Source organism: Babylonia areolata, chromosome 11, assembly GCF_041734735.1.
Source record: "Babylonia areolata isolate BAREFJ2019XMU chromosome 11, ASM4173473v1, whole genome shotgun sequence".
Classification (NCBI taxonomy): Eukaryota; Metazoa; Mollusca; class Gastropoda; order Neogastropoda; family Buccinidae; genus Babylonia; species Babylonia areolata.
Window position 1 is genome coordinate 7,180,780 of NC_134886.1, and position 72,089 is coordinate 7,252,868.

The window sequence follows — 72,089 nt, forward strand, 5'->3', positions numbered from 1 at the left end:
ATAGAATCTGTATATAGGCTCGTAGAGAGAATCGCCGTTTTCATGCAACAGCTACACAAGGGAGATGACCGTAAAACGCTGCCTCGAAAATTTCCATCTGAGCAATGCGTGGCTACCTCCCTTTCATTCAATTTCTCTTGGAAAATGTGTATCATTATTGCTTGATCCCCAAAAAAGTGACGAGGAGGGGGGTGGGGGCTGGGAGGGGCAGGGCGGGGGCATCCATTTTGGCAAATTTATATTTCGCACGTTGTGAACGATTACTGAGGCAGGGAAGTCAACTGCTGGGATGGAGAACGATATCAGTTTCAGTTTGTTCCTAAAGGAGGCGTCACTGTGTCCGGGACAAATCCACATACGCTACAGCTTTGTCAGGCCTTGAGTGCATGCATTGTATGTTTGTGTACCTATCAGGGCGGATTTCTTGTACAGTTTTGCCGCCAGACTGGACAACACTGTCAGTTGTTGGTTCCCGGGTTCAAATCACGGTGACGGCGCCTGGTGGGTAAAGGGTGGAGATTTTTACGATCTCCCAGGTCAACACATGTGCAGACCTGCTAGTGCCTGAACCCCCTTCGTGTGTATATGCAAGCAGAAGATCAAATACGCACGTTAAAGATCCTGTAATCCATGTCAGCGTTCGGTGGGTTATGGAAACAAGAACATACCCAGCATGCACACCCCCGAAAGTGGAGTATGGCTGCCTACATGGCGGGGTAAAAACGGTCATACACGTAAAAGCCCACTCGTGTGCATACGAGTGAAAGTGGGAGTTGCAGCCCACGAACGAAGAAGAAGAAGAAGTCAGTTGTTATGATTGGTTCTTTGTCAGTGCGCCACTGAGTGCGTGCTGCCGGCATCAGTGTGGGACCTCGCTTTGTCGCTGTCTCATTCGAATGACTGACTAGACGCTCAGATTTATTTTCTAGTCAAACTTGGGAAGAAAGAGCGAGACGGAGCGGGATTCGAACCCTGCGGGCAGACCGTCACGGACTGGCAGAAGAGAAGAGCCTCAAGTAACCACCCTGCCATCTTCCTCAGTCCTGAGTGGAGAATCGCTTCTGTGTAAGGAGTATCAAAATTTGTGCTCTTCTGGATTTTCTGTTGGAATGTCACGTCAGTCCTTTGTCCGGTTTATGTACTTGCTACCTTGTTTGTGTATGGCTGGCCCATAAGGGACAGTCCCCTCTTTTTATTGGCTGTGGAGGAAGGTGGCAGAATGGTTAAGACGCTCAGCTGCCAATACAGAGAGTCCGTGAGGGTGTGGGTTCGAATCCCGCTCTCGCCCTTTCTCCTAAGTTTGACTGGAAAATCAAACTGAGCGTCTAGTCTTTCGGATGAGACGATAAACCGAGGTCCCGTGTGCAGCACGCACTTGGCGCACTGAAAAAGAACCCATGGCAACGAGAGTGTTGTCCTCTGGCGAAATTACGTAAAATGAAATCCACTTTCATAGGTACACAAATATGTAAGCATGCACTCAAGGCCTGACGAAGCGCGTTGGGTTATGCTGCTGGTCAGGCATCTGCTCAACAGATGTGGTGTAGCGTGTATGGATTTGTCCGAACGCAGTGACGCCTCCTTGAGAAAATGAAACTGAAACTGAAACTATTGGCATACTATTGCCACTTTACTTTTTGTGATGTGGTTGTTCGTCGTCTACGTGTAATGGTGTGTGTATGTGTGTAATGCATATTCAGTTAAACTTGGGTCATTTAGAATCATCATCAAATCATCATCATTATCATAAACATAAAAAGAAGAATAAAAGGAAAGAAGAAGAAGAAGAAGAACAACAACAACAACAACAACAACACTGAAGAGGAGGAGAAGAAGGAGAAACAACAACAAGAAGAGGAGGAGAAGGAGGAGAAATAACAACAACAACAACAAGAGGAAGATGAGAAGGAGGAGAAACAACAACAACAAGAGGAGGAGAAACAACAACAACAACAACAAGAGGGGGAGAAGGAGGAGAAAGAACAACAACAACAAGAGGAGGAGAAAGAAGAAGAAGAAGAACAACAACAACAAGAGGAGGAGAAAGAGGAGAAAGAAGAAGAACAACAACAACAACAAGAGGAGGAGAAGGAGGAGAAAGAAGAAGAAGAACAACAACAACAACAACAACCGAACAAAAGGAGGAGGAAAAAGAAAATAACAACAACAACAAGAGGAGGAGAAAGAGGAGAAAGAAGAAGAAGAACAACAACAACAACAAGAGGAGGAGAAGGAGGAGAAAGAAGAAGAAGAAGAAGAAGAAGAACAACAACAACAACAACAAGAGGAGGAGAAAGGGGAGAAAGAACAACAACAACAACAACAACAACAAGAGGAGGAGAAGGAAGAAGAAGAAGAACAACAACAACAACAACAAGAGGAGGAGAAGGAGGAGAAAGAAGAAGAACAACAACAACAACAACAAGAGGAGGAGAAGGAGGAGAAAGAAGAACAACAACAACAACAACAACAACAACAAGAGGAGGAGAAGGAGGAGAAAGAAGAAGAACAACAACAACAAGAGGAGGAGAAGGAGGAGAAAGAAGAAGAAGAACAACAACAACAACAACAACAAGAGGAGGAGAAGGAGGAGAAAGAAGAAGAAGAACAACAACAACAACAACAACAAGAAGAGGAGAAGGAGGAGAAAGAAGAAGAAGAAGAACAACAACAACAACAAGAAGAGGAGAAGGAGGAGAAAGAAGAAGAACAACAACAACAAGAGGAGGAGAAGGAGGAGAAAGAAGAAGAAGAACAACAACAACAACAAGAGGAGGAGAAGGAGGAGAAAGAAGAAGAAGAACAACAACAACAACAAGAGGAGAAAGAGGAGAAAGAAGAATAACAACAACAACAAGAGGAGGAGAAGGAGGAGAAAGAAGAAGAAGAAGAACAACAACAACAAGAGGAGGAGAAGGAGGAGAAAGAAGAAGAAGAACAACAACAACAACAAGAGGAGGAGAAGGAGGAGAAAGAAGAAGAAGAAGAAGAACAACAACAACAACAAGAGGAGAAAGAGGAGAAAGAAGAAGAACAACAACAACAACAAGAGGAGGAAAAGGAGGAGAAAGAAGAAGAAGAACAACAACAACAACAAGAAACGACAGAGGAAGAAGAATAGGAGGAGGAGGACAAGAAGAAGAAGGTTTCGCTCTTCAGTTTTTCTCTTGTTTCTTCACAGACGTCAGCTGTACTCATTCTCGCCCAGATCTGATAGTGATTCTATTCTACTGCCAAATTGATGCATGTTCACTCCTTTACGCATAAATGTGCAACTTGCTTGTTTTATCCATCAGTAAACGGATATAATCTCTCTCTCTCTCTCTCTCTCTCTCTCTCTCTCTCTCTCTCATTTTTTGACTCACTTGTGTAAACAAAGTGAGTCTATGTTTTAACCCGGTGTTTGGTTGTCTGTGTGTGTGTGTGTGTGTCTGTGTCTGTGTGTCTGTGTGTCTGTGTGTCCGTGGTAAACTTTAACATTGACATTTTCTCTGCAAATACTTTGTCAGTTGACACCAAATTAGGCATAAAAATAGGAAAAATTCAGTTCTTTCCAGTCATCTTGTTTAAAACAATATTGCACCTCTGGGATGGGCATTAAAAAAAAAAAAGAAAGAAAAAAAAAGAAGCCTAATTATATGCAAACTGCATTTACTGTTATATTTATATTTTTTGTATTCTCTAAACTTGGCACTTTGATCTGATATTCGACCCAACAACAAGAGCAGTCATTATTATCATTTTTTGTTTAAACAGGAACTTCTGTTGCTAAGCATGGAAGTTTTATTTATTTTTTGCAAACGTTTTTGGTGCAGATGGTAAAAGAAGGGAAGTTACTCTGCAATTAATGCTAGGGGACTTAAACTGATCTTTATCATCTTAAACATTACATTTTGAAATTATACTCAGTACATAAAAAGCTTGGATTTTTTTTTAAAGTGTATCACAAGTGAGTCTTGAAGGCCTTGCCTCTCTTGTTTTCTTTTTCTTTTCTTTTTTTTCTTTTTTTTTTTTACGGATGAATCACATGATGGACCTTTGAATATTAAAAAAAAAATGTACATCTTTGGCGACGGACTGAGAAGTCAGTGGACTGAACAAAACATACTACACCAAAACCGACCGGACTTTTCTGGAATTAGTACAGACATGTATGTTTATTACTCTTGTTTGATCAAGTTATCTGCGTTTGTGGGGTGGGGTGGGGTGGGGGGGGGGTGCGGTGCGGGTGTGTGCTGATTATCTGGTTGTGGTTTTCCGCAATTCATCTTTATTCTTATCTTATCTGTCTATTATAATCAATGTGCAGTATAGTAGGCTATGTTTATAATTATATTCAAATAATGTTTCTTAATTCTTTCTGTTTTTACATTAAGAATACTAGTTATTACCTGCAGTGTGTGGATGTATGTATGAAACGATGTATGTGATATTTTTTACATTTGTATCTTCGTAATATTTGTTGGGGCTGTTGTTGGCTTTTACAGTTATGGTCCCCATGTTGTTTACTTGTCTATGTTGTGATAATGCACCTGACCAAATTTCTCCAGGTGGAGATAATAAAGTTATTCTTATCTTATCTTATCTTATCTTATCTTACATGTAAAGTAAATGGGGGTGGGAGTAGTCAGTGGGGGTGCCCGGGGGGACAACAACAACTTCAAATGAACAATTCCTGAATGTTGTGTGTATTACGTGGTGGTGTTCGTCAGTGCACGATATGCTGTGTGTGCGGTGAGAGTCACGTCATGCATATTGTTGTTACCTGACTCGACCGCGTGGATGTCGGTGGGGGAAAAAAGAAAAAAAAAGACGGAAGCTGGTGCGTGCATATATGCCGTGCGCTCATGCACTCGTAGCGATCCCACACACGGCGACCCGCCGCGCGCACTGACGCGCTTGCAATGCCGAATGCACGCACTGCACGCCACGCACTGTGTACGCACACAAGTGGATACTGCCGAGGAAGAGGTGGCGTGTGGAGGCTACTGGTTGAACGGCCCTCCATGTGTATGTCTGTATATATATATATATATATATATATATATATATATATATATATATATATATATATGTGTGTGTGTGTGTGTGTGTGTGTGTGTGTGTGTGTGTGTGTGTATAGTATAAAGTATAAAGATATAGAGAGAGAGATGTGTATAGTGTGTGTGTGTGTGTGTGTGTACTGATGTGTGTGTGTGTGTGCCAGTGTGTGTGTGTGTGTACAGTGTGTGAGTGTATCAGTGCGTGTGCGTGTGCCAGTCAGTGTGTGTGTGCGTCAGTGCGCCACTGAGTGTCACGTGTCACGTCAGTGTGCCCGGTGTGTCACTGTGACGGACGCGGTGTGTGTGTGTATGTGTGTGTCAGTGTGTGTGTGTGCTGTATGTGTGTGTACTCTGTGTGTGTGTGTCAGTGTGTCTGTGTGTGTGTCAGTGTGTGTTGTTGTTGTTGTTGTTGTTCATTGTCAAGTTGTTGTTGCGCCCCGGGCTTCTAGTTGTCGAGTCAGTCAAATGTCACGTCAGTCTGTCTGAGTACTTCCCGGCTTTCCGTTTGTCTCTTCTCAGTTTCGCTCTTTTGTTTTTGTTCTGTGTTGCATTGCACTGCATTATATTGTATTACCTCTATTTTCAGTTACTATAATAGTGTTTACTCAGTTATTGTTGTGAGTAATGGATTTGTGAGGCAGCCGTCGTTGACTCGTCAGTCAAGTTCTCAGCCGGTGCTCAAGCTGTATTACTGGTAGCGCTACATAAAAATGAAGATTATCATCATAATGGTATGGTATGGTATGATGTGGAATGGTATGGTATGATATGGTATGGTATGCGGGTTGTATCAGTTCAATTGTAGTATAACCTCAGTTTTGCAGTCAAAACTGATCATTCTCTGAGTGACTGAACTCAGTGAGTTCGGCCGGAGAGCGCGGTTGTCACAACAGTGCAGCACACTCTCTTTTGCCAAAAACCCCGGCTATGCTGTGTGCATGTGGTCTTTGTCGGATGGCCAAGGACGGTCAACCTACGCCGTTTATGGCATTACAGTCATACGCACAATGTGAAGTGAATAAAAACCCGCTCCGGAAATCAACACTACAAGTAACTTCCTGTGCAAAGTGTCCTTCGCTAACTTTCCGATCCGATCAGCACGATACTCGCGGCAACACAGACAGAGGGAAAGGAAAGCGACGTCCGGATTTCCTGGAGTGAAACAGACTCAGCTTCCATTTAGGCCTATGGACAAGCAATGGGTGCCCAGACGGGGCTGAAAAATGAAATCTGGGCTGAAAAAAAAAGGAAATTATGTTCCTGATGCATGGCCGCCGGTGTTTGGATAAATGCGACACACTTTTAATTAATTAAGTTACTGGCAGTGCCGTCGTCGAGACTATCGCTCACTGGACTGAACGGACGTGTTTTTCATGGTCAGTCGCTCGCCGTCCATTCGATACAAATCAACTTGAATCTGTCGCTGTTTTGAATATAGGAATTCCAATTTTGCCATCTACAATCAATTAATCTTCTACGAAATACATGAATAAACTGATTCGCTGATATTTGCGACACCTCGGTTCAACCACACAAAACCAAAACCATACTCACAAAGTTTCATTCTCACATTACACACCCAATTTATCTTGACTCTATTATCTAAATCCTATTATCTAAATCCAGTAACCTTCTATACGCTGTGTGGAGAAATCTATGAACTTTCATGTGAGTTATTTTCAACCAGTATTGAAGACATTTAACCGTGGAATCCAAAAGGATGGGATATCTGGCTGTTTCACCATAGACAAAATCATTAGTTGTTTCCAGTGACACTCCGAGCAATTTCTTTAAAGCATAGAGGTGGGTTTTTTCACAATATACAGCAGCAGAAGCTAGACCCCATATTTTAGCTCCATATTGTACCATAGGTTGAATCTGTGAATCAAACATCTTTAAAAACAATGTTGCAGAATGAGAGAGAGAGAGAGTTTACCAGTGACTTTTTTCAGTTTTTGATTGGCAAAAGTCACTCAGTTAATATAATTATTAGCTGTATGATGCACACAGCCCACGGTTTATGGACATGGAGACTGAGAACAGCTGGGATAATTTATTTCAGGTCATTCGGGTGACACAGACAACTGGTTATCAAGGGTTGATTGCATATACTTGTAATGTGTTACGTCGTAGTTCTGCCGCTGGTGTATTGTATTGTATTGTATTGCATTGCGTTGCATTGTATTGTGTTGTATTGTATTGCATTGCGTTGCATTGTATTGTGTTGTATTGTATTGCATCAGTTTTTCTTTTGTCACACACTAGTTTCTCTCTGTGAAGTTTGGGCCCAGTCTCCCCAAGGAGAGTCCGTCTGCGGCTACAATGCAGCGCCACATTTGTACTCACTTGTGTAAACAAAGTGAGTCTATGTTTTAACCCGGTGTAGCATCCCAGAGTGTCCCCCACCCCGGAAACCGGTCCCCGAGGGACAATCTGACCACCGTGGAAATGCCCCCCCGGGGACTTTCTCATCGTTCATAATGTCCCATACGGACATTTTCAGCGGCCAAAATGTCCCCCCTTTTGCGTTTTAGTCTCGTTTTGAAATGTCCCCCTTACCCTGAAAATGTCACCCCCGTAATATCCCGTAACGTCCCGGCGTCCGTCCGCCGAAAATACCCCGACCCCCTCCCCGTCCCCCCTCCTCACGCCCCCAGCTTTTCTCCAACAGAACATTTGTTACATCTGCAAGTGCGTGGTGTGTGCGCAGAGGCAATTCACATTTTTTTAGTTGTATGGTTTTGGTTTTGTTTTTACAACTGTTATTGTTTTTTTTATTTTGTGGTCTGACGTGGCAAAAATTCGATTGTTCGTTGTTTTATTGAGAACATGCAGTGAATATTTTGTTACACCACATGTTTGTTTCTCTCTTAAAAGATTATGTCCGTGGTATGTCATTTGTTTGTTTTCAAACTGTTATTTCAATATTTTCAAGTCACTAACACATATACACACACGTCTCTCTTTCTGTCTGTCCCTCTCTCTGTCTGTCTCTGCCTCTCTCCCATATAATAATCTCTTCAGTTTTGTCATCTGAGGCATGTTCAGATATTTTACCCAGTGGCATTATCACACTGACAGAAAGACAAGGAAAACTCAGGACTGTTGAAACTTCTACTTACTAGTGATTGTTTATGGGGTTTCCCGTCGATATAATGTCATCAGTTCGAGTCAGTTATGAACTCATGTCGCAGGCTGAGAAAGACCGAAGTACAAATGCTGGACTCATTTGCCACGGGGGGTGGGGGATTGGTGGAGGGAGGGCGAACAACGCCCCATCCCCCACCTTCCCAATCCCGCTGAGAAAAACAATACAACAACAAAACAAAAACAAGACTGAGAGGCAAGGCCTTCAAGACTCACTTGTGATACACTTTTTTAAAAATCCAAGCTTTTTATGTGTTGAGTATAATTTCAAAATGTAATGTTTAAGATGCGAAAGATCAGCTTAAAGCAAATTAACTCCCCTAGCATTAATTACAGAGTAATTTCCCTTCTTTACTATCTGCACCAAAACGTTTGCAAAATAAATAAAACTTCCATGCTTAGCAAAAGAAGTTCCTGTTTGAACAAAAAATGATAATAATGACTGCTCTAGTTGTTGGGTCAGAATATCAGATCAAAGTGCCAAGTTTGGAGAATACAAAAAATATATATATAACAGTAAATGCAGTTTGCATATAATAAGGCTTCATTCTTTATTTTTTTGTACCCATCCCAGAGGTGCAATATTGTTTTAAACAAGATGACTGGAAAGAACTGAATTTTTCCTATTTTTATGCCAAATTTGGTGTCAACTGACAAAGTATTTGCAGAGAAAATGTCAATGTTAAAGTTTACCACACACACACACACACACACACACACACACACACACACACACAGACAACCGAACACCGGGTTAAAACATAGACTCACTTTGTTTACACAAGTGAGTCAATTATAATGCGGAAAAATAGTGTCAATACTGGCCATTTATCCTTTACATATCCTTACCTTGTTCTTATCCGGCCTTTAGTCAAAAGAGAGAGAGAGACTGAGACAGGCAGACAGACAGACAGATACAGACATAGACACGGCAGAGAGACAGACACAGACACACTGAAACACAGACACAGAGAGACAGACACAGCCCAAGTATTTCAAAAAGAATAACTATTCTGCAGATGATTTTTGGAAAGTTATTTCTGACGAGGTTCTACTGGTCGAACTTTCACAGGCATTAGTTCATAGCCCTGTTTCTACATTCCTTTAATGTACTTCAGAATTGTGTTAATAGTTTCTGGTTATTATTATCATTATTGAATTGTTACTGTTAAATGTAATTGCATGTCAGTTATGCATTTTGGGGGGGTAGTTTTCTACCTTTTCTGTTTCCCTCTTCCCTCTCTCCTCCCCCGTGCCCCCACCCCCGCCCCCACCCCACCCCCACTTTCTTTTTTTTTCGTCTAATATATCACTGATAGTGAAAAGACGCTAAACTAAAGAAAGAACTGACATAGAGAGGTGGGCGGGGGGTGGGGGTGGGGGGGGGTTGGGGGAATCGGAAAGCTCTGGTGTTGTTCGAAAAGCTGGGCTCGGGTTTCACTTCACTTCTTTCACACGCCTTGGGTTGCCATTCTACAGGTCCCAGACGGTTTTTCCTCGATATTTACGATCGAGTGGGCTTTTCACTGAAGTCAACCAGTCATTGATTCCAACACCGTATCTGCAAAAACAAAAACAAAACTAAGCAAAAACAAACAAACAAAAAATGATGACCCAGTCACGACAACAGTCGATTGCACAAACGACGGGCGCAATAGCCGAGTGGTTAAAGCGTTGGACTGTCAATCTGAGGGTCCCGGGTTCGAATCACGGTGATGGCGCCTGGTGGGTAAAGGGTGGAGATTTTTACGATCTCCCAGGTCAACATATGTGCAGACCTGCTAGTGCCTGAACCCCCTTCGTGTGTATACGCAAGCAGAAGATCAAATACGCACGTTAAAGATCCTATAATCCATGTCAGCGTTCGGTGGGTTATGGAAACAAGAACATACCCAGCATGCACACCCCCGAAAACGGAGTATGGCTGCCAACATGGCGGAGTGAAAACGGTCATACACGTAAAAACCCACTCGTGTGCATAAGAGTGAACGTGGGAGTTGTAGCCCACGAACGCAGAAGAAGAAGAAGATTGCACAAACGTTGTTGTTGTTTTTTTCTAACCGGGCTTAGTGGCCAGTATCTAGGCGGCGATAGTACAGGCTCCCTTTAAGGGGTCAGGAGCTCAGTCTTGATATAAGTTCCAATCTTCTCAGCGGCCGTGTCTGCCGACTGTGACAGTGACAGCGTTTTTCATTTCGCCCATTCCCACTCTGAAGCAAATTACTGAAACAAAGCAACAACAAAAAAATTTTTTTTTAAATATATATAAAGAGAAAAGAGAAAAACAAACACATCATCTGTCAAATATTCCAAATTTTCGGAACGATCACGTTCCTTCCTCAAGGGATAAGTTGTTTACATGTTACCATGGTCACTCTTATATATATATATATATATATATATATAAACACCGAACTACGAGCAAGTCAAATTGACAATTTTTCTAAAAGCCCGTATATAGTTCCATAAACTGCCATTTCACTCACTGTATCTCTCTGTCTCTGCAGTACCAATCGTCTAGGCGTCTCTGTCTCTCTGCCCGTGTGCGCGTATGCCAGGAAGCTTAACAAACAGAGGCTGTTGTTTATAACTTTCGTAGCTTGTGTCCACGTCAGTTGTGGACTGTAGTAAAATCTCAAGTATTGATGAATTGTCTTTGTCTTCTCCGTCTCACGCAACACAACGCAACCAGGCATGATGGCGTTGACTGATGAGGCGTGGCATGAATAATAAATTTTCCATTAGTGCTGAAGGCAGCTGTCGCTTCTCTTGTTTTAAATGAATGATAAATTACAGACGGAGAGAGAGAGAGAGAGCCGGGTGGGAGGGAGTGGACAAAGGCCGCAGAGACTGATAGAGAAAGACAGACAGAGAGACAGGCAGGCAGAGAAGCAGGCAGGCAGACAGAGACAGAGAGCCAGAGACAAAAGACAGAGAGAGATACAGACAGTCAGAGAGAGGCAGGAAGATGGAGAGAGAAAGACATGGCGAGACAGAGAGAAATACAGAGAAACGGGGAGACAGACAGACGGAGACAGAGAGAGATACAGAGAAACGGAGAGACAGACAGACGGAGACAGAGAGAGCCACCGGCAGAGAGAGACAGTGAGAGGGAGGAAAGGAGAGAGATTGAGAAAGACAGGGAGAGACAAAATTTTATATGTAAGACCCGTGACTCGTGTGCTTTTTTCAGCCATTGATCCACTGAGTCGCATGCCGCCGCCATAAACAGAATCTCCACTGCTCAAATGATAATGGCACACTTCTTCTTCTTCTTCTTCTTCTTCTTCTTCTTCGTTCGTGGGCTGTAACTCCCGGCCCGCGTTCACTCGTATTCACACGAGTGGGCTTTTACGTGTATGACTGTTTTTACCCCGTCATGCAAGCAGCCATAGTCCGTTTTCGGGGGTGCGCATGCTGGGTATGTTCTCAGTGTTTATATCACCCACCGAACACTGACATGGCATACGCCGTATGATGGGTATGATATATAATAATAATTATGGAAAGAGAGAGAGGGGGGTAACACCCACACCACACATCAGAATAATTTTTAGAATTATCAGTTGAGAGAGACAGAGTGAGAGAGAGAGAGGGACAGACCAGCAGACAGATAGACAGAGACAAAATACCGAAACAGATAGCGAAGAACATTCTTAGCTAAATTCCGTCAATACCAGCAGAACGCCAGCCTGTTTTCAGACAGCAGGCTCGATCAAACAAAGCCCGAGTCAGTGAGGCGGAGGCACCGCGATCGATTTCTCTCCCTTGTCATGCCTCTTCAGTTCAGCCGACAACTTGTTCTGTCAATGTCACGCGCTCCGCATGATGCTGCAGCCAATAACAACGATCGATACAAGTTGTGCTGGTTTTTCATGTCGGCTGCCTCAGGCACTAACTACTATAAAATCGTGTCAGTTTTAAACGAAAAGTTACTGTAAGTTGTGGCTGATAGGCATATAATTATTCATTTGTTCTTTGGTTTATTTGTTTTTCAGTTTCAGTTGTTGGTTGGTCGGTAGGTTGGTTGGTTTTGTTTTGTTGTGTGGTTTTTTTTTGTTTTTTTGTTGTTGTTTTTTGGTGTGTGTGTGTGTGTGTGTGTGTGTGTGTGTGTGTGTGTGTGTGTTTTCGGGGGGCTGGGGGAGGAGGGGCCGGGGGATGGGGGTGGGTGGGGTTAGGGATTCAGACCTGCGATCATCTAATTATTAGAAAAGTTTATTAACAAACTGATTTTTGTTTCGAAGGTAAACGCTATAAACTGGTGTAATATTTTTATCATCTTACACAAATTATTCAGTGTATTTATACTCGGACTACCACTACCGAATACCGTTCGATAAATCTCCTTTGATTTTCTCTGATTATTTTTTATTCAGCCGGTTGACACACGCGCACTCCGGGCACGCACACATTGATGCACACGGCGCGCGCACACACACATGCGCGCGCTCAATAAACACACACGTGTAGCCGGCGCTCGAAATGCGAAACCATGTCAGCTGGAGCAGCAACAAACACTGAAACTTCGACAGATCGAGAGACATACAGCCACAGACTTTTTTACTGAATTTTTTTTATTTTTTTATAATTGAACCGAAACTTGTGTTTCAACGCATGTGTTTGTGTGTGCGTGCGTGCGTGCGTGCGTGCGTGTAAGTATATAATCATATAACACTGGTAATATGCCGAGCGAGTCTAGCATGTTCCATATGCATTAATTTAAATGGCAACGACAGCGTTACGTGCAATACACGCTTCCTTTTCTTTTCCTTTTTTTTTTTCTTCACACACGATGCCTGCAATGATCTTTTGCACTTTTAGAACGATACACCTTACGTTTGGCCCATTGACAAAAAAATACTACGCCGCCAGTGGGCCTACACCAGGACGTTTTGGAAGTAATGCCGAACAGCCCAACAGACAGAGGTGTTGTGTTCACTGCGTGACCGACCGGATAAAGAAACAAAGAAAGAACACAATACCCGTCCACACAAAGAATATAAGACCCGAACTCTTGTCTCTCCTCACCTGGACACGCTAGTGACACACACTGCCAATACTGAACTCATCAAAATGTTATGTGCAACGACTAGGTTATTTCTAATAATTATTCTCATATAGGACTATTAACTGGGAGTGCAATGTAGATGACAGTGAAAATGATAAATTACAGAGCCAGGTGATAAACCATTTCACTAATTCAACGCGTCTGTTGTTTTTCTTTTGGGGGGTGTGTGTGTGTGTGTGTGTGTGTGTGTGTGTGTGTGTGTGTGTTGTTGTTGTTGTTGTTGTTGTTGTTGTTGTTGTTGTTGTTGTGTGTGTGTGTGTGTGCGCGCGTGCGTGCGTGCGTGCGTGTGTGTTTATTTGTTTTGCTGCTGTTGATGATGTTCTTCTCATGTGTTTGTGTCCATTACACTTGAAAGAAAAAGTAGCGCAAAACTAATGCGCCCAACTGGGAAACAAGTGTCTACGAGTTCGAGTCCCATAATGATTGACCGATATTTTTACTTCCCCCTCCACTAGACCTTGAGTGGCTGTTCTGGGTGCTAGTCCTTCGGACGAGAAGATAAAGCGAGGTCCTGTGCACCAGCACTTGACGCACGTAAAAGAACCCACGGCGACAAAAGTGTTGCCCCTAGCAGAACTTGAGTCTGTAGAAAACTTCCGGTGGCGTTCTGTCCTGAGACGGACTCACAGAGAAATGTGTCGTGCGTAACCGGCAGTAATAGGCTATATTAGAATATGCCACAATACAATACAATACAATATCATAACATATCATATCATATGTCACGACTTTTAGGCTTTATCAGCCTTTTGCATGATCAACAGGACTTTTTCTTATTTCTTTCTTTCTTTTTTTCTTTCTTCTTTTTAAACCTTTTTTAATATGAGTGCGCAATCACTAATGTTATGGTTAGCTTCCTATGGAGACATTTTCTTTGAAGCCATTATCCTTCCAGTGTTTTTCAAATGAATTCTTTAAGTTGTTAAGTGTTTTTGCAGTGACAATGTTACTGGGCAGATAATTCCAGAAGTTAACAACCCTGTTAGTATAAAATAAAATAAAAAGTGTTAAAAAAAATAAAGAAAAAAGTTTGATCTCGTGAATGCCTTCATAACTTTTAGTGGGTGTCCCCTGGTATGAATACTGTTCTTCAGAGTGAAACGATTTTGTGTTGTGCTCTCATCATAATGTCCGTGTAGAATTTTACATGTCTCAATCATATGCAATACAATACATTCGTTGGATGAACACTGACGGCGGTATTTTCCATTCTACACACAGATCGAGCGGCATGGCGCAGCTGTCGACCAGCAATTTAATCAGTCCGTGTGCGCTGTTATTATTGTCACATAGCCTGCTTAATCTGTTCCTTTCTTTCTTTGTTCAAGAGTACATCTTTCATTAATTTGTTGTGGGAGGGAGGGGGGAGTCGGGGGGGGGGAGGGGGGGGAGGGGGGGGGGAACCCTCTGGGTCTTTTTTTACACTCATAAAAACAACAAAAGCACCTCTCTGTCTCGCTTTCATCCAAGCTGTATCAAAAGGCTATGTCTTTCTTACTCTTTTCTTTCTCTTCTTTTCTGGCGTCTCAGTTTCATTTTCACTTACCTTTCTTGCTTTCTTTCTTTCTTTATCCACTTTTCCTTCCTTCGTTTATCTATTTATTAATTTATTTACTTATCTATTTATTTATTTGTTGTTGTTGCTGGAACGTCTCCGCAGTTTAGATCAGTCAGTCCAACGCAAATCCCGGCCGTGACACAAAAACTGCAATAACAACCGAATCTTCCTGTTCACCACGTCGCTTTGAAGTACACCGCACGCTTCATGTCACTTCTCAGTGCTTACACAGACGCAGGAAAAGGCATCTGTTTCTTCTCCCGCATCAGTGACCGCCGTCCTTTATCAATATTACGTACATTATAAAAACAGCACGTTCTTAGACGGCATAAACACGCAGATAGCCTCATGCGGTTCCTCTGTTGTCCTTTGTGCGAGGTGGCTTTGAAGTTGACAAAATAAGGTCGTAAAACGCTTATGAGTTCCACAATTAATGTCGTTTCGTTCGTCGGGACCATTAGTTGTTTTTTTCCCCCCACACCGAACTGTTGACAGTGCGGCGCGCGACCACTGTGCGTCAGTTCAGGTGTACCCTCATGTTCTGATGTGGCACACAGAGGGGCCTTGTGCAGAGACTGTTTACCAAAATATTTGGAAACACTTTGTGAGAACGTGTTACACTTATTGTGACAAACGCAAAGTGTAACAGAGTATTTTCTGATCCGTTGCAGCAACTTTTTCGTTTCAGTTTCTTTGTTTCTTTCTATGTGTTCAGTAGTCTTTGAGTGGGGGGGGGGGGGGGGGGGGTGCTTGTAAAAGAGGACTGACAGTTTGAACACTGGTGCTCGTCTCTAAGCCTGCATGCTTAGAAAGTGTCCAACTCTATGGATTACATTGCCGTTTCTTAAGTTATCATATATTTAAAAAAAAAAAAAAAGAAAAAAAAAAGAAGAAGAAGTAAAACCTGACGATATCGGTTTAAAGTTGGCTACCAGTTGTACTGAGGCTACTTCATTGGAATATTTCTTGAAGAACTGAGCATAAATTATCATCTGACCTTTAAACAAAAAAGATTATTATTTTGTTTCAGTACCGGATTTCGCGCGGTTTTTGCGGTTAGTTTAATGAAAGCCATGTCAAGCCTGAGTGAATTTAAATTGACACTCAACTGCATCAGTCTCTAAGAACTGATTCAGTCTCTGCTCTGGCTCTCCCCGGCGAAGAGCAGGAGTGAAGGTAAAAACTGATGCTCACACTGAGTCACAGTAAGCATAAATGCTTTGGACTGAGACTGATTTTATTCAGTGCATCCCGCAGCCGGCCGGTCCGCTGTGGTCTGTCATTGTTGTTTATTCGAAAACTCTTAGATTTAATTAACCTGGAGACAACTGATTTGACAAACATTTTTTTTTATAATAATAAACTGAACAATAATAATGAGTGTAGAAGTTGGTTATCTAATGTCATTCGATCATAATAACACTCAATGTGAGTACTGACAGTTCGTCAGTGTCAGTGTCAGGGTGTCCACCAACTGCACTTAATTCCTGGATCAAAATGATTAAACTGAAAAATGATGCTTGGTTGAGATAACGATCTGATGAGTTGCTGACAACATGTTTGTGTGAGAATTTGTAGCAGCACCGGTGGTTAAATGTGTTCACAACTGACGGGGAGGCAGAAACATTTAAAAATTAATTAATTAATTAATTAAAAATCCACTGGCAGCCGTGAGTCGGCCGGTCCGCGGAAAACTTAATGTGACCGCGCCGGCGGCCTTATACTTCAACAACAGTTCTTCAGAACACAGCAAGTGTATTATGGCACTGGAAACAAATACCGTCAAAAGGAACGCCAGCCTCACAAGTCACGGCAAGTTCAGCACTTCAATACACATAACTGGTCCTCAGTCTCTGTGTCAAACTCAGGCGGCTGGCAATGGCCAGCAAGCTGCCAGTTTAGCAAACTAGCACTGGTGACTTCACGTACAAGAAGTTTATGAAATCCCTTTTTATCAACAAGCTCAAGTTTTCTGATACAACCAGGAGGTCCGAATATCACAGCTGGAACCGTGAACTTAAGGCAACTTTTGACACCCTTTTATATGAGCCAGCTAAATTCCGGCAGTACTGGCCGCCGGGGATTGCTCAGGGTCTGCCAGTGATTAGGACGTTGGGAGTTAAGCATATACTTCTTTTCTTCTTCTTCTTCTCCTTCTTCGTCAGTCTTCTTCTTTTACTTATTGATCTTTTAAAAATATCATTCAGTTTTTAACATCAGATGTGGAGAAGCCTATGGACCAATCCGTGCGCCGGCACGAGTAGGCCAACTTGAAAATTAAACTTAAATTGAACCTCGGTGGACTGAATAGCCGCCCAGCGTGAACACTGACTTTTAATCAACAAAATGACATGATTTTTCACACATTATTATTTCGATTTGTTCTCGGCAGTTTCCGCACTACTGCAAAACGAAAGGAAGTACTGGGCCAATAGTATTACCAGGTGTACTGGTCATGAATGATGAATCATAGTCTGTTTGGGCCAGCGCCGTGACGTGACCTTTGACTGAAAGAATTAATTGGCCACTGACCATGACCCAGTTATGGCCTGGCACCTTTACCCCCATCATCATAAAATGCGCCACACTTGGCCAAATTACATCACTAACAGTGACCGAACCATCATGGTGGCTATCAACACAGTGTCAGTTGCCAGTGACTGTGAACTAGCACGTGACTGACCGCGGTCACCGGCCGTAATAAGTGATATCGATATAGGTCACTCTGACTGACTGGGCTGATTTATCAGCTGTATCGACACTGAGGAGCTAAATCAGTCGGACTAACCTCGTTAAAGAAAAGAAAACAATGTCGGATGACTGCACTGAGACTTCTGATATCATATCCACTGAAACTTTGTTCTGTCAATATCAGTCCACGCTTTAAATGACATTTTTGTTTTTTTCTTTCTTAAAAAAAAAAAAAAAAAAAAAAAAAAGTCTTGAGGAAGTGATTAAGATCACGAAAACGTCGGCACCTATATCGATCCACATTTCATCCCCTGCACTCCTATGTGTGACTGACGGCGCGAACGTCCACGCCTTGTCAAGTTGTGAACACCCTACTCATTCCGTTTTGAGGGGTAAATTGTGGATATTGCCAAAACACGCAGTTTTAAACCAGGCCACACACAGCCCAAGTCCGTCTACGAATCCCCTTTGTTTTTTTGTTTTTTGGGTTTTTTTTAATAAAAAAAAAAAAAAGGCTGACTGAAAACGTGACGCAAAGCGCCTGCCGGCCTAACGATTCAGTAGAACCTGCGGCCAGCCCACTCTCCTGTGCAGGTTGGCTGACGTGTTCGTTAGACACACTAAACGAGACTACTACAGTGGAGTATGTGTTTCAGCGATCGATACACAGTGTTGCCATGGTTTCACAGACGCCCTTTCAGCCTCCGTAAAGTGCATCAACAGTCGGGTCTGCTGTGAGAAAATCCAGGACTCGCTGGCTGTGGTTTCTGTCGACAAGAAATCATTACTTCCTTCTGCATCAGAAAGCTTGCTCGGCCGCCATTCTTTCGCGCGTTGATTTCAAAGCCAGTAAATGGTATGTGTTTGTGGCCGTTTTCCCCTGCCTATGGATAGCAGAGAGCAACCTCAGTGGGTTTTTCGACACGTTGGGCCACCTGCAACAATTCCCGAGTGTGTTGAAGTTGTTGAGTAAGTAGTGTTTGCATGTTTTCCCATTTATGTCGTCTGTATCATAATTCTAGCCACTGGTATTTTAGGTCGTGTTTACGAAGTAAGCTGTACATGTATGGAGATAGATCTGCTTGTGATAGCTCGGTGGATCGTCACGGCTGAGTTTTGAGATAGGCTGGTGAGTGACTGATGCACTGTGGTACTTAATCTGGGTTACATGCAGCGTTGTGACAAGCGATAAAAATTACGCATTCCTTAAATGTATAATCGAATACATGCCATGTCGATGAATTAAAAGTTGTTTTTAGGCTTAAGCGATTAAGTTTGGTTTTTAACTACTTTCTAGCGATTCACTAATCGAACGAAAGTGCAGTCATAAACAAAGAAAGTAATATGCTTTTTTTCCCAAAGAGTACAGACCAACACTTTGTTGGCAATAAATAGATGAGGCCAACATAATCACCAGAAGAAGAAGAAGAAGAGAAGAAGGGTGCAAACTGATCAAACCATGATATAGGCTACACCACATCTGCCTATAAAGCAACTAAACATGTCAGACTTATCTGAAGATCCAATGCCCAGGTGAGGCCTTGAGAGCCTGTGGACCAAATTCTAAAAGTATATATGTGTATGATTAATAGTGAAGAGTGGTAACTCCCTCCATTCACAAGGTACACAACTTCAAGTCAGTGCTGCTTATGCTACTGATTCAGCTAACACATAGGTAAAATTAAATTTTTTTTTAAAAAGTACATTGGAACAAACCCAGACACTTCCTCGAAAAGGAAGTGCTGGGCCTGTCCTTATACCGATCATTTGACATGTGCACGCAGCAGCAAAGACAGAAGAAATGTGCAAACACAAATTAGCTTTTATTCAAGACTGGTGTACCCTCTTTAATCCTGAACAAGCAACACAGAACACATGAACAATACAGAACAAACACATGGTTGCCTCGGTGGTTTTTCAACAGGAAATTAACAAATAACGAGACCAGGAGATGAAATGATTAACAAATAGTAAAGAGTGGTAACTCTTTCCATTCACAAGTTACACAACTTCAAGTCAGTGCTGCTTACGCTACCAATTCAGCTAGCACACAGGTAAATAAAAAGGTACACTGGAACAAACCCAGACACTTCCTCATAAAGAAAGCACCAGGCCTGTCCTTATACCGATAATTTGACATAACATGTGCACACAGCAGTAAAGACAGAAGAAATGTGCAAACACAAATGAGCTTTTATTCAAGACTGGCATAGCCTCTAGTTTAATCCTGAACAAGCCACTCAGAACACATGAACAATACAGAACACAAACAAAATCGAAATGAAATAAACACAGCTAAGTAAAGTAAATAGCTAAATAACTATACCCAAAAAAAAAACAAAACAAAACAAAAAAAAACTATGTAAAACTACCAGACTATGATTTATATTGTGCTTTTTTGACACCCATAGACTTGGAATGTAATCAATTTCAAGGGGGCATCAAATCATAGATTTTTTTTATGAAATGAATGAATGAAAAATAAATAAATAAATCATAGATAAACAAATTGTAAAGTTTAATGATTATCTTACCTTTTTTTTCTTTGTACCATTAGACTAAAGTTTGCTGGTATGAACTGCTTTAAAAAGCTAGATGTAGCATTGAAGAGAAGCTTTGTGGATAGTGTTAGCCTTTCATTTTGTTGTTTGTATTTATATTATATATAATATAATATATTATTATTAGATTATAATATACAGAGAGAGAGAGAAAATTCTTAGATGGAGCTATACCCAGTTCACAGTTTGTATTGTAAAGATAGAGATATTCCCTTTCAAATTCAGTATGATGCAATTCTCAGGTGAATCATGCACATAATCTGCTCTTATTTCAATACCATTTTGTGCATAATAAAGGTATCATAAGGACAAACCATAACAAAACAGAGCTACATTATGTTTGCACACAGGAGAGATGTATCTAGACAATACAGTCAGGGTGGTTTCAACATCAGTGAAAAAATTTTACAGTGCCACAACATATGAACAAGACAGAGCAATGCACTGTACAAAAGAAAAAGCACAGGCACAGATGTATACATGTATAGACTGCTACACAAAATACACACACACACACACACACACACACACACACCACCACCACCATGCATACAGAGACATGTATATTATTCCAGCGTACAATGCAGGCATACACTCATATGTTCACAAAGGCAATCACAAAGGCAATAAATTTTCTTTTCACAGCTTCCAGAAATATCTTTTCACTCACTGACATGCTTGAACCAACTGAAAGGACTGGGTTTTCTTGGGGTTTTTTTAAATGTGGGTTTTCTTTAGCCTGTGACAAACTAATGCATTCATGTTCCCAGCCAACTTATATGATTTATGATACATTATAATTAGCGAACATTGAACTGAAGGGTCCCCCCTCTCTTTTTGATTTTAAAGTTATCTATGAAGCTTACATCAGCTTTAACTATTACACTCCTCTGAACAAAATAAAGGCCTGAACAAGGTATAAAAAAAAAAAGGAAAAAAAAAAAGGTGTATTTTAAATTTTAAGGTGTACTCGACTGTTGGCCGCCATTCTTTCTGTTTCCGGACCTTGCAGTTGGAATGAACTTCCTCTTTCGCTTTGTCAAGACTCCACACTCAGCTCTTTCAAGTCTGGCCTTAAAGACCCACCTCTTCCCAAAATAGCCTCCCTTCCCTGCCTCTTCCTTGTCTTCAGATTCTCCAGTTTTAGAGTTACGCATGCGTGTGAATGACTGGTGCGAAAGTGCTTTGATTTGTCTCTGTGCAAGATTCAGGACTATAAAAATACCATTATTATTATTATTACATTATTAAAAAGAACAGGCAATGACATCTTCATTGTATTATGATGGTTCTCTTTGTGTCAGGTGCTATGTCCACATGAAATGAATGGGATCCAGCATCATTTTATGAAATCAAGCGCATGAAAGACCCAAAAGTCTGAAAAAAAAGAAATTGATGTAATTTTGTTGCTGAAAACTTTTTAAATTTAAAACTTTTTTTCTTTTTTTTTTCCCCCACTAAACACAAACCAGGAAAAAAAAAAGAAAGAAAAGAATATTTAAGTCAGACCATATCACAAGAAACATGACTTAAGTAATATTAAACAAAGTTGACTCTGAAATCACAGAGTATGACATATGATATGTATGCAATTTCAAAGTCATCTGAAAGTTGTAATGATATACAAACGAAATATGAATGATAATGATTATTTAACTGGCACAAAATGAAACAGACAGCCTGATGTTCCGATCGGTATCCAATGTATGAGTGGGTGTGCAAATAAATTTTATGTAATCACAATCACATTTGCTTCTGAATACATGCATACTCATGCATATCTATTCACAGTATTCATCCATGCATGTGCACTCACTCACACACACACACATACACACAGACACAGACACACACGCGCGCGCGCACACACACACACAGACACAGACACACACACACACACACACACACACACACAGAGTTAAAAAAAAAAAAAAAGCATCAGATATCATTAGTGTTACGGAATCAAAAGACAAGCAAATTGCAAAAATACCTTCTTTTTCACCAGTCCCTGAATGGGAGCAGTGTAAAGCTACCTTTGACATGGATTATACAGATTTATCCAAGAACCAGTCACCATTTTTGTTAAAACCTGAAGTGCTCTCCCATATAGAAAATCAATATTCAAATTATCTAAAAATATACACAGACGGATCTGTTCTAGAAGATGGTAATTCAGGAGCGGCTTTTGTAATTCCTTCATTTAGAATAGATAAATTATACTATATTGGTAGACAATATTCCATTTTCACAGCTGAACTTATAGCCATACTTATGGCCTTAAATTATATTTCAGACATTCCGAAAACTGTAAGTGAAATTTTATTATGTGTAGACTCAAAGTCAGTGCTACTAGCTATAGAATCTTCAAATTCAAAGAAGCGAATTGAGTTGACAGTGGAAATAAAACATATTATTCACCAACTGACAAAATAGGGCATTAAAATAACTTTCTGTTGGGTACCTTCGCACTATGGAATATCTTCAAACGAGTGGGTAGACCAAGCAGCTAGAAGAGCAGCACGTAATTTCGAAGGCGCAGTACAACTTGACATCCAGTTAGATCTGCATGAATGCATTAGTTGTAAAGAAAATGTATCTAGAAATCGATTTCAGAAATTACTTATAGATTCAAATAATCAATATTACCACCGTTGTGTAAACACAAAGAATGCAGCTAATCCCAAACATTTTCTAAATTCAACACCAGCAGCACATTCAAGACAAATTACAAGTCGAATGTATAGAATTCGTTTAAATGCCTTTCGTACAAAATTTTCTAAAAATATAAAATGTATATGCGGTAAGAAAATAACTGTAAGCCATCTACTCATTCATTGTCCGAACATAAGACCGTTAATTCCAAAAGATGTAGTTGATGACTTTTCTTCCAATATTTCATTAGCCACTGAAAAGATTTTGAATGATTATTCATTGCTTAGAATGTTTTCAGAAATGTTAAACTCCAGTCCAGTTGGTATCCTCCTTTGATGTATTATAATTAATGTTGTTATTTATATTTACATTGTTGTAGGTTAACACTTGTTGATATGCATATATACATATTCTCCCTCCTATGACACCTCATTCAATACACACTACAATCTCTTTAGACTTTTTCTTATAATGATATACCTTTCCTCTGATACATAACATGAATACTTTTTTACACTAATATTCACATGCACTCCCTTTCCTTTATCCACTACTTTACTCCTTTCCGTCTAAAAACACTTATAGTGAATAGACGTAAAACTGAAGATAAAACACAGTTAAAAAATTTTTTTTTAAAAGAATTTTTAAAGATGTTCGGTCTGAAAATATTTATTCTACCAATGTTATGCAGATGTTAGTTTATGCATGGGGTTGCTTGAGGTTATCCAAATTTTTAAACTAAAGGGATCTGTCTATCTATCTATCTAGTTTCTATTTATCTCTCCATCTATCTCAGTATCTGTCTATCTGTCTATCTATCTATCTATATGTTTATTATCTGCATCATCATAATCATTGCCCTTCTGGGGCACAAGCCATCCACAACAGTCTTCCACTAGTAGTGCCAGTCTTCTGTCTTGCCACTCTTGGGTCATCATCTGCAGCTCAGCACTCCCCAACCCCCACACACCCCCCTTCCCCCGGCGTCCTCTCTTCTGGGTGGTGGTGGTCTTGAGGTCACAGTGCCAGGCTGCGCTGTGGGTTCCACATCACAGCTTGTTGGGTTAGGATGGATGAAGGTTTTCACAAGGAGTCCACCTCCATCGTCTCGTCATATCAGCATCCTCTGGTGTGTTTCCGGCCAGAGGTGGGCATCGCTGATGATGTCTGGCTAGCAGGTCTGGAGGAATCTTCTGAAGCAGCTGTTGATACTCTTTTTTTTTTCTTTTTTTTTTTGTCTGTCACTCTGTGTTTTCCTTTTTTTTTCTGCCCCATCATCATCAGTGCCATTACTTCCACGCTGCTCATTCTGAGTCCCCAGTACACAGCCACACCCAGGTTTATCTGCTGTCACAGTCCCATTATGAGCAGTCCTCCACAGGGAACCATCAATGTTAGGTCACCAAGAGGCCTGGCACACCAGAGGAGACCCTGCACTACTGCTGAGTCACTCCGGTGGTGTTCAGTAGTGCCTGTTCTGATTTAACATGTTGTCTGTACTTTCAGATTCTTGATAGTGGTTTTCGGTGGAACCAGTCGTTGCTGACGGTGTCTAGCTATCAGATCAGGAGGAGTCTTATCTTCTGAAGCAGCTGTTGATACCTTTTTTTTTTTTTTTGTCTGTACATTCTTGATAATGGTTTTTGGTGTAACCAGTTGCTGCTGCTGATGCCTGGCTAGCACATCTGGAGGAATCTTCTGAAGCAGCTGTTGATAACTTTTTGACTCACTTGTGTAAACAGAGTGAGTCTATGTTTTAACCCGGTGTTCGGTTGTCTGTGTGTGTCTGTGTGTCTGTGGTAAACTTTAACATGACATTTTCTCTGCAAATACTTTGTCAGTTGACACCAAATTAGGCTTAAAAATAGGAAACATTCAGTTCTTTCCAGTCATCTTGTTTAAAACAATATTGCACCTCTGGGATGGGCACACACACAAAAAATGAAGCCTAATTATATGCAAACTGCATTTACTGTTATATTTATATTTTTTGTATTATCTAAACTTGGCACTTTGATCTGATATTCTGACCCAACAAGAAGAGCAGTCATTATTATCATTTTTTGTTCAAACAGGAACTTCTTTTGCTGAGCATGGAAGTTTTATTTATTTTGCAAACGTTTTGGTGCAGATAGTAAAAAAGGGAAATTACTCTGTAATTAATGCTAGGGGACTTAATTTGCTTTAAACTGATCTTTCTCCTCTTAAACATTACATTTTGAAATTATACTAAGTACATAAAAAATTTGGATTTTTTTTATTTTTTATTTTTTTTAAGTGTATCACAAGTGAGTCTTGAAGGCCTTGCCTCTTTTGTTTTCTTTTGTCAGCATTTATTGATGATGGTTTTTGGTGTAACTAGTTGTTGCTGGTGGTGTCTGGTTAGCAGATCTGGAGGAATCTTCTGAAGTGGCTGTTGCTACTTTTTTGTTGTTGTTGTCTGTACTTTCTTGAAAGTGGTTCTTGATGTAACCAATTGTTGTTGATAGTATCTGGCTAGCAGATCAGGATTCTTCTGAAGCAGCTGTTGATACATTTCTTCTTGTTGTTTTTTTTTGGGGGGGGGGGGAGGGGGGGGGGAAGGTGTTGGTGGGGGGGTTGGGGGGGTTGTTATTTTTTTGCCAAGGTACATTCTTTATTGTGGTTTTCAGTGTAGTCAGTTGTTGACTCACTTGTGTAAACAAAGTGAGTCTATGTTTTAACCTGGTGTTCGGTTGTCTCTGTGTGTGTGTGTGTCTGTGTGTGCGTGGTAAACTTTAACTTTGACATTTTCTCTGCAAATACTTAGGCATAAAAATAGGAAACATTCAGTTCTTTCCAGTCATCTTGTTTAAAACAATATTGCACCTCTGGGATGGGCACACACACACAAAAAAAGAATGAAGCCTAATTATATGCAAACTGCATTTACTGTTATATTTATATTTTTTGTATTCTCTAAACTTGGCACTTTGATCTGATATTCTGACCCAACAACAAGAGGAGTCATTATTATCATTTTTTGTTCAAACAGGAACTTCTTTTGCTCAGCATGGAAGTTTTATATATTTTGCAAACGTTTTGGTGCAGATAGTAAAAAAGGGAAATTACTCTAATTAATGCTAGGGGACTTAATTTGCTTTAAACTGATCTGTCTCATCTTAAACATTACATTTTGAAATTATACTAAGTACATAAAAAGCTTGGATTTTTTTGATTTTTTTAAGTGTATCACAAGTGAGTCTTGAAGGCCTTGCCTCTTTTGTTTTCTTTTGTCAGCATTTATTGATGATGGTTTTTGGTGTAACTAGTTGTTGCTGGTGGTGTCTGGTTAGTAGATCTGGAGGAATCTTCTGAAGTGGCTGTTGCTACTTTTTTGTTGTTGTTGTTGTCTGTACTTTCTTGAAAGTGGTTCTTGATGTAACCAGTTGTTGTTGATAGTATCTGGCTAGCAGATCAGGAGGATTTTTCTGAAGCAGCTGTTGATACATTTCTTGTCTTTTTTGGGGGGAAGGTGGTGGGGGGTGGGGTGGGAGGGTTGTTTTTTTTTTTTTTTGCCAAGGTACATTCTTTATCTATTGTGGTTTTCAGTGTAGTCAGTTGTTGACTCACTTGTGTAAACAAAGGGAGTCTATGTTTTAACCCGGTGTTCGGTTGTCTGTGTGTGTGTCTGTGTGTCCATGGTAAACTTTAACATTGACATTTTCTCTGCAAATATTTTGTCAGTTGACACCAAATTAGGCATAAAAATAGGAAACATTCAGTTCTTTCCAGTCATCTTGTGTAAAACAATACTGCACCTCTGGGATGGGCACAAAAAATAAAAAAATGAAGCCTAATTATATGCAAACTGCATTTACTGTTATATTTATATTTTTTGTATTCTCTAAACTTGGCACTTTGATCTGATATTCTGACCCAACAAGAAGAGCAGTCATTATTATCATTTTTTGTTCAAACAGGAACTTCTTTTGCTGAGCATGGAAGTTTTATTTATTTTGCAAACGTTTTGGTGCAGATAGTAAAAAAGGGAAATTACTCTGTAATTAATGCTAGGGGAGTTAATTTGCTTTAAACCGATCTTTCTCATCTTAAACATTATATTTTGAAATTATACTCAATACATAAAAAGCTTGGATTTTTTTAAATTTTTTTTTTTAAAGTGTATCACAAGTGAGTCTTGAAGGCCTTGCCTCTCTTGTTTCTTTTGAGGTCCACATGTTCTTGAGCTGTTCTTGCCTGACTGCTTCTTACTCTGATGTCTGATCTGTTTGTATCCAGATCTGTTTATTGTAATTTCGTGGTAAAATTGAAATCATTTACCCCAGAGGGTGAATTTGTGGAGGGGGAGAAAACTCTGAAAGGTGTGGGATATGTTCCCGCACCCTTAGATTCTCTTGCTTCATAGGCAGACGTGTTACTGTGATGCCACTACACATATTGTAGTACATTGTATTGTATTCATGTCTGCTTTTCTGCTTTGGAGAAAAGAGGAGCTTAGCAGAATGGTTAAGATATATATATGCCAATATACAGTGTCTGTGAGAGTCTGGGTTTGAATCCTAGTCTAACCTTTTCTCCTAGGTTTGACTGGAAAACCAAACAGAGCTTCTAGTGATACAGATCAGATGATAAACCCAGGTTCCATGTGTGGCAGACACTTGGCACACTGAAAAAGAACCCATGGCAACATAAGTGTTGTCCTCTGGCAAAATTCTGTAGAATAAATCCACTCTGATAGGTACACACACACACACACACACACACACACACACATATATATATATATATATATATATGCATGCACTCAAGGCCTAAGTGCATTGGGCTATGCTGTTGGTCAAGCTTCCGCACAGCAGCAGATACATGTGGTGTAGCGTACGTGCATGGATTCGTCCGGAACGCTGTGACGCCTCCCTGGAGAAACTGACACCAAACTCTGCTGCAGGTTGAAGGAAGGAGCCGTGACGTTTGGTCGAGGAGCGACAGCGGACGTGTACATCGACTCCTTGCTGTTGCGGAACTTCATCTCTCGGCGCCATGCGGTGGTGGAGGGCAAGAGAGAGCAGGACAGCCATCTCCACTTTGTCCTGCACAACTACGGTCTAAACGGAACCTACGTCAATGACGTGCGAGTAAGTCGGGTTTTTGACTCACTTGGGTAAACAAAGTGAGTCTATGTTTTAACCCGGTGTTCGGTTGTCTGTGTGTGTGTGTGTGTGTGTGTCCATGTGTCTGTGTGTCCGTGGTAAACTTTAACATTGATATTTTCTCTGCAAATACTTTGTCAGTTGTCACCAAATTTGGCATAAAAATAGGAAAAATTCAGTTCTTTCCAGTCATCTTGTTTAAAACAATATTGCACTTCTGGGATGGGCACAAAAACAAAACAAAAAAAAAGAAGCCTAATTATATGCAAGCTGCATTTACTGTTATATTTATATTTTTTGTATTCTCTAAACTTGGCACTTTGACCTCTTATTCTGACACAACAACAAGAGGAGTCATTATTATCATTTTTTGTTCAAGCAGGAACTTCTTTTGCTAAGCATGGAATTTTTATTTATTTTGCAAACGTTTTGGGGCAGATAGTAAAAAAGGGAAATTACTCTGTAATTAATGCTAGGGGACTTAATTTATCACAAGTGAGTCTTGAAGGCCTTGCCTCTCTTGTTTGATATTTTTATTTCCAGTGATGTGTAAGTAATTACAGTCTGTGTTTGTTTGTTTTTTTAATTAATAATGTGTGAGTAAGCAAGAATTTTGTTTTTCTTTTTTTTTTTTTTAAATTGAATGATGAGCAAATAAGTTGGGGATTTTTTTAGAAATGATTTGTGACTAGTTTGGGATTTTTTTTTCAATGATATGTATGTGGTGGGTGATTTTTTTCAATGATGAGGGTAAATTGGGAAATTAAAACACACACACATGCACGCATGCATGGACATCACGCATTTTTGTGTGTTTGTGTGTGTTTCTCCCATTGTGTGAATGTTTGTGTATGTGTGTGTGTGTGTGTACATGCATGTGTCCCATTGTATATGTATTTATGTTGGATTGCAATGGAAAGTTCTTGCTGTGTGAGATTTTGAGAGGACGAAACTGAATCGGACGTTTACTTTGTCATGTGCAAGACATTATTCTTCACTTTGTGTCAAATAATGCTGTAGAGGGTCTGTCTCTACCTTTAGAGAGGACTCACTGCCATGGAATGAAAATCTCCGCAGCTTAAAACGGGCTTTAGAGGGTCATAGGAATAAGGAAGGGGAGGTGGGGGGGGGGGGGGGGGGGGGAGTGTCTTATAGAAAGAAACAGGATACAGCAGCCTGGATTTCACACAAAGAAACTATTGTGACAAAGTGTAACACAATACAACACAGTAGGATGTTCTGCTGGTTTTGACGTAAGGTTTTCCTTGTTGTTTTTTTCAACCGTCTTCAATTCACTCTGGCCACAGCTTAATTCAAGGAAGAGTTTCTCAGTGAAATTTGTGAATACAAGGGGGTTTCACTTAAAATCTGTAAAGTGGAAACCCTGGTAAACTAAAGTTGCTACTTAGTTTGTGTACAGACTGTAGTATATATTTATTTATTTGTTTGTTTCTTTCTTTATTTATTGATGTCTCATTTTGAAAATATTAATTGATTTTGATTCAGAAAAATTCTTGTGAGTGCAGTTCTGCCTGAATGTTTTCAAAAGTTGAGATAATATTTGGCTTCCCTGCTTCTTTTCCATGGGGAGTGATATTTTCTTCATTCAGTGACTCACTAACATGAGGGCTAGGGCAGAGTACTTTACCAAATTTATTTTACAGTACACATCTATATAATATAGGGCTTTTTGTTCATGAAAATACAAAACAGCTTGGATGACTGAGATATGTGTTTTTTTTTATAACTTTGTTTTTGAAGTCAAGAAGAAGGGAAAAAATCTGTGAGTTTGCAGAGTGTAAAATTGTATAGATCTAGACTTGTCACATGCACACACCACACTGAATAACACATGCGGGGGCGCGTGTACACACACACACACACACACACACACACACACACACACACAAAATCTGTGAGTTTGCAGAGTGTAAAATTGTATAGATCTAGACTTGTCACATGCACACACCACACTGAATAACACATGCGGGGGCGCGCGTACACACACACACACACACACACACACACACACACACACACACACACACACACACACACACAAAATCTGTGAGTTTGCAGAGTGTAAAATTGTATAGATCTAGACTTGTCACATGCACACACCACACTGAATAACACATGCGGGGGCGCGCGTACACACACACACGCACACACACACACACACACACACACACACACACACACCCATACACACACACACACAAGCGTTGAATAACACAAACATTGAATAACTTGTCTGGTTTTATTATCACTTTCAGCATATTCAAGCAACATGGAAATGAACAGAAAAAAACAGAATTGTAAAAAAAAAAAAAAAAAATGCACACACACAAAAACAGCCCATCAGGCTGAATAGAGTTCTTTGTCAGTCAACGTGTCACGCCCTTGTAGGGGTGGCATGGAGGGGCTTGGATATGAGGGTGGTGGGGGTCCTGTATTGTATTGTGTTGTGTTGTATTATGTTTTTTCACAACAGATTTCTCTGTGCCCACCCTTTCTCTTTCTTCTTTTTTTTTTTTTTTTTTTTTTTTTTTTCTGCTGACGAGTATAGTTGTTTTACTATCAAAGTAGATTTTTCTTCATGATTTTGCTCGGGACAACCCTTTTGTTGCTGTGGGTTCTTTTACGTGCGCTAAGTGCATGCTACACATTCAAAGTCTAGCGGAGGGAGAGAAAGTTCTGGTGAGTGTGGGATAATTGAGAGAAATAAGAGAATGAAACATTTTTAAAAGTCTGCCTTTGTTAGGTGGTGATTGATCAAATTATGAATTAGGGTTTGGCATTGAAGTTCAGAATGAATTTTAAGGGATGGTTAGAAATAAATATTTGCAACAATTTGCATCATAAATATTGAAAAGAGATGTTAATTTCCAACAAGGTACTTGTAAAAAATGTTCACATTAAAGAAAACCAACTTTATTTAACTGTACATGTAATATATTTAACCTTCTTTGAACAGAAAACCATTTGTATTAATAATTAGTCAAGAGTATCATTAATATTGATAATCAGCAGGTACTATTCATCATCAGCAAGAGTATTATTCATAATCACTCAAGAAAGTTGGAAATTGTTAACGTCCTGATTTTTTTTTTTTTGTTGTTGTTGTTGTTTATCATTATTTTGTGTTTTTGTCTGTGTGTAAAGTTTGATAATCAATAGTTAATAGATGATTTGGAAGTACTACTATTGGGAAATGTTGTTTGATTTTATTTCACATTTTCTAACTTTGCTGTTTGCATATCTAAGTCAAGTCAACTTTATTATCTTCAAAGATAATTTCAGTTTCACAGTTCACACATATTTGGTTCACAAGTTGGGCATGTTGTTTCTTAAATGATGATGTAATTCTCCAAGCTCCAGCTGATCGGCGGGAGTTTAAGTTCTGTCAGAACTGTTACTTTTGAAAGCTACTTCAACATTCTTGCTTTGGTCAACTTCACAGGGCCTTTTGTCCTGAACAAAGATTCATCATCTGCTTCAAAAGTGCAGAAATTAAATTTTTTTGACCAGTTCAGGGAATTTTGAGGATTCAAGGGTTTTTTTGTGTGTGTTTTTTTTGTTGTTGTTGTTTTGGGGTTTTTTTTATGTATAATCTTGTACAAAAACTATACAAGATACAGAAGCAAAGTAAATGTTTTAGTGACAGAAAATGAATATAATTTTATTTACAGTATTTGGAATCTGAATCTGAGCTTTTTCCCCATTTATTTTGATTATAGATAACTATTCAAATATTTCAAAGTGATGCCAATAATTTTGTGCTCCAAAAATGTCTAACTCCACCTCCATAAAATGACATCTGAAAAGCAAACAAACAAAATACAACTGGAGATAGCATGCTAAGACATCAGGACGTCATGCAGGACGTCAGTGGAAGTCTTATGGGCGCTATGGCAACACTTTTTGTAGGAGGTCAGCTGAAGTCTTGTAGGCATTCAGCTGGTTAAAAGAGAGAGTGAGATTGAATACATCATATAATTTTGTGCTAAGTAGTAAAATGATTGTCACATTAATGATTAATCAATGTGTAGTTATTGTAGTGTTTACATACAGTACCCGTGAGCTATCGGGAAACCTAGCACAGATGACAGGCGTAGTTACGACGCGGAATAGAAAAAAATGATGCAGGAAAGATGGTAGGGTGAAGAAAAAAGAATGAAGTCAAAACGGTTCTCCTTATTATCATTGATTTGTCAGCATTGTCATGCGCTTAATACCAGTTAATCACAACAGTTGTGGCTTTCAGCAAAAAAACAAACAAAAAAACAACAAAAAAACCAAAAAAACTGAAAACGTTTCACCAACAGATAGCTAGGGCATACCCGTAGAATTGATTGGCTGTTAAGCTGCCTGGCTGTGAATTATGTGGTGGGCAAATGATGACAAGCAAAACACTGAACACATGTTTTATTTTGTGTGTTGTTCCCCCCCCCCCCCCCCCCCCACCCCCCCAGATTGGCCCTCTGCACCAGCTGCGAGAAGGGGACCGGGTGACCTTTGGCCACAAAAATGGCTACAAGGTCAAGGTCGGCGAAACTGCACAGCAGCCAGACTCAGAATTTCAGTTTGTTGTAAGTCATCTCTCTCTCTCTCTCTCTCTCTCTCTCTCTCTCTCTCTCTCTCTCTCTCTCTCTCTCTCTCTCTCTCTCTCCCTCACTCTCTGTTTCTCCCCCCCTCTCTCTCTCTCTCTCTCCCCCCTCCTCTCTCTCTCTCTCTCCCTTGCATGTGTTACTTGGAGCAACAGATTTCAATCATAGACATAATGTATCAAGATATATTTTCCATGCTGTCAATACAAGGGAAAAGTTAATCTGCAGTCAGTGATCAAGCATGGTGAAGTACTATATAAAAACAAATTTCTATATGATGGGCACATTGTTTGAGTATATATTCATTCGGTTTGTGCTGTGTTTGGTGTTGTTGTATTTGTATTTGTATTTCTTTTTATCACGACAGATTTCTCTGTGTGAAATTCGGGCTGCTCTCCCCAGGGAGAGCACGTCGCTACACTACAGCGCCACCCATTTTTTTGTATTTTTTCCTGCGTGCAGTTTTATTTGCTTTTCCTATCGAAGTGGATTTTTCTACAGAATTTTGCCAGGAACAATCCTTTTGTTGCCGTGGGTTCTTTTACGTGCGCTAAGTGCATGCTGCACACGGGACCTCGGTTTATCGTCTCATCCGAATGACTAGCGTCCAGACCACCACTCAAGGTCTAATGGAGGGAGAGAAAATATCGGCGGCTGAGCCGTGATTCGAACCAGCGCGCTCAGATTCTCTCGTTTCCTAGGCGGACGCGTTACGTCTAGGCCATCACTTCACATTGTTGTTGTTGCTATGGATAATACAATGTTATATGCAACCCCACCAACCCATCCTTCCCCATTGTATTGCGGCCCAAGGCTGGTGTACATAAACTCTTTGAGCCCTGACCACTGCTTTACCGGTGGTAGAGAAAAATGACACAATGCCTAGCCACCGGTTGAGCGGTGCGTAAACACTTGTGTCGTGTTTTGCTATTGGTTGACTTATATTGAAGAGCCAGTCAGAAAAACCGTAATATTCTGACGTATGTAGTACCAACATGGCCGCACCTTTTCACTGTGTTTTGTGCATGTGCTTTGGATAAAAAAAGATCGATTTCAATAGAAGTCAACCAATAGCAAAACACGACACAAGTGTTTGCGCACCACTCAACCGGTGGCTAGGCATTATGTCATTTTTCTCTACCACCGGTAAAGCGGTGGTCAGGGCACTCTTTTTATATCTGCCTGGACACATTAAATACCAATTATTGGCAAATTTTGGCTCAGGAGCTCAGGCAGATGGGTTAAAATTGCTCAGGAACTCAGGGCTCAAAGGGTTAAACTTTCTGACTTCTGAGTTCTCTCTCTCTCTCCCCATCACTGTCTGTTTCTCCCTCCTCTCTCTCTCTCTCTCTCCCTCTCCCTCTCCGTCACTCTCTATTTCTCCCCCCCCCCTCTCTCCCTCTCCTCTCTCCCTCACTCTCTGTTTCACCCCCCTCTCTCTCCCTCACTCTATTTCTCCCCCCTCTCTCTCTCCCTCACTCTCTATTTCTCCCCCCTCTTTCTCTGTCCCTCACTCTCTGTTTCTCCCCCCCCCCTCTCTCCCTATTTCTCTCTATTGAGTTTGGAGACGATAAGGCGGTGGTCTGTCCAGCACTCGGCGCCGCACATGGCCCTTGTGACTCGTACGTCCTGCCTGTCCCTCTTCCTGACGATGACAAAGTCGATAAGATGCCAATGCACAGAGCGAGGATGTATCCATGACGTCCTGTTACGGGTAGGGAGGCAGAAGACGGTGTTTGTGATAAGAAGGTCGTGCTCGGCACATGTCTGGAGTAGTTGACCATTGCTGTTACAGTTGCCAACCCCATGCTTCCCAGTCACACCTTCCCAGGAGGTGCTGTCACAGCCAACTCTCGCGTTAAAAGTCACCAAGAATGATGAGCTTGTCTGCGTTGGGAACAGGTGGTGATGACAGCGTTCAGGTCCTCGTAGAACTTGTCCTTGATCTCATCCAGGTTGGTCATGGTGGGCGCGTAGGCGCTAACAATGGTGGTTAACTTCCTCCCGTTGCATAAAGGGAATTTCATCGTCATCAGGCGATCGTTCACTCCTTTCGGGGGGCCAGCCAGCTTGCCAACAAGGGTTGTCTTCACTGCAAAGCCAACTCCAGCCTCACGCCTCTCTTCAGGTCCACGACCACTCCAAAAGAAGGTGTAGCCTGCGCCTCGCTCACAGAGTTCGCCTTCTTCTGCCAGTCTGGTCTCTCTCTCTCACACACACACACACACACACACACACACACACACACACAGACATGATTATGATGTGTGTATGTGAATATTTTTATGATTTTTATTACATAGATGATAGAAATGATTTTTTTTTCTTTTCATTTGTGCTGGATGTAGAAATAAAAAGTCATAATGCTCACTCCATGACCCTTGAAATGAAACATTGCCTTCCGCTTTCTTTCATCTTCTTTCTGACAGCCTTGTCTTCCTTTCATAATTGCTTGTTTGTTTGCTTGCTTGTTTTCTCTGTTTCTCTACTTCTCACCTTCTCATGATTTAATTTTGACATGTTGCAGTTTGAGCAATGTCAAACGGGGACAGCAGTTGTACGGCCCTTGCAGGAACACTGCCAGCAAGCCTATGCCAAAGGCAAGAGGCTGTGTCTGTCAGACACGGACCAGTCAGCGACCTCCATCACCCTGCCAGCTGAAGATGGCCCTGCCATGCCAAACAACTGCGATCAGCAGCTCCACGTCTCACCGGAGAGGAAGAAGAGATCAGGTCAGCGAAAAAGCGGTGACGATCTTTCGCAGTTGTCACCCTCGAGGGCTTCATCAGAAGCTCCGATCCCACGGCTTTCCAGGAGTGATACTAATGCTGGAGACTGTGAAACAAAATCAAAGTCATCCCCGGGCAGGGGGCTGCCGAAAGAGGGAGAGATTTGTGCAACCAAAGAAAACAAAGAGACAAATTCAGCTCCAAAGGATGTTGAGAAGAGAACCAATCTGTGCAGAAGACATTCAGGTGACGATGTGTCCAAGTCTTTGTGGGATGCATCCAGTCAAGATTCTCCAAGGCTAACAAATGATGAAAAATATTCATCGAAAATGTATGAGCAGTCTTCTGCATCCTCTTCACCCAAACACAGTATATCAAATAAGTCTAAATCACCAAAGCGAAGAGAGAAGACATTTTCCTCTTTTGTAGATATTTTTTCCAATTCCCCAACACACAGAGACGAGGCATGGTCACCAGAACAGAAAAACAGATCAAGGACACCCAGTTCTGAAACTCATGAACACAAATCTCGCTCTTCAGTGAAAGATTCATCAGCAGAGAAGTCAGCATCACCAGAACTCTTATCTTCCAATGGAAGATCTTTGTCACCAAAACATGGAGACAGCATTTCTGAACTGCCGAACGGGAAATCGGTGAGAAGATCGCGTTTGTCAAAGCCACTTCTTTCTGGAAAAGATTGTGAGTTGCCGAGAAGGCTGTCTTTGGGGTCTGGATCTCCCAGGGAGGATGACAGGGGGTCGTCAAGCGAATACGATGAGCCCCCTGTCTTGACTCCGGAGTATTTGAAAAGCCCGTCGTCAGGCATCAGAACCCCGTCGCCCCACGTGTTCACAGACAAGGAGGAGGAGAACTTTGACGAAGTGGATGACATTGACAGAGACAGTGTGTTTTGCGGTGTTCCTCGGACGCCGGGACGTAGCTTCCATGACCGCAGTCCTGGTTCTCCCAGTGGCAGGCTCAGTGGTTCCCCTCGGCACAGGAAAGACATTTCCCCAAGGAGTAAGGACTGGGAGGTGTCGTCATCAAGCGGAACAAGCCCTGATGAGGAACTGGTCAGTGGTCAGAAAGGTAGGGGTAAAAACAGCAATTCTTTGTCTGCGCTGAAGCAGAACAACAACAGAACCGCAGAAAAGGAAAAGAGACTCGCCCCAGAGAAAAGACGCGAAAACTGTCACAAACAGCTGTCCACTTCGTCGGCAACAAAAAAGGTCACCAAACACGTTGAGCCAGATTCAACAACGATGTTCAAAGACAAGATAAGCTCAAGTTTTGTGAATGATAGCAAGTGGAGGAAAGAAAGAAGTGACGAAAAAGAATATCCGGGGAAAGTGAAAAGCTACAACAGAAAGGATTTTGCAGAAATTAAAACCAGTCATGGTGTGGAACCAAAACACGATAGTGCATCTCCTCAGAAACACAGCAAACCCCCGGTGAAGGATGAAAAGAAAGACAACTCTCTGCCAGCGAAAACAGGGGACAGGAACGTGTTTGAAGAGTTTTCTTCAGTCGACGTGCTCAGGTCAGACCAACGTCTCAAGGGAAAGAGACGTCACAGTGAAGAGCCTGACGTTGACGAGTGGACAAAGCTGCCACCAAAAGCTGCCAAGCTTCAACACAGCCTCACAGAAAAAGAAAATGGGTGAGTAAAGTTGTGTGTAAATTGATGTGAATGTGGTGTATGCATGCTTTACTATTATTCTCCCCGTGCATTCATATGGAATTTTTATTATAACTGTATAGACTTTTCAGGGCTAAGGGGGCAGGAGCGCTTTGGAAGGGTTGAGGGGGAGGGGGGGGGGGTGATCCTTCATTGTTTAAGCTTGGCTTGACTGTCTTTCTAGTCATTCTGTTTGTTCATTAAAACTCACAAAACATGAAAATAGTGAGGACTGTAAAGTGTGCGTTTACATGTGTGTTTTGATATAACTCTCAGCACTTAGTAGTTAGTACATAGCTGGGTTGGTTTAAAAAAAAAAATTTAATAGTTTGTTTGTTAGTATTTTTGTTGTTGTTTTTCGTAAACAACGGGCTAGGTTTCAACTCTTGGACAGGTCGCACATGTATTATATGTCATTTTGGGTTTGAAACAGCTGTGGTATTTGTGTGATGAGAAGAGCGTTGATGTGTATATATATTAGTGTGTGTGTGTGTGTGTGTGTGTATTGTGTGTTTATGTAATTTATAGATGTGTGTTTATTATTTTTAGTGTGAGTATGCATGTATGTCATTTGTGTGTGTTGTGTCCTTAAAATTGTGTTTTATCTTTTTTTTTTTTCCTGACAAAAATTAATTTAGAATAATGATGCTGAAATGGAATTGGGACTGGTGAACACTGAAAGGCCAAGCAAATTTAGATTGTTTAGATTCTGTCAGGTTGGTGAAGATTGTTTTCATTCTGTTTGGCAAAGATTGTTTTCATTCTGTCAGACAGTTTGGCAAACATGGTTTCATTTTGGCAAAGACTGTTTCCATTTTGTCAGTTTGGCAAAGATTGTTTGAATTCTGTCAGTTTGGCCAAAAAAAAAAAAGTTTCATTCTGCCATTTTGGCAAAGACAGTTTCCATTTAGTCAGTTTGGCAAAGATTGTTTGAATTCTGTCAGTTTGGCAAAAAGAATGTTTCATTCTCAGATTGTGTTTGGCAAAGATTGTTTGAATTCTGTCAGTTTGGCAAAAAAAATGTTTATTTTCAGATTCTGTCAGTTTGGCAAAGACTGCTTTCATTCTGTTTAGCAGAGAAATATTCTTTTCTTTCTGTCAGTTTGGCAAGGTGTGATTCAATTTAGTGTTTTCACCTCAGTTAGTGTTAAGAAAGTAAAGACCCTTTCCTGATCACTTGAATGTTCAATAATTATTTATGAGCTTCATGGTTTGTTGGCTCATTTGTGTAAACAGTGTGAGTCCATGTAAAAACCTTGTATTCTTTTGTACCTGTGTATAACTTATATGTAAGTAACCTTGTATCATCTGTGTATGCGTATACATGCCAAGTTAATGACAGCTGAAGGATAGAAAGCCGAACTTGCCACATTACAGCTATGGAATTACTTTCCATACACTTCGACTATAAACTCAGATTTTTTGCATTAACTCTCTCCATACAAACGGCGAAAGAGACGACGTTAACATCGTTTCACCCCAATTACCATCATCAAAACATTGCAAGCGGAAGGCTCTTATACTGAAGACGTGAATGTTGACAAAGAATACCACAATTCTGACGACGGAAGCTAAAAGTTGGGTCATTCAGACACCTACTGGACATCCGAGGGGTCTGTGTAGAGGAGAAGAGAGGACTGGCCGTACTGAGTGAGTTAAAGTGAAAAATGTATAAAGCAAAAGTTGTGAATACATTTTCCCTGGAAATACTTTATCTTCAACACCAAATTTGGCTTAGAAGTAAGTAGAAGAAACATTCTTTAAATGCTTATTTAACAGCAGTCATTTTATTTCTCATTTTTGGTTGGAATGTTTTTTCCTATAAGTTTAGAATTTGTTTTCCCTATCTATCTCCTCACTTGGAATTAGCAGCAGATGTTGCATTGAAATGCTGGAAAAGAAGAAAACAAGAGAACCATGATGTATGGCTGCATTATGATTCAACAGTGTGGCTGATGATGATGCAACAGTTTGGCACGGGCGATTTTACCTTGTACTGACGTGTGGTGCTGTATGACTCAGTTAAGTTAGACTGCTGTTGCACCAGTGTTGACAATGGGTGCATTTGCATTACTTTTTTTCTGAGCCTGGTAAAAAAACAAAAAAACAAAACAAAAAAAAAGGTCAGAAAGATGAATGCATACACAAACATACACACACACACATTTACACACACACACACACACACACACACACACACACACACTTCTCCCCCTCCCCCCCCCCCCCCCCCCCAACCCTCCCTCCCCCACCCCCTCACCCCACCCCTTTTTGTTCCGTCTAATATCACTTGAAGTGGAAAGACATTAAACTGAAGACTGCTGCTCTACACACACACAAACACACAGACATGCACACGCATACACACACAAACTGAAACACAGAGTCACACACGCGCACACACACACACACACGCACGCACGCACGCACCCTTCTCCCTCCCCCACCCTCTCCCTCCCCCACCCCTTACCTTACCCCACCCCTTTTTGTTCCGTCTAATATCACTTGAAGTGGAAAGACATTAAACTGAAGACTGCTGCTCTACACACACACACACACACACACACACACACACACACACAAACACACAGACATGCACACGCATACACACACAAACTGAAACACAGAGTCACACACACACACACACACACACACACACACACAGAGAAACACTATGGTATGTAAACAGGCTGGACAGAGCAGGGCATCTGATACCACATTGCCCCTGCCACTTTGAAAATGGAAATGACACACACACATGTTCATCAAGGGAGTCCATGGGACATTGAACACATTTCTAGAGTGAACCAAAAAAAAACAAGAGAGGCAAGGCCTTCAAGACTCACTTGTGATAAATTAAGTCCCCTAGCATTAATTACAGAGTAATTTCCCTTTTTTACTATCTGCACCAAAACGTTTGCAAAAATAAATAAAAATTCCATGCTTAGCAAAAGAAGTTCCTGTTTGAACAAAAAATGATAATAATGACTCCTCTTGTTGTTGTGTCAGAATAAGAGGTCAAAGTGCCAAGTTTAGAGAATACAAAAAATATAAATATAACAGTAAATGCAGTTTGCATATAATTTGGCTTCTTTTTTATTTTTTTGTGTGCCCATCCCAGAGGTGCAATATTGTTTTAAACAAGATGACTGGAAAGAACTGAATTTTGGTGTCATATACTGTACCATGTCAAACTGATGCAAACTAGGCCTATTGGTTTGCTCTGCTTGGCCAAACTCGGCAAGAGACTCTCCCAGGCCCGGAGCTCATGATTCCTCCCGATACGGACCGCGGCGATGCGTCGTTAGACGCTGATCGCGGAGGCGACTTTCGTACCAGTAAAACGGTCATGAAGGGGACCGTGGGGAAAGAGGTACGAGCGTCGCCTCCCGAGGTGTCCCAGCGCGAGGCAGGGAGAGGGGGGAATGGCAAGCCGTCTCCTGGCTGTGGGGACTCGCAGCTAGGCGCGAACTCCCACAACTGACAAAGTATTTGCAGAGAAAATGTCAATGTTAAAGTTTACCATGGACACACAGACACACACACACACACACACACACACACACACACACAACCGAACACCGAGTTAAAACATAGACTCACTTTGTTTACACAGGTGAGTCAAAAAGTGAACACCATGTATCAGATTTTTAGTCAGACATTAGTGGGAAGAGTGAACTAAAGTGTTCACGAACAAAATCGCACAATGCAAATGTGCAAGAATATGAGAGAGAGCAAGAGAGTGAGAGAAGGAGTCAGTCGATCCACAGCACTGAAAGCGAAAGGACAAATGAAAAGAGCAGTTCAACTTCACTCTGTGTGTGTTATTCATCACGGTGCGATGACACTGGCTAATTCCACTCAGCGACATGCTAGCACCACACACCGACATTACATTGGAATTGATAGCTACTGTAAAGAAAAGTTGTTTCCTTTCGCCATTTCTTGGTCCAGAATTCATGAGAAACCTACACAGTTTCGATAAAAAGATATATATGTCTGCCTCTGTGTGATGTGTGTGTGTAGCAATGCAGATTTGAGAAGATGTGACCCTCTGAAGATGGTCTAGGAGCCCCTAGAATTATGTTAAAAGAGTCTCTGGGGTCCACCATATTTTTGGGAATGATCAGAAACCCTTAACAGAAACAAGGGCCCGGGAAAAGGCCGTGGCGACCAGGGGAGAGGGTGGACTTCATCACTCAAACCGACGGGCGCAATAGCCGAGTGGTTAAAGCGTTGGACTGTCAGTCTGAGGGTCCCGGGTTCGAATCACGGTGACGGCGTCTGGTGGGTAAAGGGTGGAGATTTTTACGATGTCCCAGGTCAACATATGTGCAGACCTGCTAGTGCCTGAACCCCCTTCGTGTGTATATGCAAGCAGAAGATCAAATACGCACGTTAAAGATCCTGTAATCCATGTCAGCGTTCGGTGGGTTATGGAAACAAGAGAATGGCTGCCTACATGGCGGGGTAAAAACGGTCATACATGTAAAAGCCCACTCGTGTACATACGAGTGAACGCAGAAGAAGAAGAATCACTCAAACCAAAGTGACTGCAGGAGGACGGATGGAGTCACCATGACATTTTCCCCTGGATGTCACCATTTTGCATTGCAGAGATGTGACACAGCACTTGGTTACGCCCTCCGTCAGAGCGGTTCCAAAAATTCTGCTGCGAAACGCAATGCAGTAGGCAGTCAGGCATGCCCAGAGCTACACTGTAATTGTGATTCCAAAGTTCAGAACACTCAGCAATAAGTTGCCAGGCCAGCCAGGGGCCACTCTTCGACCAGTCACCATTCCTTCTTCTTCTTCTTCTTCGTTCATGGGCTGCAACTCCCACATTCACTCATACGTACATGAGTGAGCTTTTACTTGTATGACTTCCCCCCCCCCCCCCCCAACTATGTAGGCAGCCATACTCCGCTTTCGGGGGTGTGCATGCTGGGTATGTTCTTGTTTCCATAATCCACAGAACGCTGACATGTATTACAGGATCTTTAACGTGCGTATTTGATCTTCTGCGTGCATATACACACAAAGGGGGTTCAGGGACAAGCAGGTCTGCACATATGTTGACCTGAGAGACCAGAAAAATCTCCACCTTTTACCCACCAGGCGTTACTGAGATTCGAAACCTGGGAACCCACAGATTGAAAGTGCAACGCTTTAACCACTCAGCAGTCACCATTGCAAACATTCAGGAGTGAATGAATGCAAGGCAGTAAGCCATGCAGCAGTGTGACTCCAAAATTCAGATTGAGAAATGCAGTTTTAACACTAAGCAGGCAGACCACCCCATACTGCATGGTTATGATTCCAATATTCAGCTGTGAATTCATGCAAAACAGTAATCAGCCGTCCATCTGTCCTATGGTTTGCTAGGCCACGGCCCATGCTGTGGTCGCACTAGATTTGTATTTGTATTTGTATTTCTCTTTTTATCACAACAGATTTCCCTGTGTGAAGTTCGGGCTGCTCTCCCGAGGGAGAGCACGTCGCTACACTACAGCGCCACCCATTTTTTTGTATTTTTTTCCTGCGTGCAGTTTTATTTGTTTTTCCTACCAAAGTGGATTTTTCTACAGAATTTTGCCAGGAACAACCCTTTTGTTGCTGTGGGTTCTTTTACGTGCGCTAAGTGCATGCTGCACACGGGACCTCGGTTTATCGTCTCATCCGAATGACTAGCGTCCCGACCACCGCTCAAGGTCTAGTGGAGGGGGAGAAAATATCGGCGGCTGAGCCGTGATTCGAACCAGCGCACTCAGATTCTCTCGCTTCCTAGGCGGACACGTTACCTCTAGGCCATCACAAACCCAGCAGCGTGTCACAGCTTATAAAGCCACTAAGTTAGATCCTGTTTGTGATCTGCGCAACCTGCTATCAGTATTGATCTGGAGGCATGAAGGATGATCAAGTGAAGTTACGTCTTGTTTGTGGCCTGCACAAAACTGCAATCAGTAATTGATCTTTCGGCATGTAGGGTTTATCAAACAGGTCAGCTGTTGTGCTAGAATAAATCTTACACACCTGACTCGTCATTCAGGTCACCGTCACCTTGATTAAAATTTTGTTGTTGTTGTTGTTCCGACTCCCCCTCCCTCACAGTAATGTCGTATGTCACTCTTCCTCTTTTTCTTCTGCTTCTTCCTCCTCCTCCTCCATGTTCATGGACTGCAACTCTCAGCCTCATTTGCACAGAAAAAATTAAAGAGTGGGGTTTTAGATATATCTGATTGATTATTTTGGGTTGTTTTTTTTGTTTTTTTTTTAACTCAGCTCTGCCTCTTAGGCAGCCACACTGTAAACGGGGTATAAGCCAAGATCTATAGAGTATCATTATGGGATCTTTAACATGTGTATTTTACTATTCGACTTTCTGGTTTTTTGTTTTTTTTAATACAAAAACAAAGAAGAGTAAGGCACAGATATGTATGCAAATGTGTTGACCAAAGAGACTGAAATAATGGAGGGGGAAATAAATCTTGATTCCTGCTTTTAACCCACCAGGCACTGCTGCTGGGATTCAGATCCAGGCACCTTCAAGACTTCAAGACTCTTTGTTGGTTTCAAATAGGACATTTTTGGTGTGCGCAAGGGGTGTTAACCCACTCAACCCTAGGGAGCTTACCACCTTGGCAGGCTTCCGTGCTGTATTGACGCAGAACAAATCCCACAGAACATATATATACATACTGTTTCTTCTCCAAATAATGTGTAGACTTATCCAGAAATACTGTACAAGTTAGTTCCCTTTTCTGTTTGGTTTCTGCATGCATATGCAGGAATGTGAAAACGGTTTTGATGAGCCAAATTTTGATGCCAGATCAAAGCTCAGGCGTAAGGCTGAATGGGTTAAAATGACATACAGTCAGTGACGGGTGGTTAAAGCGTTGGACTGTCAATCTGAGGGTCCTGGGCTCGAATCATGGTGACGGCGCCTGGTGGGTAAAGGGTGGAGATTTTTACGATCTCCCAGGTCAACATATGTGCAGACCTGCTAGTGCCTGAACCCCCTTCATGTGTATATGCAATCAGAAGATCAAATACGCATGTTAAAGATCCTGTAATCCATGTCAGTGTTCGGTGGGTTATGGAAATAAGAACATACCCAGCATGCACACCCCCGAAAACAGAGTATGGCTGCCTACATGGCAGGGTAAAAACGGTCATACACGTAAAAGCCCACTCGTGTGCATAGAACGCAGAAGAAGAAGAAGAAGTATCCCTGGTGTCAGTAAGTGTGGCATTGTGGTGACTTGACAGTCCAAAGGTCACACAGACCAACAATGGGGTTGGATGGGAAGTGTCAGGGGCCAGTGCCCTCCCCTGGCCTGAATGATGTATGACGTGTTGCAGGCACCAAGTACTGTGCCATTGTCATCGTAATCTGTGGGAAGAGCTGATGTATATTTTATGTGTAGATTGACATAAGTTTACATTTGGGCCAACAGCAAAGTGAGAGCTGTATTATCAGTGGTTTCTCCAGTCAATGGGAAACCATTTACAGCTTAGTCTTTTGTGAAGGACTATAACTCACAAACTAGGAGGCAAAATTCCACTGGCTCTTAGTGCTGCAGCCTTGTGGGCTAGTTGGCCTTTGGGAACCATCCCAACGCCGACTGTCCTAAAACCCTCATGGCCAAGAGAGTGGGGATGTAACTTGGGCAAGACACTCTCCAGTATAATCAAATTCTAGCCCAAATAGTCGGAACGGCAGTTGCCTCCTCTGTTGTTCTGATGGTCATAGTCGGACACGACTGACTATCATATATATATATATGTATTCTTGTATTTTTAAGCCAAATTTAGTGTCAACAGACATCATCTGTATTGCCATATTTACTTTCTTTTCATTGATATTCAGTAAGAAATGAGTGTGACGTTCACTTACTGTGAACATACTCTGAGATACTTGACAGTTTGTATTCCTTGACTGTGTAAGATTTAAGAAATCACAATACACAATACACACAATACACAAACTTTATTGTCTATACTTTGGTACAGAGATTTTCTTGTTGGCAGCAGCACATGTCCAACATAAGAAGAAAACAACAAACAAATAAAATGAATAAAATGAATAGAAAATAAAAAGATAAATTAAATGGCACCAAATGGACATAGCCATATACAAATATACAGATTACTGAAATTTACGTGCCTCTTCATTTCAGTCAGCCAAACCGCATTGCACATCTACCCACACACACACGCACACAAACCGCATTGCACATCTACCCACACACACACACACGCACGCACGCACGCACGCACACCACGCACACACACACCACGCGCACACACATGCACACATACACTCTCTCTCATCCCCTCTCTCTCTGTCTCTCTCTTCACAAGAAATGCAACTACAAAGATCATCATGAATGATACTACCCCACATTGATAACCAACTTATGTGCAATCCAGCTGCTTGGCTGTTTCTGTCAGTAAGTGTTTATACATGTTTTTTTCTGGGGGGGGTTGTTGATTTTTTGTTTGTTTGTTTTTTTGCGGGGTGGTTTTTGTTGTTGTTTGTTTTGTTTGTTTTCTGGGGTTTTTTGTTTGTTTTTTGTTGTTGTTTTTTCTTTGTTTATAAATATCTATTAAGGTGTTGTTGTTGTTGTAAAATGTCAACTTATCAAAATGGAATTTTAAAAAATGTTCAAAAAATAATAATAAAATTTGGTGTCGACAGACATCTGTATTTCCAGAGAAAATTAATTTTTTTGAAAAGTTTGCGACAAGGACACACACACACGCATGCATGCACACCCTTACACACACACGCACACACACACACACACACGCACACGCACACACACACACACACGCACAAGCTGCTTCGTGCTAATTCTGGATTTCACTCAGTCTTTAATCATCCTCTTGTCAGTCCTTCTCACGAACTGTGAAATCATTCATAGAATTTTCAGGTCAGTGGACCCACTTTTCCATTTTCCTCATTGCAGATGGACTTCATCTCCACCACTTTAAACCTGACTCAATCAAGTCTCATTACAAATGCAAGGCTCGATTGTGTGTCACTGGCTTTGTTTATCTGGTGTGTGTTTTGTAAATAATGGAAAGCAAAATAATGTAATACAAAGTTCTGAGAATCTCTTGAGTTCTGACGAAGTGTGGTGGGTTATGCTGCTGGTCAGGCATCTGCTTAGCAGATGTGGTGTAGTGTAAGCATGGATATATATATATATATATATATATATATATATATATATATAATATGGATTTGTACAAATGCAGTTTGACGCCTCCTTGAGCAGCTGAATTGAACTTTGAGCGTCTTATTACCTGTCTTTGTGTGTGTCGTTTGATTTTGTTCATCTGGTGTGATAATGATGATAATAATCAGCAAAATTATATAACATACGACTTGATATATCTTTCCCACCAGTATGCCTGTATGTAGATTTGTGTGTGGCGAATGAAACTTTATTATTCTCCCACTTGGGCGACAGTTTTTTTTGTGTTCTTTTCCTCTTTGGTTCAAGTGAAGTCGTTGTTTGTTGATGCAAGTACCCCTTCTCCCCCTAACCCCCTTTCCCCTCACCCCCCCCCCCCCCCCCACCCCCCCACTTTCTTCTCTGTCTTACTCTCGGCCTCTGTTTCTGTTTCTCAAGCTCTCTCTCTCTCTCTCTCTCTCTCTCTCTCTCTCTCTCTCTCTCTCTCTCTCTCTTTGTCTCCCTCCTTCTCCCTTCCCCCTTCATAAGAAGCCTAGGCCTAAAGATAAAGAAATCATCTCTGCCCCTCCCTCCCTCTCTCTCCCTCCCTCTCTCTCTCTCTCTCGCTCTCTCGCTCCCCTCCATCTCTCTCTCATCCCCCCCTCTCTCTCTCTCATCCCCCCTCTCTCTCTCGCTCCTCTCTCTCTTTCTCTCTTGCTCCTCTCTCTTCCTCCTCCTCTCTCTCTTCCTCCCTCTCTCTCTTCCTCCTCCTCTCTCTCTCTCTCTCCAGTTTCTTGCTGTTTTCCGAATACAGTGTTGTTTGGGTGTGTGGTGGGCTTTATTTATTTATGATTTTTTATATAAACAGTGTCTCCTTACCATCCTAATTAATGAATTTTTAACCACCCACATTTTGTTTCCAATACTCTCCCCATTTTTTTTTGTCTTTTGAAAAATGGTGTGTTGATTACCCCCGAAAACGGAGTATGGCTGCCTACAAGGCGGGGTAAAAACGGTCATACACGTAAAAGCCCACTCGTGTGCATACGAGTGAACGTGGGAGTTGCAGCCCACGAACGCAGAAGAAGAAGAAGGTGTGTTGATTGACGTCTCCATGTGTGTTTATTGACCGCTCAGATATTCAGTGCAGTTGTGCTCATCTGTTAGTACCCCCCCAGTGTCTGTGTGTTCATGTTTTGCTTCCTCTCTTTCCAGGTTAACTCCGAGCAAAGAATCGCCCGTGAAGCAAGCAGCGCAGGACAGAAAGGGGAAAGACAAACGGTTGGCAGGTACTGACATTGTGTTTCTCTTGGGAGTTGGAAAAACAATGATGAACAGTAATGTTGTACATTTGTATAGTACCCTTTCTCTATGATGATGATAATAATAATAATAATAATAATATTAATTTGTACAGCACACTTTCTCTCTAAGATCTGAAGGTGCTTTACATGAAAGAATGATTTACATATTACATAAGTCACTCATGACTACTCTCTCTCTCTCTCTCTCTCTCTCTCTCTCTCTCTCTCCACTCGTGAAAAGTTTATAAAAACCAAAATATTACAAACACCCCTCCCTGTTTAGATGAAGTCTACTTCTGTCATCAAGCAATAGTAAGGAAGTGCGTGATTTTTCTTTGTTTTTGTATAAGGCTTTCAAACATAGAGAAATTGCTGTTTCGTGAAATGAATATGATTATATGTTTTGTTATCCGTATTTATGCTTGTTTGCACAATGTTCATGTCAACCCCTTCACGTGGGGCTGAGGCCTATATGCGAATAAACCATTCCGTTCCGTTCCGTTCCCTCTTCCCACTCCCTCCCCTCTCTCCCATTCCTCAAACTTTCCAAGTGAATTTGGAGGCATGGGGCGCTGTTGGAGAAGTAGGAGGAGATAAGAGTGCTTACAGGTAGGTTCCGAAAAAGATTGAGTATTTGATACCAATGTGTAATGTTTTTGGATCGGTCTGCCTGTTTCAATGCCTCCTTAAAAGCTGAAACTGAAAGTGTATGAATATTATGTATGAAACTATGAAACGATGCATATATATATATATATATATCACAGATTGACATAAGTTTACATTTGGGCCAACAGCAAAGTTAGAGCTGTATTATCAATGGTTTCTCCAGTCAGTGGGAAACCATTTACAGCTTAGTCTTTTGTGAAGGACTATGACTCTCAAACTAGGAGGCAAAATTGCACCGGCTCTTAGTGCTGCAGCCCTGTGGGCTAGTTGGCCTTTGGGAACCATCCCAACGCCGACTGTCCTAAAACCCTCTTGGCCGAGAGAGTGGGGATGTACTTGGGCAAGACACTCTCCGCTATATCAAATTCTAGCCCAAATAGTTGGAACAGCAGTTGCCTCCTCTGCTGTTCTGTTGGTCATAGTCGGACAGGACTGACTATCATATAAAAAAAAAAAAAAAAAAAAAAAAAAAAAAAAAAAAATATATATATATATATATATATATATACACGGTGTCTGTGAGGGTTTGGGTTCAAATCCCCGGCCTTGCCCTTTCTCCCAAATTTGACTGGATGATTAATCAAAGTGAGCATCTGGTCATTTGGATGAGACGATGGACCGAGGTCCCATGTGCAGTATGCACTTGGCGCACTGAAAAAGAACCCATGGCAGAGAGAGTGTTGTCCTCTGGCAAAAAAAAAAACGCTGTGGGAAGAAAGCCACTCTTATAGGTACACAAACATGCATGCACTTCAAAGGCCTGACGAAAGCGCGTTGGATTGTTCGGCTGGTGAGTCATCTGCCCAGCAGATGTGGTGTTGTGTATACTATACATGGATTCGTCCGGACATGGATTATGGGCATGGATAAATGGATTCTCAAGGCCTGAACCAAGCGCGTTGGGTTATGCTGCTGGTAAGGCATCTGCTTGGCAGATGTGGTGTGTAGTGTATATGGATTTGACCAAAGCGCAGTGACACCTCCTTGAGAAACTGAAACTGAAAAGCTAAGTGTGCGTGTGTGTTGACAGATGGCCACATGCTGCAATGTTTGTGTGTGTGTGTAGACAGACAGCCACATGCTGCTGTGTGTGCTGTGTGTGTGTGAAGACAGACAGTCACATGCTGCTGTGCGTGTGTGTTGACAGATGGCCATGTGCTGCTATGTGTGTGTGTTGACAGACGGCCACATGCTGCTATGTATGTGTGTTGACAGACGGCCGCATGCTGCTATGTGTGTGTGTTGACAGACGGCCGCATGCTGCAATGTGTGTGTGTTGACAGATGGCCACATGCTGCTATGTGTATGTGTGTGTTGACAGATGGCCACATGCTGCTATGTGTGTGTGTTGACAGATGGCCAGCTACTGCTATGTGTGTGTGTGTTGACAGATGGCCACATGCTGCTTTGTGTGTTGACAGATGGCCTCTGTGTGTGTTGACAGATGGCCACATGCTGCAATGTTTGTGTGTGTGTTGACAGATGGCCACATGCTGCTGTGTGTGTTGACAGACGGCCACCTACTGCTATGTGTGTGTGTGTTGACAGATGGCCACATGCTGCTATGTATGTGTGTTGACAGACGGCCGCATGCTGCTATGTGTGTGTGTTGACAGACGGCCGCATGCTGCAATGTGTGTGTGTTGACAGATGGCCACATGCTGCTATGTGTATGTGTGTGTTGACAGATGGCCACATGCTGCTATGTGTGTGTGTTGACAGACGGCCACCTACTGCTATGACTGTCTGTGTGTGTAATGGCCACATGCTGCTATGTGTGTGTGTTGACAGACAGCCACTTACTGCTGTGTGTGTGTGTGTGTTGACAGACGGCCACCTACTGCTATGTGTGTGTGTGTTGACAGACAGCCACATACTGCTGTGTGTGTGTGTGTGTTGACAGACGGCCACCTACTGCTATGTGTGTGTGTGTTGACAGACGGCCACATACTGCTATGTGTGTGTGTTGACAGATGGCCACATGCTGCTATGTGTGTGTGTTGACAGACGGCCACCTACTGCTATGTGTGTGTGTGTTGACAGAAGGCCACATGCTGCTATGTATGTGTGTTGACAGACGGCCGCATGCTGCTATGTATGTGTGTTGACAGACGGCCGCATGCTGCTATGTGTGTGTGTTGACAGACGGCCGCATGCTGCAATGTGTGTGTGTTGACAGATGGCCACATGCTGCTATGTGTATGTGTGTTGACAGATGGCCACATGCTGCTATGTGTGTGTGTTGACAGATGGCCACATGCTGCTATGTTTGTGTGTGTGTTGACAGATGGCCACATGCTGCTGTGTGTGTTGACAGACGGCCACCTACTGCTATGTGTGTGTGTGTTGACAGATGGCCACATGCTGCTATGTATGTGTGTTGACAGACGGCCGCATGCTGCTATGTGTGTGTGTTGACAGACGGCCGCATGCTGCAATGTGTGTGTGTTGACAGATGGCCACATGCTGCTATGTGTATGTGTGTGTTGACAGATGGCCACATGCTGCTATGTGTGTGTGTTGACAGATGGCCAGCTACTGCTATGTGTGTGTGTGTTGACAGACAGCCACATACTGCTATGTGTGTGTGTTGACAGACGGCCACATGCTGCTGTGTGTGTGTTGACAGATGGCCACATGCTGCTATGTGTGTGTGTTGACAGATGGCCACCTACTGCTATGAGTGTCTGTGTGTGTTGACAGATGGCCACATGCTGCTATGTGTGTGTGTTGACAGACGGCCACCTACTGCTATGACTGTCTGTGTGTGTTGACAGATGGCCACATGCTGCTATGTGTGTGTGTTGACAGACAGCCACTTACTGCTGTGTGTGTGTGTGTGTTGACAGACGGCCACCTACTGCTATGTGTGTGTGTGTTGACAGACAGCCACATACTGCTGTGTGTGTGTGTGTGTTGACAGACGGCCACCTACTGCTATGTGTGTGTGTGTTGACAGACGGCCACATACTGCTATGTGTGTGTGTTGACAGACGGCCGCATGCTGCAATGTGTGTGTGTTGACAGATGGCCACATGCTGCTATGTGTATGTGTGTGTTGACAGATGGCCACATGCTGCTATGTGTGTGTGTTGACAGATGGCCAGCTACTGCTATGTGTGTGTGTGTTGACAGACAGCCACATACTGCTATGTGTGTGTGTTGACAGACGGCCACATGCTGCTGTGTGTGTGTTGACAGATGGCCACATGCTGCTATGTGTGTGTGTTGACAGATGGCCACCTACTGCTATGAGTGTCTGTGTGTGTTGACAGATGGCCACATGCTGCTATGTGTGTGTGTTGACAGACGGCCACCTACTGCTATGACTGTCTGTGTGTTGACAGACGGCCACCTACTGCTATGTGTGTGTGTGTTGACAGACAGCCACGTACTGCTGTGTGTGTGTGTGTGTTGACAGACGGCCACCTACTGCTATGTGTGTGTGTGTTGACAGACGGCCACCTACTGCTATGTGTGTGTGTGTTGACAGACGGCCACATACTGCTATGTGTGTGTGTTGACAGACGGCCACATGCTGCTATGTGTGTGTGTTGACAGACGGCCACATACTGCTATGTGTGTGTGTTGACAGATGGCCACATGCTAAAGGACGTGAAGGTGAGTATCCAGCGTGTCAACTCCTACCACAGGTGCCCCCCCACCAAGCTCTCTGACCCCCCCTCTAACAACGGCAGCAGAACATCCGCCCACCATGCTGTCAGACCAGGTAAGTGTGTGTGTGTTGTGTGTGTGTGTTGTGTGTGTTTGTGTTGTGTGTGTGTTTGTGTTGTGTGTGTTTGTGAGTGTGTGTGTGAGTGTGTTGTGTGTGTGTGTGTGTTGTGAGTGTGTTGTGTGTGTTTGTGTTGTGTGTGTTTGTGTGAGTGTGTTGTGTGTGTGTGTGTTTGTGTGTGTTGTGTGTGTGTGTGTGTGAGTGTGTTGTGTGTGTGTGTGTGTGTGTGAGTGTGTTGTGTGTGTGTTTGTGTTGTGTGTGTGTGAGTGTGTTGTGTGTGTGGTTGTGTGTGTGTGTTGTGTGTGTGTGTGTGTGTGTTGTGTGTGTGTGTGTGTGAGTGTGTTGTGTGTGAGTGTGTTGTGTGTGTTTGTGTTGTGTGTGTGTTTGTGTTGTGTGTGTTTGTGAGTGTGTGTGTGAGTGTGTTGTGTGTGTGTGTGTGTTGTGAGTGTGTTGTGTGAGTGTGTTGTGTGTGTTTGTGTTGTGTGTGTTTGTGTGAGTGTGTTGTGTGTGTGTGTTTGTGTGTGTTGTGTGTGTGTGTGTGTGAGTGTGTTGTGTGTGTGTGTGTGTGTGAGTGTGTGTGTGTGTGTTGTGTTGTGTGTGTGTGTGTGTGTGTGTGGTTGTGTGTGTGTGTTGTGTGTGTGTGTGTGTGTGTGTGTGTGTGTGTGTGTGTGTGTTGTGTGTGAGTGTGTTGTGTGTGTGAGTGTGTTGTGTGTTGTGTGTGTGTGTGTGTGTGAGTTGCCTACATAATTTTGCATTTCCAGTTTTTTCAATCTGTAAATGTTGCGGACAAATGTTTCTATGGGGAATGTTTAGTAAGAACTGTTTTATCTCAGAATGGTGTAGTTTGTTTGTTTGTTTGCTTTATTTGTTTGTTTATGTGTGTGCATGTGTCTGTGTCTGTGTGTTTGTCTGCACTTTTGTTATTATTTTTTATCTTTATATCTTGCTCTTTGGGTTTTTTTATATCTGATACATTATTTGATTCATTTTAATCCTCCTCTCTTACTTACGTTTCGTATGTGTATGTTTCTGTCGGTGTTTGGGAGTTACCATCAAGATTTCAGATCAGCTTCAAATATCGTGCTATATGAACTCATGTTTTGAATGTTAGCCATGCTTCAAAATTTGGTGATCACCAGGGTATGGCCTTGATATTTTGTTGACTCATGTGCGTATGTGAAGTGAGTATTAAACCTGTTGGCGAGAGAGTGTGTGTGCGTGCGCGTGTATATGTGTGTTTGTGGTTGTGTGTGTGTGTGGTAAACTTGAACGCTGGCATTTCAAACGGCTGTCTCCCAAGATAACGTATGCTGTTCTCACTGCGGAAGATGGTCGTAAAGTTTTCTCTTCTCCTTCGGCTTGAGCCGTGTGCTGCTTTTAAGCTCAGTCAGTCAATCAGTCAGTCAGTCTATTATTGTTTTGACTTCCCTCCCCTGCCCTTCTGACATTTCCTCTTCTGCCCTGTCATAGTTCATGTCCTGTCTGCCTGGTTGCACTCAGTCTGTTTCTGTCAATAGTTCTCAGTCTTTTTTCTGTAAATTATTCAGTCTGTTTCTAGCAGTAGTTCTCAGTCTGTTTTTAGCAGGAGTCCTCCTGTTCCTGTCGGTAGTTCTCAGTCTGTTTCTGTCAGTAGTTCTCAGTCTGTTTCTGTCAGTTGTTCTCAGTTTGTGTCCAGCAGTAGTTCTCAGTCTGTTTCTGTCAGTAGTCCTCAAGTCTGTTTCTGGTTACTAGCAGTAGTTCTCAGTCTGTTTCTGTCAAGTCATCCTGTTTCTGTCAGTCTGTTCTTCTCAGTTTGTTTCCAGCAGTAGTTCTCAGTCTGTTTCTGTCAGTAGTCCTCAGTCTGTTTCTGGTTACTAGCAGTAGTTCTCAGTCTGTTTCTGTCAAGTCATCCTGTTTCTGTCAGTCTGTTTCTGTCAGTAGTTCTCAGTCAGTTCTCAGTCTGTTTCCATCAGTAGTTCTCAGTCTGTTTCTGTCAGCAGTTCTCAGTCAGTTCTCAGTCTGTTTCTGTCAGTAGTTCTCAGTCAGTTCTCAGTCTGTTTCCATCAGCAGTTCTCAGTCTGTTTCTGTCAGCAGTTCTCAGTCAGTTCTCAGTCTGTTTCTATCAGTAGTTCTCAGTCTGTTTCTGTCATTTGTTATCAGTCTGTTTCAGTAGTTCCCAGTCTGTTTCTGTCATTTGTTATTAGTCTGTTTCAGTAGTTCCCAGTCTGTTTCCGTCATTTGTTATCAGTCTGTTTCAATAGCTCCCAGTCTGTTTCTGTCTGCAGTTCTCAGTCAGTTTCTATCAACAGCAGTCCGCCTGTTTCTGTTGATAGTTCTCAGTCTGTTTCTGTCCATTATTGTTATAGTTCACCGTCAGTTTCCGCCAAAAGTTGAGTTCTTGGTCTATTTTTCTTAAATAGTTCTCAGTCAGTTTTTGTCAGTTATTATTATAGTTCTCAGTCGCTTTCTGTCAATAGTTCTCAGTCTGTTTCGGTCAGTAGTTCTCAGTCTGTTTCGGTCAACAGTTCTGTCTGTTTCTCTCAAATAGTTCTCAGTCTGTTTCTCTCAAATAGTTCTCAGTCTGTTTCTCTCAAATAGTTCTCAGTCTGTTTCTGTCAACAGTTCTGTCTGTTTCTCTGAAATAGTTCTCAGTCTGTTTCGGTCGGTAGTTCTCAGTTTGTTTTGGTCAACAGTTCTGTCTGTTTCTCTCAAATAGTTCTCAGTCTGTTTCTGTCAACAGTTCTGTCTGTTTCTCTCAAATAGTTCTCAGTCTGTTTCTCTCAAATAGTTCTCAGTCTGCTTCTGTCAAGTATTTCTCAGTCTGTTTCTCTCAAATCGTTCTCAGTCTGTTCTCAGTCTGTTTCTGTCAAGTATTTCTCAGTCTGTTTCTCTCAAATCGTTCTCAGTCTGTTCTTAGTCTGTTTCTGTCAACAGCTCTCTTGTCTGCTTCTGCAGTGCTTGAATAGTGTGTTCCTCAGGGATCTGTCCTGGGGCCCATGCTCTTTGTTCTTTAACTCTTTCAGTACGGCCAGTCCTCCCTTCTCCTCTACACAGACCCCTCGGATGTCCAGTGGGTGTCTGAATGACCCAACCTTTAGCTTCCGTCGTCAGAATTGTGGTATTCTTTGTCAGCATTCACCTCTTCAGTATAAGAGCCTTCCGCTTGCAATATTTTGATGGTGGTAATTGGGGTGAAACGCTGTTAACGTCTTCTCTTTCGCCGTTCGTATGGAGAGAGTTAAATGTTCAGCCTCTTTGTCTTCCCTCGTCCAGCCGTACTGCCTGTATCAGTCACTGCACATTCTCTGATGACAACAGGTTCAGCTTTATTTTGAGAGGATGACATCATCCAAACTATGCCGTATGCAGGATGTGTCTTTGCAGCTCCCTGCAAATGATTACATCATGGGATTGATAGCGTAGTTCAACAGTGTGCTTGTCATTGTAAAGTTACATATCTGCATTGTGAAGACAACAAAAAAAAAAAAAAAAAAGTGTCCTTGTTATATGATTTCCATTGTCAGTTCTTACTTGTACTTTTCCCATAACTGTTTATTCAAGAATTGTGGCAAATGTTGTTGTGATGTGTTGTACTAAGTAACTGAAAGCTACCCATGCCCCTTGCAGATACACACACACACACACTCTCTCTCTCTCTCTCTCTCTCTCTCTCTCTCTCTCTCTCTCTCTCTCACACACACACACACACACACACACACACACACACACACACACACACACACACACACACACACACACACACACACACACACACAACTTTGTGTACCAATCAGAGTGGATTTCTTCTGCCTAATTTTGCCAGAGAACAACACTTTTGTTGCCGTTGGTTCTTTTTCAGTGTGCCAAACGCATGCTGCACACACAAGACCTTGGTTTATTGTCTCATGCAAATGACCAGACACTCAGTTTTTTTGTTTTTTTCAGTCAAACTTAAAAGAAAGGGCGAGATTCGAAACCCAGAATCTCATTTCATTTCATTCATTTTGCCCATCGCTCCTGGTGGAGCATAGGCCATCAGCGACCCCTCGCCATCGCACTCTGTTCTGGGCTGTTCTGGCCATTCCAGTCCAGTTGGTTCCTTGCTGCTTCAGCTCTGCCTCGGTATCTCGCCTCCAGCTGTTGCGAGGCCGGCCTCTCTTCCTCTTTCCCTGCGGGTTCCAGGTCAGGGCTTGGCATGTGATGCTGGACGCTGGCTTCCTGAGGGTGTGTCCGATCCAGCCCCACTTCCTCCGCAGTATCTGCTTGGCCACTGGTTCCTGTCCCGCTCGCTCCCACAGATCTTCATTTCGGATCTTCTCCTTCCATCGGATCTTGTAGATGCACCTCAGACAGGTGTTGAAGAATGTCTGAATCTTCTGCTGCATCGTCTGCGTTGTCCGCCATGTCTCGCATCCGTAGAGCAGAATTGACTTCACATTGGAGTTGAAGATGCGGAGTTTGGTTTAAACCCAGAATCTCAAGGACCCTAGATGAGTGTTTTGACCATTCTGCCGCCTTCCTCCTCCTGAGTTGTGGGTGACACCAATGTAGTCAGTATTAACTCACTCAGTACGGCCAGTCCTCTCTTCTCCTCTACACAGATCCCTCGGATGTCCAGTGGGTGTTTGAATGACCCAACCTTTAGCTTCCGTCGTCAGAATTGTGGTATTCTTTGTCAACATTCACCTCTTCAGTATAAGAGCCTTCTGCTTGCAATATTTTGATGGTGGTAATTGGGGTGAAACGCTGTTAACGTCGTCTCTTTCGCCGTTCGTATGGAGAGAGTTAAAGTTTCAGCAGTTGTGCTGGGGTATTGTTTTTACTGATGTTTGTGAATACACACACTGTGTCAGATCAGGTTTACAGCATGAGCCTCAGAATGACTGATTTGTATGTTGGCTGCAAGTCCTCTTCACCTCATTCAAAAATAATATATTCAGTTGTTTCACTTTCCTCAAAATGTCACTGGGTAGGGTATGAGATGAGTTATGCAAATGATTTTGATGCAGTGAACTCCTTTAATTCAATGTCTTTTCACTTTAAGTGATATAAGACGTGTAATGTGTGTGTGTGTGTGTGTGTGTGTGTGTGTGTTTCAGATGCATGTCTGTTTTGACCAGATTATTGCAGTTCGTGTTATTTCAATGTGTGTGTGTGCATGTGTGTGTGTGTATGTGCATTCGTCTGCGATGCAGCGAATTTGTTGCTAGTGATGTGCGTTCTATTGCACAAGTTGTTAGAAACAGCATCACATATTTCATTTTCTTATTGTTTCCTCTTCTTTTTTTTCTTTTTTTAAAAACTTTTTCCCTTCATCATCAGCAGATAAAAACGGTGAGAGAGAGAAAAGAGAGCAGCCGTGCAGCGTCTCGACACGGACGCACAAACAGGACAAGAAGGACGCCATCGCGCGGGAACGGAAAGACTCCTCGGACATGTCGCTCTTCGGCATGGAGATGGAACGGCTGGGAATGATGCGGCTGAAGGAACGAACCAGAGCACCCAAGGAGAAGAACTCGCACTCCAGAGACTCCAAGGGGGGGTTGAAACCGGGCCCCCCTACCACCGCAACCGCTAAAAATTGCAAAGAGAAAAGCAAGCGGCCGGAGAAATCAGCAGCAACAGCGAACGCAACCCACGGCAATGCGAAAATCTCCGCCTCGGACAGGTCAAAGGAGCGACGACCCCAGAGGGCGGCGAAGTCCAGAAGCCAAAGCCCGGACGCGTACTGGTCGGACAACGAAGCGGAAAAGCTCAGGCCGGTCCGGAAAATCGCGTCACGCAGACCGCGGCAGAGCAGAGCCAACGACGAGGACAGAGCGACAGTGAAAGTCAGCGAACAGGACGAGGCCAGAGGTGGTCGCCCGACGAGGAAAAGGAAAAGGCGGAGGAAAAAGAAGAAGGACGAGGATGAAGATGAAGAGGAGGAGGAGGAGGAGGACGAGAGTCTGGAGGAGGGGGTGACGTGGTACGAGGAGGACACCTGTGCCTCAGCTCACTGCTGTCGTCCGGCCGACCGCCGTGTGCAGTGGGTGGGTTGTGTGTTGTGTTGTGTGTTCTGTGTCTGTGTGAGTGTGTGTTGTTGTTGTGTTTGTATGTGTGTGTTGTGTAGTGTGTGTGTGTGTGTGAGTGTATTGTTTATGTGTGAGTGTGTGTGAGTGTATTGTTTATGTGTGAGTGAGTGTGTGTGTTGTGTGTGTAGTGTGTGTGTGTGTATGTATGTGTATGAGTATGTGTGTAGGTGTGTGAGTGTATGTGTGAGTGAGTGTGTATGAGTGTGAGTGGGTGTGTTCTTGTGTGTGTGCAGGTGCGTGAGAGAGAGAGAGAGAGAGAGAGAGAGAGAGAGAGAGCGCTGATGCATGCTTGTGTGTATGTGAATGAGAGCAGGTGAGAGTGAGTGTGCACAGGTGCATGTGAGTGGTAAAGGGGTGAGGCTGGTGGTGTAGTGGGGGTGGGGGTGGGGGGAATGGGGATGGTGGTAGTAGCATTTGAGCAAGGCTGCAGCATGCATGCATAGATATGTTTGCATGATGATGTGCATCATTGTGTCGTATGTCTGGGAACTTAAAAATAACTTTGTGCAAGTGTGTTTGTGTGTGTGTGTGTGAGTGTGTGTGTGTGTGTGCATGTGGAGGTTTCTGTTAACACTTTATGAGTGGGGGTGGGGTGTGTGGGGGTGGGGGGTGGGCGGGGGGGGGGGGGGAGTTACAACATTATATTGCTCAGAGTGTTAATCACTTCTGCACCAGAATGATACTGGCAGAAGAATGGAATGTTCATTCACACATCGATGCCACGTGATACGATAATACCAAGTTTTGCGTCAGACTGCTCACCTGTTGTTGTTGTTGTTTTGTTTTTTTTCTTTCTTCTTGCCAGGTGTGCTGTGATGACTGCGACAGCTGGTACCACACAGTGTGCGTGAACATTTTCCTGGAAGATTTGAAGGACGATGAGGACTACCACTGTGGCTGTGTATGATTCCTCTGGCAGACACATATATGTTTGTTTCCCAGTACTTCTTTTTTTTTTTTTCTTCTTTTTTTTGGGGGTGGGTGGGGCTGTGGGGGGGGGGGGGGGGTGTTGTTGATAATACCCGATGCATCTTCAGACTTCAGGTGTGAGGATCTGTCTACCAATTCCAGCTTCTTGCATTATCAACAGACAGATATATGTTTCTCAGTCATTTTTATTTTTATTTTATTTCTTTTTTTTTTTTCTTTTTTTTTTTTGTTTTTTTTTTACCTTTTGTATCTTCAGACATATATATATATATATATATATATATATATATATATATATATATGTGTGTGTGTGTGTGTGTGTGTGAGGATCCCATCTGCCAATTTTTCAGCTACTTGTGGTATCCGCAGAAATGGTTCAGGTGTGGAGTTTTGCTGGATGAAAATGGACAGATACAAATGAAATTGTCATGTGCCTTTTTCTTTTATCACTCATCATGGACTCCAATTGTTTTTGTGTGTGTGTGTTTTTTGTTTTTTTTTCCAGATGTTTCTCTTAAAAAAAGAAATGCACCAAAAAAAGTACTGATAACAGTGCTAGCAAGCGGAGAGATGTTCATTTGTGGAGACGATTTCTCTGCTGCAGATAAAGATTATGTTTTTGACTCACTTGTGTAAACAAAGTGAGTCTATGTTTTAACCCTGTGTTCAGTTGTGTGTGTGTGTGTGTCCGTGGTAAACTTTAACATTGACATTTTCTCTGCAAATACTTTGTCAGTTGACACCAAATTAGGCATAAAAATAGGAAAAATTCAGTTCTTTCCAGTCATCTTGTTTAAAACAATATTGCACCTCTGGGATGGGCACAAAAAAATAAAGAATGAAGCCTAATTATATGCAAACTGCATTTACTGTTATATTTATATTTTTTTGTATTATCTAAACTTGGCACTTTGATCTGATATTCTGACCCAACAACAAGAGCAGTCATTATTATCATTTTTTGTTCAAACAGGAACTTCTTTTGCTAAGCATGGAAGTTTTATTTATTTTGCAAACGTTTTTGGTGCAGATAGTAAAAAAGGGAAATTACTCTGTAATTAATGCTATGGGACTTAATTTGCTTTAAACTGATCTTTCTCATCTTAAACATTACATTTTGAAATTATGCTCAATACATAAAAAGCTTGTGTGTTTTACTCTCAGTCACAAGTGAGTCTTGAAGGCCTTGCCTCTCTTGTTAAGAGTTTTAAGTCAGCATGGGGACATTGTGTTAACAGAGGAGAATGATTGAGTATCTGACTCACACATCCTGACGTTTGACTCAAAACTGGTGTTTTGATGTTTTTTTTGTTTTTTTTGGGGTTTTTTGTGTTTTTTTTGTTCTTTCTCCGTTGTCTTGAATGACTAGTTACGAAAGAAAATGATTGTTGTATTGATCGAGAGGAAGTCTTGGTTCATTTGACATGGCCTGGTCATCAGTGTTCTCTGTATCCAGGTATTCTTTGTCATGTCTCCCTCCCTGACAAACCCATCTCTGTTTTTTTGGGGTGGCTTTTTTTTTTTTTTTTTTTTTTTCTTCCCAACAGCATTTGACTAGTATATACAGATTTTGTAATCATGGAGATAATGGATAGTGATGAATTGAGATTATGTACTTTTTTGTCTCATGTATTCTGTTTATCTTAATTAAAAGAATCCAAATGATGCGCGTGAAAAACGGATTTTTTAAAAGACTTACGTTAGAGTATATAAATGTTGTGTGGTTTTGGGTTTTTTTTTGTTTTGTTTTTTTAAGTATGATTTATGAAAGTTTGTGATACGTTTTAAAATGAGAAAGAGAAATGGAACACTCACAAATGGACTACTCGTGTAAGCACATCACCGCCATTCCTTGTACTCCCATTGAAGCTTTTGTTGTATTTTCTGGACTGCAGGGTAATTTTTGTTTGTCTACAACCCTTGCCTCATTTTGCTACAAAATGTCAAGAACTTGGAAGGAAATGTGTCTATGATTTAGAAAATGGGGGGGTGGGGGGGGAGGAGGTTCACAACAAAACTAAACAACAAAGAAAGTGTTGAGAAGAAAACAGCAACATCAACCATGAAAGGGGAGGAAAAAAAAGCACAATGTTATCCATTTTCAGTATGTAATATTTCTAACCTGAAAGACTTTCAGCTATTGTTTTTTGATAAAAGAAACTTAAGTTCTTCTCTTCCTTGTATTCATTCCTGGTCTTTGAAAAACCAAAAAGATGATTTACATTTATAGAACTTTTTTAAAGTTAGAAGCGCATTTCCTTTTCATATTAGAAAGGGCCGCTTTTACTAAAAAGGACTGCCTTGAAACACATTGCCTGGCTTGGTGTTAAAGTCTTCAACAACTTTACATGTGAACACGTGATGTTGGTATGTTAACACAGTGCGCAAACACACACACACACATGCACACGTGCGCGCACACACACACACACACACTTACCTGCCAACTTTTTTCCTTCTTTTTTTAATTTAGTTTTGTTGTTGTGTGTAAATACTTTTTATCTGGGTTTTTTTTTGTCATGTTTTATTCAATTTTCATTGTAGCGGATGTTTATTCTTATCAACTTTATAAAGTGTTTTCCTAATTCTTGACTCTACCCCCACCCCCACCCCACCCCACCCCACCCCCACCGAAAAACAAAAAGAGAGAGAGAGAGAGAGAAATTGTATCTGTTAGAAAACAACTTGGTACTAACTTCCAACTTCCTTTCTTTCAAAACAAAAGCTACAAAATAAATAACCAGACAAAGAAAAGCTACACCTTTGTTCAGAATCTTCTCGTAATCCCAGAAACGTAGCCACATGAAATCGTTTCAAGTGGAAAGCAACAAGGCTGCTTGAAATGTTACTACGCAGATGTTTTGGTTTGTGAAAGCCATCAAATCTTTGATTTTTCAAAGTTTATCTGTGAATAGTCTGCACAAACAGATTTATTCATATTCATCTGGGGTTTTTTTGTTGTTGTTTTTATAAGTGCATGAGTTGTTATGCGTGTATTGTATTGCACTGGTTCTATACAATTCTTTTGAACAGTTCAGTTGAATTTGTGTTGTTGTTTTTTGTGTGTGTTGTTGTTGTTGTTGTTTTGTGGAACTGTCCATTTTTTTGTGATGTCCATTTTCTCAAAAGCACATCTGAAATGTTTTCAAGGTTTCTCAGAATTCATCAGTTCTCCTTCACCACCCTCCTTAATTTGAATGGACTGTTTGTTTTCAGCCATGACATTTGAACGTACAAGCATAATTCATCATCGCAGGAAATCCAACAAAACCATCAGTCATCTGGGATTAGTTTCATTCTACCGTATACCATAAAGAGTATTACGAAATTTGCCATAATATTCAGTTTTTACAAAAAGTGCAATACACTAGAGCTGTACGTATGTCTTGAAAAATGTGATGTGTGAAAAGAGGGTGTGGACGAAAATGATGTCCACGGGAATCAGCTGCTATGTATGCATGCCATTCATTCCCTGTCCCTCTTTTATTCTTTTTTTTTTCTTTCTTTAACTGTAAACTGTCTTTGCAAAACTGATAACAGAATATTCTACATTGAAGAATTTAGAATTAGTGAAAATAGAATAATCTGCACAAGCGTTTTGATTCCTCGTTTTGGGGGGTTGATTTATGTATTACCAGCAATTGTGTTTTATTTCTTTAAAAAAAAAAAAAGAAAAAAAAAAGAAGTTTTTTTTATCATATAATCATTGAATGTTTGTGAACTGTCGGTGAAAGTGAATGCACTTTTTCTGAAAAAAAAAAAAAAATCTCTGAACTTTCTTAAAAACTGGTTGTTTACTGTTCTTAGAATGTATTGATTTAGCTTGTGCATTTTTTAAGTTGTGCATTGTGATATCATCCGTGGCATTCTTATGTTTTGCGGATTGACATCATTGTAAGCTTTCATTATTTCTGTGGGATTTGCTTTTAACTTTTTGTTGGAGCATGTGTATTGATGTATGATTGAGACAGAGCGGGGGGGGGGGGGGCCTAGACCCAAGTTCAGTAACTAAATGGAATCTGGACTTTGTCACTGTGACATGGTATAGGTATGGATATTTTTTATGTATAGTTTGGGTCGTGAGTAGTGATTGAGAATGTGAAAATACAATAGCAAGCTAATTGCTATCTTTACTTTTTTTTTTTTTTTTTTTTTTTTTTTTTAGTCATTTTTTTATGAGCAAGTTTATCCAGAATAGAAACCTGTTTTCTAACCTGAGCACCAGCTTTGATCTGCATCATAAAGTATCTATCCTAAAGGTATTGAAAAACCAGCTGGGTTTTTGTCTGTTCCATAAAGTATATACCCCAAAGGTGTTGAATTACCAGCTGGGTTTTTATCTGTTCCCTAAAGTATCTGTCAGTCATCACATCACTGTGTTACATAACTGCCCGCACCTACGGCAGTTGTGGACGCACCAATTTTTTTATTTGCATCTGTGAAGTCTTCCCACCCTGGTAGGTTACTTCATTGGTTGATATCACAGTTACTTGAAGCTTGTTTTACAGGTGTGTGCATGTGTGTATGATGTATGTGTGTGTGTGTGAGTGTGTGTGTGTCTGATGTGTGTGTGTGTTTTACACCACCAGAGAGTAGACATTCCAGCTGTTTTCAAAGAAAAGAGAGGAAATATCAAAGAGAGTTCAGAACAGTGTTGACGCAGTAAATGCCTTTGTTTAGCGTTAAGTGTTGTCTTATTTATTTATTTATTTATTTATTATTATTATTATTACTACTACATTTTTTTATATTATAATTATTATTTATTTATTTATGTAAGCTTATCTGTTATTTATTCACCTTTTTTTTTTTCTCAAGGCCTGACTAAGCGCGTTGGGTTACGCTGCTGGTCAGGCATCTGCTTGGCAGATGTGGTGTAGCGTATATGGATTTGTCCGAACGCAGTGACGCCTCCTTGAGCTACTGAAACTGAAACTGAAACTTAGCGTTAAGTGCTTACAGTTTAGTGTTTGGCATCAGTGCTTTTTTCTTTTCTCTGGTGTATCAGTAAGGAGGTAGGCGGCAAGGTTTGATGCCATAGTCTTGTGTACCCTGTGTCCGTAGTGTTCATTCATCACAACAGATTTTCTTTTGCGTCAAATTCCAGGTTACTTTTCCTGGCAGAAGGTGTATCAACATAGCTCTCAGTACCTCTCCCCAGGTATGGTGGGGGTCTTTCAGTGTAAATAGCATCCCCCCCCCGCCTTCTGGAAATTCTGTGCTAGAAATTTCCTCTTTTCTGTCATTCTCTTTGTTTCTGCCTTTTTTTTTTTTTTCTTCTTTCTTCACTGTTGCCTCCTTTTTCTGCCTTCCCAGTCTATTCCCCTTTCTTTTTTCAAGCAAGCTTGACACTTTACCGGTATTCTCTTTTCTGCAATCTGTGATGTACTATCTGTGCTGTTTTGCTCTGGCGATTAGGTAGTGGGATGTAGGCACTGGGATGGGTACTAGCTGCCCATTCTGCAGTGTTACTTGCCAATATGGCCTTTTTGACTCACTTGTGTAAACAAAGTGAGTCTATGTTTTAACCCGGTGTTCGGTTGTCTGTGTGTGTCTGTGTGTCCGTGGTAAACTTTAACATTGACATTTTCCCTGCAAATACTTTGTCAGTTGACACCAAATTTGGCATAAAAATAGGAAAAATTCAGTTCTTTCCAGTCATCTTGTTTAATACAATATTGCACCTCTGGGATGGGCACAAAAAAAATTTAAAAAAGAAGCCTAATTATATGCAAACTGCATTTACTGTTATATTTATATTTTTTGTATTCTCTAAACTTGGCACTTTGACCTCTTATTCTGACACAACAACAAGAGGAGTCATTATTATCATTTTTTGTTCAAACAGGAACTTCTTTTGCCCAGCATGGAATTTTTATTTATTTTGAAAACGTTTTGGTGCAGATAGTAAAAACGGGAAATTACTCTGTAATTAATGCTAGGGGACTTAATTTATAACAAGTGAGTCTTGAAGGCCTTGCCTCTCTTGTTTATGTATTTTTTGTTTGGCTTCGAAGTATTGTTTTTCTCCTTTTTTTTACGATTTTTTGTAATCTGGGGATGATGAATTAAGCGGAAGGGCTGGTGTCCTCAGCATGGCCAAGTCTTACTTGCCATAAGGAGCTAAATGGTTGGGATACTGTGTCATGAACTGTGTTTCATGGGTTTGTCTTAGTGGGTTTTTTTTGTAGATTTGACAGTTTTGTGTTGGTGTGGTTGAGCATTTGTATGGTTTGACAGTCCTGATATGGCTCTGTGCAAGAGCAAGAACAAGCTCAGTACCTTCTTTCTAAACACTGAGATATCAGATAAGTCCACACTCATTGGATTTTTCTTCTAAGGTATTCCTGGCAAGTCTCCTACCTGTATCAAAAAACGTACTCTAGTACTTCTATCAAAAAAAAGTTTTATGAGTACTTAATCCACAAATTTGTATGAGTATTGGGTATTTGTACCATAAACTTGGCCCGCAAAAAAAGAAAATAGCTAGTCTCTCCAGTTCCCCACACCCCCTCCCCAGGCCAAGTGTGGTTGACATGTGGTGAAGTTTGGATGGAGGTTTGGGAGGTTAGTTATTTGTTTCCTTGTGGTCTGTTGATGTCAGGAATCGCAATTCTGTTTTGGATTTATGTGATGTGTCAAAACAGCAAATACGTGTAACGACCTTGTCTCATTTGTGTGTGTGTGTGTGTGTGTGTGTAAGTGGTAAAGTTGAACATTGGCATCTTTTCAGCTGTTGGAATCAAAGTTTTTTTTGGAGAAACAGTTTTCTTTTTCTATTCATCCTCTGTATGATGACCTTTTGTTTGTTGAAATGATATGGAGACGTGATAGACCTGTAACTTTTCTTCGTGTCTTCTCTCTTCTCTCTCTCTCTCTCTCTGAATGTACGGATGCAAGCTACAAAAATGTAACCATTCCCCTTTTACACAGTGCATGTCAACACTCAAGTTACGGATCAGAACCTTGACATTGAAATGCTTTTTTGAGTTCTCTCTCCTCTCTCTTCTCTCTCTCTATCTCCCTCTCTCTCCTTCCCTCTCCTCCCTCTCTCTCCCTCTCTCCCTATCTCCCTCTCTCCCTGTCTCTATCTCTCCCTCTCGCTCTCTCTGTCCCTCTCTCTCTCCCTCTCTCTCCCTCTCTTCTCTCCCTCTCTCTCCCCCCCCTCTCTCTCTCTCTCTCCCCCTCTCTCTTCTCCCCCCCTCTCTCCCTCTCTCTCTTCTCTCTCTCTCCCTCTCTCTCTTCTCTCTCTCTCCCCTCTATCTCTTCTCTTCCCCCCTCTCTCTCTTCTCTCTCCCCTCTATCTCTCTCCCCCCCCTCTCTCCCCCCTCTCTCTCCCCTCTCTCTTCTTTCTCTCTCCCTCTCTCTCTTTCCATTCTCTCTCCCCTCTCTCTCTCCCCCTCTCTCTCTCTCTCTCTCCTCTCTCTCTCTCTCTCTCTCTAACTTTTCTCCTTCTTCCCTTATTCTTCCCTTCTGCACCATGCACACAAGCCATGAAGGGTTGACTTTTGATAGGAATCATATACCAAACACGTAAATACTTGGAAGAAAAGTTGATATTGTGTGTATATTCTTGTATGTGCATGCTTCTCACCGTTGACCAAAATCAAAAGAAGTGGAAGTGCTGAAGATGTTTAGCCAGTTCAGTGCCAGAGAATTTTGTTATAAAAAAAAAAAAGAAAGAAAAAAAAGTGTTTTCCCCTTGCGAGGGAATTTTGAGAATTTGGGGGTAATAAATCACAAAATATTCTAGCACAAAAGCTATGAGTGATACAGAAAGAAAGTAAACATTTTTGTGAAGGAAAATGAGTTTAGGTTCTGCTTCTGGGCTCTTTTACCCAATTAGGTTGATTGTAGATAACTGTTCAGGCATATAAAGTCAAGATAATAATTTTTGTGCAACAAAAAAGTCTATTTCCACCTCTACATAATAACATCCATAAAGAAAAGAAATAAAATATAGCTAGAATAGCATGCCTATTGTCGGATTATACTTGTAGAAGAAATTAAAACAGGCTATAAGTTTATAAAAACAAATCACAGCTTGTGCAGACATGTAAGTAAATCACTGTCCCAACAATGACGAAGGTGGGTAACGTCAATGTAAAAGTTCAATCAGAAACTGAGCTGGCAAGCTTTTTGACAGCTAAGAGCATTTGGGAGTGAGAGGGTGAAGTTCTTTGATGGCATTCACTCCTTTCAAGTTGCACGTGGGCCGATTAAAGTGTCTGCTGTGCATCCGGCTTGCCACCTCTTCAAACAAGTCAGCCATCTGATTCAGCGAAAACAAGCGTGAAAAACAAAAAGCATGTGTTTCTTGTCCAGTGCATGTTCCATCCTGCGTTTCGTGAAAATCGTGGAGCATTGGCAGTTGTCATTCTACAGTCTGCATTGAAATGTGAGCACACTCATTCCTAGAAGCCACGCCCCCATCATGAACTCTGGCTGACATTTGACCTATCCTCTAACATCACTCTTCCCCTTCTTCCAACGCTCGCTGCTCGTTTTCTGTCAGTCATAGCCACTTGTTCAAAAAAAGCTGTCTGATTGAATAGATGGACTGAATTACCATCAAATGAGCTGTCAGTTTCGTCACTGTCATTATCAGTTACCTTCGTTTTCAAACCAATCATCAGACAAGAGAGATCCTTCTCCATCACGCAAGCTGTCCATAATCACAAGCAGAGCTTTCAGAATTGTGTAAGTATGCTGACTGTGACTATCTGCTTTACTGGACACAGTTTTCAACGCATTTTTTTTTGCACATGATGCAATGCAACCCCCTTTTCCACGCTCATATCACGTGGTCAGTTAGCAAATTATTATCCAGTAGAAAGGGGTCTTCTACCTGATGAATGTTCATTTAAATAGTATTTTTATAATCCAGACACATCAAACTAACTGTTCAGAGTCTGTTTATGTGAATTGAACCAAACTCCAATGAAGGAAAAATCGGAACATATGCAGGACGTCAGTGGATGTCTTATAGGCACTATGGTAGTACTTTTTGTAGGACGTCAGCTGACGTTTTATAGGCACTGTACTGGTTAGTATTGTCTCTGCACAGCTCAAGCTGTTTTGACGGGAGAAAAGTGGTTTCTTTCCTGACAAAGTAAATACTATGCCACATTACTGTGATATTATATTATAATGAACATAACACATGGCACCAGTACCAACAAAAATACAGTTATGTAAGGTCAATTTATTTTCGCAAAATGAAACGTTTACTACTTGTTGTTTATTGTTGTTGGGTTTGGTTTTTTTATGTCTCTGCCTTTTGTGTAAGATCAAAATGAAGAATGACCCTCATGAACACATTTGTTCTGTGTATAAAGAACTTTCATTGTCACAAAATCAAAGAAACAAAACAAAAACAAAAACAAAAAAATTACTGTTGTAACTTAAGAAAGACAGAAGCTGCACCAGTGAATTTTATTATTTGCTTCTGTGCTGTAGTTTACAAAGTGTTGGTGTGATTCCGTGTGTCCTAATGAAAGTGATGGGCCTGCGACAGTTCATATGGTTGTCACTGTGGTGCAACATCTGCATTGTATTTGGAAGGTTTTTGTTTGTTGTTGTTGTTGTTGTTATTGGTTGGTTTTCTTTGTCTGTTATTGTTATTTCGTTCATTTTGCCTCCTCTTTCATTGTTATTTTTGTTTGTGTGAAACCCAGTGTAAAGTTTACCTCCTTTTTTTTTTCTTCTTTTTTTTTTTTCTTTTTTTTTTTTTGATAATGAAATTACTTTTGTATGTCCATATATGACCGGGTTTTTTTTTATGCATTTGTATAAGTACTGATATGATATATATGTTTTGATCCCATTTCTTTTTTAAAGAATTTTGATAGATATTTCTGGTACTCATTTATGTACAGTTTTTATCGGCTTTAATTGGACTTGCGTTGAGTTTGTGATTATTGCAAGTGACCGAAATGTGCTCATCATGTCACTGACTTAATTTTTTAATATTTCATAGTATGTTTTTTGGGAGGAGTTTATTTTTTATTTATTTTTTTATAATTTTCCAAAAACATGTATACAATACACTGAATAGTATGAACCAAACAATATACAACGAACAGTAGCATCTTCCACTACAGAGAGATAGATAAGACAAAATAAAACAAAACAGGCTATAGCAAGGCAAAACAAATCTGTAACAACAACATCAACAGCAATAACAACTACAACAAACAAATAAACAAACAAACAAACAAACAAAAAAAGGAAGATTTGTCCAATCATTCAATCAATCAATGCTTACGTCTTAATGATTGTAGTAATCATGGTGATTTAAGATGACATTAATAGTAAATAGCCTGGACCAGTTGTGACATATCAACAGCATCAAATGTATCAACTATTACAGTAATGGTATCTAGGGTAAGGCGAAAGCGAGTGGTGACATTATAATGTCATAATAATAATGATCATGAGTATACCACTTCTGCATTATTGGAAAAGAAAACTTGTGATTGGTCACATTGTAAAGACAACAGCAACTATAAAAGGAGTTTATTTTTTTTATACATATTGTGTGTACAGAATTTTTTAAATGGGCATAATAGTATCAGTGTGTGTGATTGCTCTTTGTTCTGGCGTCTGTGGGTGCGACATTTGCATGTCTTTATTTGTCAGAAATGCACAAATCCGTGTTCTCTCTCTTTCTGTATCTCTTTATCTCTATGCCCCTCTCTTTCCTCTCTCTATATCCCTTATCTCTTTCTTCTTCTTTTTGTTTTTCTTCTCTCTCTTTCTCTCTCTCTCTCTCTCTCTCTCTCCTGTCTGTCTTCACTCTCCCTCTCTCTCTTCTCTCTTCTCTTTCTCTCTGTGCCCATTCCTCTTTTATCTCTTTTCTCACCTCCCTCCCATTACTGCCATGTGTGTGCACTCACAGAACATCATACACTTATTACAATTAAAACGAGAAAAAAGCCTTTGCGAAGCCCCTATCATAACATGCAAACTGCAGTGCCATTCAGCCCTTACACTTGAAACTCGAGATAAGCTTGTGTGTCCACACACCTTATGACAAAAGCACCGTTCAGTAGATATTGTGTTGTTTTTTTCTTTTTGTCACAACAGATTTTGTGAAATCTGGGCTGCTGTCTCAGTGAAAAGCACATCACCACATCGCGGCAATAACTGTTTTTTCTTCTTCTTTTTTTTTTTCTGTCTGCAAGTGTATTTGTTTCACCATTCAAGTAATGTGTTTTTGCAAAATTTTTGTGATGATGGACAACCATTTTGTTGCTGTGGGTTCTTTTACATGCATGCTGCACACAGGACCTGGGTCTATCTTCTCTTCTGAGTGACTAGCAACCAGACCACCAGTCAAAAGTTTTGTGGAGAGGGTGGGGGGGGGAGTAGAAAATCCTAGTGTGTATGTGAGACTCAAACCCATGGACACTTGCTTCGTAGACGGGCACAATACTACAAGGCCACAGCACCACTACATATGAATATATTTTAAATGGGTACTAATTAACAAGAATGTATTGAAAAGAGAAATTGAATGGTCCATGTTGTAGTTTCAGCCGGTAACTGAGCCTGTCAAAAACAATCTCTGCAGACGTGGAGAAAGCGGATACATGTTGCAGTGTGCTTGAGGCGATGGCAGCGTCTCCATCATCATGGAAAATAAAGAATTTCTTAAATTCCCGAGATATACCAAAATAACATGATTTGAACAGAGTTGTAGACGGGCACCATAGCCGAATGGTTAAAGCGTTGGACTTTCGATCTGAGGGTCCCGGGTTCAAATCACGGTGACGGCGCCTGGTGGGTAAAGGGTGGAGATTTTTTCGATCTCCCAGGTCAACATATGTGCAGACCTGCCAGTGCCTGAACCCCCTTTGTGTGTATACGCAAGATTAAATACGCACGTTAAAGATCCTGTAATCCATGTCAGCGTTCGGTGGGTTATGGAAACAAGAACATACCCAGCATGCACACCCTCGAAAGAGTATGGCTGCCTACATGGCAGGGTAAAAACGGTCATACACGTAAAAAGCCCACTCGCGTATATACGAGTGAATGTGGGAGTTGAAGCCCACGAACGCAGAAGAAGAACAGAGTTATAACCTCGAACACCTGCAACGAATTATCACGCTTAAAAACAAAAGTTTAATTGTTAATTTTTTAATGTCATTGATAGATCCAGATTAGCACTGTGAAGAATCATGCGAACCTGCTTGGTTCAAATTTTTTCTTTTTACCTGAAACTTTATAATATCAAATACAGAACACATTTTAAGAATTTTTTTTTAAATTATTTTTATTTATATTATTTATCCCTTTTTTTTTTTTCAGGTGTGTACCACAAGTGAGTCTTGAAGGCCTTGCCTCACTTTTTTTTTTTTTTTTCCCTCTTGCATAATCTCCAAAATGTCCCTGATTTTCGAGCAAGAAATGTTAACTTTTGTGCCATGTCTCGTTTGATGTGTTATGTGGGCCTAGCGTTTTATTTTTTGGTGTTGGTTACTGGCTTCTGCTATCCTAGGTTCGGTGATTCTGTTGTCCTGTGCCTTTTCTGTTCCTGTCAGTATCAGATCGAGGTGTCACAGAACATGAATACGACTTGTGAGTGAGACGTGTATTTTGCTAATTGTTTGTCCTCTGGTGTTTAGTCTTTGGGACAGACTTTGCTGATGTGAGAGAGTTTGTTGTTGTTGTTCTTTATCTTGTCTTTGGGAGTGACTGTTGTGTTACATCCGTGTGTTAAATGGTTTAGGATAATCTTTGCCGTGATTTTTTGTTTGTTTTGTTTTTTGTTGTTTTTTTTTGAGTAGGTCTTATGATTTGATCTGTCTCAGTCATCCTTCAAGCTGGAAATGTTCATGATTTGACATCTGGTTCAGTGGGTTGCAGTGTTAGTTTTGTTTTTGATAGAGGAAGAAGTCTGAAATTCAGCATGTTCATGTGTCCTGTAAGGAGTTATGCTTCCGGAACACTTTTTTTTTTAGATTTGACGGGAATGGTCAAACGTTGCAGGCAAGTCCTGGGTTTATGTGCATGAATGTGATTGTACTTTGTGGGGTCTTTTTTTTTTTTTAGGATCATTATTTACCTTTTTTTTCAGCACTGACATGGCTATGTGTGGTCAGTTGGACCAAAAGGAACAAAGATAAGTAAAGGAACTTTGTGTGTGTGTGTGTGTGTGTGTGTACATCTTGGGAAGGTGAATCCATGTTGTCAGATTTTAGAGAGAAATATTTTATTCTGGTAACTTCCAAGTCAGACACTTGATGTAGATTTATTCTTGCAGGGTTATTTGTTGTTGTTGTTGTTGTCACACATGCAGTTATTTTTATAGCTTTGTGACATGGGAGGTTGTTTGTTTGTTTTTAT

The 72,089-nt window shown here is 41.4% G+C and overlaps 2 protein-coding genes across 2 annotated transcripts; both read left to right on the forward strand.

The window, feature by feature from the left end:
• The first annotated feature begins 18,280 nt into the window (after positions 1–18,280).
• On the forward strand, positions 18,281–35,437 carry LOC143287781 (uncharacterized). The gene is made up of 5 exons (XM_076596065.1): positions 18,281–18,475; positions 27,647–27,833; positions 32,324–32,440; positions 34,986–35,274; positions 35,406–35,437. The coding sequence occupies exons 1-5, from the start codon at positions 18,360–18,362 to the stop codon at positions 35,435–35,437; spliced, it is 741 nt and encodes a 246-aa protein (XP_076452180.1). The 5' UTR covers positions 18,281–18,359.
• Positions 35,438–35,474: 37 nt separating this feature from the next.
• LOC143287783 (uncharacterized) lies at positions 35,475–58,730 on the forward strand. The gene is made up of 5 exons (XM_076596066.1): positions 35,475–36,847; positions 47,263–47,336; positions 51,616–51,750; positions 57,055–57,764; positions 58,612–58,730. Exons 1-5 carry the CDS (start codon positions 35,517–35,519, stop codon positions 58,711–58,713), a joined length of 2,352 nt encoding a protein of 783 aa, XP_076452181.1. The 5' UTR covers positions 35,475–35,516; the 3' UTR covers positions 58,714–58,730.
• The last annotated feature ends 13,359 nt before the right edge of the window (positions 58,731–72,089 follow it).

Excerpts from the sequence above, each read along its gene's own strand:
- LOC143287781 (XM_076596065.1), top strand. The coding sequence starts at position 18,360 with ATGGTATGTGTTTGTGGCCGTTTTCCCCTGCCTATGGATAGCAGAGAG. Across the intron at positions 27,834-32,323 it reads CCTACGTCAATGACGTGCGA|ATTGGCCCTCTGCACCAGCT; the intron begins GTAAGTCGGGTT and ends CCACCCCCCCAG. Across the intron at positions 32,441-34,985 it reads ACTCAGAATTTCAGTTTGTT|TTTGAGCAATGTCAAACGGG; the intron begins GTAAGTCATCTC and ends GACATGTTGCAG.
- LOC143287783 (XM_076596066.1), top strand. The coding sequence starts at position 35,517 with ATGTATGAGCAGTCTTCTGCATCCTCTTCACCCAAACACAGTATATCA. Across the intron at positions 36,848-47,262 it reads CTCACAGAAAAAGAAAATGG|GTTAACTCCGAGCAAAGAAT; the intron begins GTGAGTAAAGTT and ends CTCTCTTTCCAG. Across the intron at positions 47,337-51,615 it reads GAAAGACAAACGGTTGGCAG|ATGGCCACATGCTAAAGGAC; the intron begins GTACTGACATTG and ends GTGTGTTGACAG.